General features: G+C 43.0%; 2 protein-coding genes across 2 annotated transcripts; one reads left to right on the plus strand and one right to left on the minus strand.

The window, feature by feature from the left end:
* Nucleotides 1-7,876: 7,876 nt before the first annotated feature.
* LOC112219363 (gelsolin) lies at nt 7,877-25,546 on the plus strand. Its single transcript, XM_024380542.2, has 16 exons — nt 7,877-8,116; nt 13,447-13,644; nt 14,016-14,170; nt 14,479-14,640; nt 14,896-15,045; nt 15,240-15,329; nt 15,478-15,610; nt 16,564-16,868; nt 17,425-17,558; nt 17,644-17,734; nt 22,951-23,121; nt 23,240-23,414; nt 23,509-23,636; nt 23,726-23,803; nt 24,139-24,199; nt 24,397-25,546. Exons 2-16 carry the CDS (start codon nt 13,452-13,454, stop codon nt 24,564-24,566), a joined length of 2,196 nt encoding a protein of 731 aa, XP_024236310.1. The 5' UTR covers nt 7,877-8,116; nt 13,447-13,451; the 3' UTR covers nt 24,567-25,546.
* A 3,067-nt stretch (nt 25,547-28,613) lies between these two features.
* LOC112219362 (stomatin) lies at nt 28,614-52,040 on the minus strand. Its single transcript, XM_024380541.2, has 7 exons — nt 51,882-52,040; nt 48,426-48,535; nt 40,124-40,196; nt 35,976-36,058; nt 35,676-35,879; nt 34,470-34,604; nt 28,614-28,941 (listed from the first exon to the last, which is right to left on the minus strand). The coding sequence occupies exons 1-7, from the start codon at nt 51,943-51,945 to the stop codon at nt 28,750-28,752; spliced, it is 861 nt and encodes a 286-aa protein (XP_024236309.1). The 5' UTR covers nt 51,946-52,040; the 3' UTR covers nt 28,614-28,749.
* Between the last annotated feature and the right edge of the window lie 20,049 nt (nt 52,041-72,089).

Below are 72,089 nucleotides of genomic sequence, written 5' to 3' on the forward strand. Positions count from 1 at the left end.
ATAGAAATACAAAAACCCCTAGACCTACAACAACCCTAGACATACAAAACCCTAGACATACAACACTCGAGTACCCACCCTAGTCACACCCTGACCTAACCAAAATATATAGAAAAGCAGAGTTATCTAAGGTCAGGGTGTGACAAGAAAGCAGAGGGTGTTTTTTAATGGAAGCCTCTCCAACATTATCCAGGTAGAGTCTGGCATTCCTTATGGCGGCTCTTTAGGCCCCTTCGTTTTTTCAATCTTTACTAATGACCTGGCACTGAGTAAAGCCTGTGTCTATGAATTCTGATGACACAACATCATACACATCAGCTACCACAGCATGTGAAATCACTGCAACACTTAAAAACAAAGACCTGCAGTCAGTTTAAGAATTGGTGGCAAGTAATAAGCTAGTCCTAAATATTTCAAAGACTAAAAGCATTGTATTTGGGACAAATCATTAATGAAACCCTAAACCTCAACTAAATATTGTAATGAATGGAAATTGAGCAAGTTGAGGAAGGAAAGGAAAGGGGATACCTAGTCAGTTACACAACTGAGGCATTCAACCAAAATGTGTCTTCCACATTTAACTCAATCCTTCTGAATCAGAGACTAAAGTGCTTGGTGTACCCCTGAGTTGTAAACTGTCATGTTGTGAACATATTGATGCAATGGTAGCTAAGATCAAAGCAAATTTGTCACATGCGCTGAATACAACAGGTGTAGACATTACAGTGAAATGCTAACTTACGAGCCCCTAACAGACAGTGCAGTATCAAAAAATACGGATAAGAACAAGAGAAAAGTAACAAGTAATTAAAGAGGAGCATTAAAAAAGAACAATATACACAGGGGGGTGCCGGTACAGAGTCAATGTGCGGGGGCACCAGTTAGTTGAGGTAATATGTACATGTAGGTTGAGTTAATTGGAGTGACTATGCATAGATGACAACAGAGAGTGGCAGTGGTGTGGAGAGGGGAGCTGGGCAATGTGAATAGTCGGGGTAGTCATTTGACTGGATGTTCAGGAGTCTTACGGCTTGGGGGTAGAAGCTGTTTAGAAGCCTCTTGGACCTAGACTTTGTGCTCTGGTACTGCTTGCCGTGTGGTAGCAGAGAGAACAGTCTATGCTGGGGTGGCTGGAGTCGTTGACAATTTTTAGGGCCTTCCCCTGACACCGCCTGGTATAGAGGTCCTGGATGGCAGGAAGCTTTGCCCCAGTGATGTACTGGGCCGTACGCACTACCCTCTGTAGTGCCATACCAGGCAGTGATGCAAAAAGTCAGGATGCTCTCGATGTTGCAGCTGTAGAACATTTTGAGGATCTGAGGATCTGAGGGCACATGCCAAATCTTTTCAGTCTCCTGAGGGGGAATAGGTTTTGTTGTGCCCGCTCCACGACTGTCTTGGGTGTGCTTGGACCATGTTAGTTTGTTGGTGATGTGGACACCAAGGAACTTGAAGCTCTCAACCTGCTCCACTGCAGCCCCTTCAATGAGAATGGGGACGTGCGCAGTCCTCTTTTTCCTGTCGTCCACAATCATCTCCTTTGACTTGGACATGTTGAGGGAGAGGTTGTTGTCCTGGCACCACACGGCCAGGTCTCTGACCTCCTTATAGGCTGCCTCATCATTGTCGGTGATCAGGCCTACCACTGTGTCATCAGCAAATTGAATGATGGTGTTGGAGTCGTGCCTGGCCGTGCAGTCATGAGTGAACAGGGAGTACAGGAGAGGGCTGAGCACGCACCCCCGAGGGGCCCGTCTTGAGGATCAGCGAGGCGGATGTGTTGTTGCCTACCCTTACCACCTGGGGGCGGTCCGTCAAGAAGTCCAGGATCACGTTGCAGAGAGAGGTGTTTAGTCCCAGGGTTCTTAGCTTATTGATGAGCTTTGAGGGCACTATGGTGTTGAACGCTGAGCTGTAGTCAATGAATAGCATTCTCACATAGGTGTTCCTTTTGTCCAGGTGGGAAAGGGCAGTGTGGAGTGCAATAGAGACTGCATCTGTGGATCTGTTGGGGCGGTATGCAAATTGGAGTGGGTCTAGGGTTTCTGAGATTATGGTGGTGGTTTGAGCCATGACCAGCCTTTCAAAGCACTTCATGGCTACAGACATGAGTGCTACAGGTTGGTAGTCATTTAGACAGGTTACCTTAGTGTTCTTGGGCACAGGTACTATGGACGTCTCCTTAAAACATGTTGGTATTACAGACTCGGACAGGGAGAGGTTGAAAATGTCAGTGAAGACACTTGCTAGTTGGTCAGCACATGCTCGCAGTACACATCCTGGTAATCCATCTGGCCCAGCGGCCTTGTAAATGTTGACCTGTCTAAAGGTCTTACCCACATCGGCTGAGGAAAGCGTGATCACACAGTCTTCCGGTACAGCTGTTGCTCTCATGGATGTTTGTGTTATTTGCCTCGAAGCGAGCATAGAAGTTGTTTAGCTTGTCCGGTAGGTCCGTGTCACTGGGCAGCTCTCGGCTGTGCTTCCCTTTGTCATCTGTAATGGTTTGCAGTCCCTGCCACATCTGACTAGCGTCAGAGCCGGTGTGGTATGACTCGATCGTAGTCCTGTATTGGCGCTTTGCCTGTTTGATGGTTCGTCTGAGGGTATAGCGGGATTTCTTATAAGCTTCCGGGTTAGAGTCCCGCTCCTTGAAAGCGGCAGCTCTAGCCTTTAGCTCAGTGTGAATGCTGCCTATAATGGGGAGAGGTCGGCCCGTAATAAAGCACTGTTCTGCTTTCTTGACATTGCTATCAACAAAACAAGTCCTACAGGCCCTAGTTTTGTCGCAACTGGACTACTGCCCAGTTATATGGTCAAGTGCCACAAAAAAGGACATATGCAAATTACAGTTGGCCCAGAACAGAGCAGTATGGCTGGCCCTTAAATGTATACGGAGAGTTAACATCAATGACATGCATGTCAATTTCTCATGGCTCAAAGTAGAAGAGAGAATGCATCACTACTTGTCTTTGTGAGTGGTATTCACATGCTGAAAGCATCGAGCTGTCTGTTCAAATGACTAGCACTGCACGGAACTTTATTCCACATCAAGTAACTCATGGAAGCAGTAAAATCATGTAAAAAAACAGATGAACCTACACCTTATGGAAAAATGCGTACTATGACGACACACACACGTACACACACATCCATACGCACACACCCGCCAGCACACGCACTCTACACACACGTAAGTATGGTGGTATTAGAAATGTTGTATTTTAGATATGTAGTGGTGTAATAATATTATACGTACTGTTTTATAAAATGTTTTATTTTTGCCTTAATTGGTTTGGACCTCAGGAAGACTAGCTGCTGATCCTTAAAACATAATCAACAGGGGAACATTGCACTCTCCCAGAGGTTTGGTTCGCGCGTAAAACCGGTGAATCCAGATAAATAAAAAGGTGTGATTGGTCTGCCCTCAAAAGATATATAACAACTGAGGCAGTGGGGGTTAACTTAAACCCTCATGCATGATAAGAAATACCTCCGTTCGACTGTACACTGGAGTGCATCATGGAGCACAGTGGATCTTACCGGACTCCCTCCCCAGTAATGCGTCTGCAGATATATAACAAAAGTTTGAATTATACAATAAATTTTTCAAAGCCTATAGTTATCAGAGGCCTGTGAAGTAGGTCTCAGCGAGATTACATACCCCCATAGTTGGTATAATATCAAGGATAAGGACCGGGATTTTTATTTTAAAAGGACATCTGAACCCTCTAAACCTATTAAGCTTAAAAAAGGATTCTATAGAACTGTAAAGAGGATTATCTTTGAGTTGAACAGCCTCCTAACACTGAACCAAATGAAAATACTATTGAACTACAACCCTATTCAGAAACGTGTACAACTATCCGGGGATGATGAAGGAGCTATAAAGACCAGTGGTAATTTAGCCTACATGTTGGGGATGAATCCCAAAAAATTGGTATATTTATGTATATCCATGTCACATGTATTGCTGCTGGAGAGATGAAGCAGGTACGGGGAGTAACATTTTATAAATAATGGACATATGACGAGATAAGCACAGCTTCAGCAAACAGAAACTAAGACAAAAAAACAATCAGTCCAACAGTGGGGATCAGAGCTGTGGAACAGACAGATATAGGGGAGGAACTAACAGGTGATAAGTGAGTCCAGGTTAGTCCAATAACGCTGATGTGAGTGACGAGGGAGGGCAGGTGTGAGTGATGGATGGCAGGAGTGTGTGATGCAGGGTAATCTGCCGCTCTCAAGCGCCAGGGGAAGGGAAGAACGGGAGCAGATGTGACAATACATGCATGTGTATACCGACATCATATCCTATCAAAGGGTAGGAGACAGTTATTTGCCCCTCCTGAGAACAGTTCATATATATGGAAAGGATGGGGATGTGGTCACTGTTAACTATGACAAGCCTCACTACGTACCTGTAAGCAAGAAATATATTGAAAACATTCAGGTTGAGCTTAAAACGGATCAGAACGAAAATACAGATTTTACTTATGGTAAAACGATTGTAAACTCCACTTTAGACCTGCCAAAGCTTCTCTACATATCTAATATATTATATATATATATATACATAATAAAGACAAATTAAAGTGGTTATGGTACACAACCACCATCTCGATCCTAATCGATATGTCTTATATTATGTTGATCAAGTGGGTAATGGATTACCCGGGTATCATGGAACCCCTACCATGTATGGTTCGGGGATAGGTGGTATATTTCGTAACCTCTTTAAGGATGGTTTTACCATTTATGAAGAAAGGCCTTAGCATAGCCAAACCTCTTTTAAAATCATCAGCCAAAAATATAGTAAGTGGTGGTGGCTGATGCTATGACTAGACGTGTGTCATCAGATCCTGAACATCAAGAAGGCTCAGGTCTTATGATGTCTCGAAGACCAAAGGAGAAGACCTCTGGGGTTAAGGCATAGGTCACCACTTAAAATGCGGAGGTTAAACGTGAAATGAAACTCAATAAGTCAAAGACAAAGTAAAGTGAGGAGGTCTCGAACAAAAACTGCAAAAAGAATACTCAGAATCATTTTCTAAAAAGAACAAACAACATGGCTTTTTTACACCATATGTCCTCTGAAGCTATAAAGACAGAGCTCGATCTTTTCACGGTCCCCTTAACCCAAGCTAAAACCTGTGGGGGTTCCAATCACCCTGTTTGCTTACATAGACCACAGAGTCTGTGTCGTGGTAAAGAACCATCCTCTGCACCTGCTCCACGAGGGTGTATAGTTCAAGTTGCCCATAGAGCGTGGTAAAAGCTGCAAGAAACACATTTACATTACCAGGGGGTAGAACCCACTTCTTGTTACGTCTCCATTGCACCAGGGCTATGTCTTGACTCAAGAACGAGAAATGTGAAATTTCATATTGGTCTGAAAAAAACTAATTCCATAAATTCTTCGGGATCTTAAAGGAGACACACAGGGTTCAACAAAGGGCAAGGTGGTCCTGGCTCTCCTTGTCATAGACTACCCAGAATATTTTAGTAAGTGGGGCATTACGTAGATGGAACCCTTTGTATCAAACTTTGTGATTGATGTTGTTAACATTTTACGTCTTTGGCCATTTTGCCCCCAAAGCGCATTCAAAAATAATTTCAATGCATTTATTTTGGTTTTGTTGACCTCTATTCTGTCAGGGTCAAGATGTATGCCTTCTTTTTCATGATAGTCCTGAATGTATCTGTCTTTGCTCTTTTGATCTGTGACTGATTCAGGATACCCTGAAGCCATTTGCTTGCATCTCAAGAAAGTATTGATGTACTCTTTAAAAAGAGTGTCTGATTTCCTGGGAAAGTTCCACACTTCGAAGATTTTGGCCACATGATACCCCTTCTCTATAGCCTTAGAGAATTCAATGGTGACCCATATGCCAGTCAATGCTCTTTCTTGATCTGAATGATCACAGGGCTTTTCCTGGTTGTTGTTTTCACTGCATGTGCGACAAAGGGGAAAGAAAACTTAAGCAAGACTGGAATCCTGAGGTTTGTCTTTGTGAATGCCACATGAATCAAGCCACGTACAAGGTTGTCCTGGAAGAAACCGTGCTTCCTTCTGCTCTGACGATGTTCCCCAACTCTGAGGATTGGTTTTTGCAGAAGGACAATGCTTCATGCCACACAACTTTACAACTTAATTTAAAAAAAATCCTCAATAGTGGTAGAGATTACCTCTGGGAGCCAACTCCAAAGAGACCATAATCAAGCCCTCCATCCCCCAGTCATTCAAACGTAGGAACTGGTTCCTCCAGGCTCCACACCCACCCCCACCCGAGCATCTAGAGGTGTGAAGAGGACAGCCAAGTGGAGGAGGGCCAGTTCACCAGTTACAACCACCGAGGTAGAGGACCATTGGCACACTGTGCTAGAGGATAATGTGGAGCCACTTCCTCCAACATTTCGACCTAAAAGGCAACCAGGACCTCAGCTGGACATGACTGGAAAGTACAGCCCCTTTGTCTTTGTGTGTAGACGTACATTTTTTATTACCATAGCATTTTTTGTATGTTCTCAATAGTTATGTACTTGAAAACATCAATTCAGTGACTCGCTCCTGCAGGTTCATGCTCTACAACATCCGTAGAGTATGAACTTACCTCACACGGGAAGCGGCGCAGGTCCTAATCCAGGCACTTGTCCTCTTCCGTCTGGACTATTGCAACTCGCTGTTGGCTGGGCTCCTTGCTTGTGACATCAAACCCCTGCAACTTATCCAGAATGCTGCAGCCTGCCTGGTTTCAACCTTACCAAGTTCTCCCATGTCACCCCACTCCTCTGCACACTCCACTGGCTTCCAGTCGAAGCTCGCATCCACTACAAGACCATGGTACCTGCCTACGGAACAGCAAGAGGATCTGCCCCTTCCAACCTTCAGTCTATGCTCAAACCCTACACCCTAACCCGAGCACTGTTCTGCCTTCTCAGGTCTATTGACCCTCCCACCCCTACGGTAGAGCAGCTCCTGCTGAGCAGCTCCTGCTGAGCTCAGTTCTATGATTAAACAATCAAGGCCTATAAACACTTGTTGGACAATAATTGTAAAAATGAAATGCCTTTGATGGTCTTGCTGGGTGGGAGTTGACATACATCAAATTAGTTGCATTTTGTGATAATAAAAAAAAATCCTCTGGAAAAGAGGCCATATGAAATCCACACTCTAGTCAAGAGAATCACCTCAAATGACGAGGATCACATTCATCCAACCATACTTTAGCGTTACCAGCAGATAGTGCTATGGCCTTTCCAACAGACAGACTTCACTTGCCCTCATAAGGACTCACCCTAGAAGCAAAGAGGTAGTTAAATCAAAACGGAATATTGTATATGTCTATCAGGGGCGCAGCTTTCACTGGGGATGGGAAGGGGACCCCCCATTTTTGTCTTCCCCATTTTATCTGAATGTGATACAAACGGTGGCAACTGTTTACTTTGGGACCATGCGGATGGCTCTGAGCAGTCAGGTAGGCTGTTTGGAGTGTTTATCCAACAAAATAAAAATGATTATTATTATTATTATATCCCCCCACTTCTAAAACCAAAGTTGTGCCCCTGTGTCAAACGTTTGTCAGAATAAACTGCGATGCAAGCATGGGCAATGTTTTCTGGTATTTAGTTAATCGTTTTTCAGTGTTTTATGGTCACGTTTGAATGCATAACATTGAGAGAAAGAGAACATATTTTTATTATGTGCTTTCAAACAAGCCATTAAAAACAGAGGATTTGCAAGACACAGTTGTACTCCGTATGGGATTCATACAAAAGTGGTGGGCTGTAATAGGCTATCATGCTCCGTTGTCATCTGTGGTTGTCATCCAGACAGGAGGGGTTATGCCGCGCTCATATGCTATTCGGAACTCTGAAATATCCTATTTACTAACTGGTTATACACCCTCCGTTTCCGACTTGCACTTGAACGCGGCACTACATGCCAGCTTGATCCCCCTGTAGCGCGAGTGTCATTTAGGGAGTTGCTCGGCCCAAGCCAGACTCACCAACACACCCTGCCAAGCGACACTGTCCTGACAAATTAAGCCCTCTCCTGCAGCCTCAAAACACCCGCCGCGGCCTAGAAAACGTCTAAATCACACAGCATACGGTAAGCAATTCATTTGAATTTGTGTACCGACACTCTGGCGCCTGTTACAATGATGCATTAAATCAATGAAGCAAGATAGATGCCACTGAAAGCGGTGATTTAACCAGAACCGGACCGTTATTCTTTCGATGATCCTTAGGCTATACTCATAGGCTACGATTTAAAACATAAACGAAATATGCATTCAGTCCTATTTCTACTGGGGATGTTTCACTGCTTTGATACTATTTGCTGAAACTATATATTTGGTGAAAGATGATTTTTTTTTGTGCGTAATTGGAGTAAAACAGCCATCATTATGAATTACAAAAATGTTAACAGAGACAATGACTTCAATTGAGCTATGCCAAATTATTATATCTGATGCCATGTAATATATGGACCGACAGTGAAAAACATTTGCCAATAAAAAGAGAACAAATAAAAGACTCCAACATCAAGATGTCAGATTACATTTAGATGCACAAACCATTATAATATGTGGAAGAAGATCTTACACTCTGATGATTCCCCCCTTTGTGAACCATAGTTAATCAAACTGTTACAACTTTGTAATAACATAATAACGTTGTTAAAGTTCTATAAGAGTTTATACGTTTTGCACGACACAGAGAGACATGCTTCTGAATGCATGCTTCACTATGCACAGTGACTGTCAAATTATTCATGATCATTTTACAATATCAAAATATTCCTGCTAAATGTATATTGCTTGAAAGGGTGTGCAAGTGTGTGTCAATCAAATGGCACACATGATTGCCTGTTTGTCTATGCCTACTGTTCATATCCCATCAACAGTTGGGCATTCTCATATCTATAAATGGACATCCTTAGTCACCATGGAAACACTCACAACTCCAAACACTGGCCTTGCATGATGAATAACCAATATAAGAGGAAGTTACAGTGTTGCGTGTTGGCCTTTGGTTGTCTGTAAAAAAAAGAATGTGTGTGCGTGCGTGTGCGTGCGTGCATGCGTGTGTGTGTGTGAGACAGAGCAACCTGGAACTCAGTCAGCAGGGGAAGTGTCTGATTCTTACCCACACAGATGTGAGGGCCCAGACCAGGGAAAGCTGTCTGACGCCACAAATGACAGCACACCTAATCCCTCTGTGCCTCACTTTAACACACATTATCCACTGTGTTAGCTGGAGCAATAACCATATATAAGTGTTGTGCGCGTGTTATGTGCGTCATTACTTTTATGCGAGAGAGAATGAAAGAGAAGCCAGGTAAATAAGATGTTATTTGTCCTTGACTTTGAACCCTTTTAGAAACGGTACCCGCCCACGCACAAGTCTAATGTCCGACCTTATAACCGGAGTTGTGTGTTTACACTGCCATAAAGTCAGTCTGGCTCTGATTCTCTTCCTCTCCAGGTGATGTTATACTCTGTGTAAACACTGCAGTATGTAGATGGAGAGAAGGGGTTAAAGGAGCCAAACTGAATGTCTATCTGGGAAGGCTTGTAGAGTTGAGGGTAGGCACACGAGACACACTCAGCTGAGGGAGAAGCCTGAGTGGAGAAAATGAGTCACCCCTAAATTAGTACTGAGGAATCTCTCTTCCAAACCGAACTATAGGAAACTTAGGATGGACATGAAGATCGTCATCAATGCATTGATTTGAGTACTAGACATAACACTTGAACCCTATGAGATTGAGAGCAAAAAACGAGTTAACTTTTTGGTTTTCCTGTTATGATTGTGTATTTCGTGTAATCTATAACGTAATTGGTTTATAGCAACAGCTCTCAGTACTTTGCAGTTTCTCGAATCCAGCATCCCTCCTTTCTCTGGGCCTCAGTAAAGACCTTGTAGCAGCTTACCCAGAACACATTCCAAGCTTTTTTCCAGTTCATCTGATACTGAAGAATAAAAAGGGGCTGGTTGGTGGGGGAGGGGTGCAGTGTACAGGCCAGCAGCAAGTCTCTGAGGGGCGGGAATACTGGAATGACTGACTAACTTTTATGTGGTTGTGGAGAAGAGGGATGGGTAATGACTTGCGTAAGTCTTGAGGATTTGCATTGGGCAGCTCTGTTTTGGCATCCTCATGTGCCAATGAGACTGGGACCAGCAGTCAGGTGATCTGTTCTATTTATTCACCCTCCTGTGGAGTATGAAGTCTACCAAACTACCCCCTCTGAGTCACTGACCAGAACACAGAGGAGATTATCATCAGAGAAGTGACTGAGTTAGAGTATAGTTTGTGTTGACAGTGACACATAACATAGGCATATAGTAATTTCTGCTAGTATAGCATTGCTAGTCAACACTGTGAGGCCCAGGGACATGATTTACAGTAAACAAATGACATCCCCTCTCCGAGCACATAAGCAGACAAGTAATTACAGAGGAAGATACCGTTGCTTGTATCTAAGTAAAGTTGCAGCAGTGTCACTTGTCAGGTTGCTGCAATATATTTTGATGAATGCATGTATTCATATCATATACAGAAAATAATCATATATGCAATGCAACTTAATTAGCTGCTTTCTCTGATGAGACGTGACAGTGGGAGCTGAGAGGAGCTGGCTTCCCGCTCAAAGAAAGATAACTTCCTGCAGAGGCTCTTGCTCAGATGATGTTTCATATGTAAATACCTTGGTAGTGATCTAGCACTGGGGGCCTTGATGTTCTCACAGAGCGAACAGTTCTCTCTGTCAGAGTAGAGATCACAGTTACAGGTATTTGGTCATGTAACATCATACTTCATACTGCAAGCACTTCAAAAAGTTTGGAATTAAAGTTTGGAATTCATTTAATACAAATTGTTCAAGGCATGGAAACATAGTGAGCTGCAGGTGTAGTTCTCTCCATATACATGTAAATAAGAATGAATAGAACGGCTGTCCCCATTCAAGTCAATGATGGCATAATGGGTGGATTAACGGTCATTGCGTGATGTACCCATAGGAGCAAAGCAGGAAGCAAAAGCAGGAAGTGTACCCAGCAATGTACCCAGCAATCTGTGCTGTGATTTGTTGAATCAACTCAAATTACATGACAAAAAAATGCATTCCATTGCATGAGCCACATCAGTTAGCATCATTTGAATGAACATTCTACCTTACCATGGAAATGACCTCATAATACCAAGCAACCATTGCGAGGGTACCCATGATGAGTTTACCAGTCGAATTGCCAGGGTTAGAGGTTTCAAACCCATTCTATTCATTCATCATTTATTTATATGGTTCTCTCTATCTGGAGGCATGGCAATGTTCATGGTGTTGGACAGAGTTTCAAGTAAAAGCTGACTTGGGCTGATCTGTCAATATACAGTAGTTCAAATCAAATTGTATTTGTCACATGCGGCGAATACAACCTTACAGTGAAATGCTTACTTACAAGCCCTAACCAACAATGCAGTTAATTATTATTATTATTATATATTTTTAGCCTAAAAAAAAATAAGAATGAGAAATAAAAGTAACAAATAATTAAAGAGCAGCAGTAAAATAACAATAGCGAGGCTATATACAGGGGGTAACGGTACAGAGTCAATGTGCGGGGGCACCAGTTAGTTGAGGTGATTGAAGTAATATGTACATGTAGGTAGAGTTATTAAAGTGACTATGCATAGATAATAACAGAGAGTAGCAGCAGCATAAAATAGGAGGGGGCAATGCAAATAGTCTGGGTAGCCATTTGATTAAATGTTCAGGAGTCTTATGGCTTGGGGGTAGAAGCTGTTTAGAAGCCTCTTCGACCTAGACTTGGCGCTCAGGGACCGCTTGCCGTGCGGTAGCAGAGAGAACAGTCTATGACTAGGGTGTCTGGAGTCTCAGACAATTTTTAGGGCCTTTCTCTGACACCGCCTGGTATAGAGGTCCTGGATGGCAGGAAGCTTGGCCCCAGTGATGTACTGTGTCGTATGCACTACCCTCTGTAGTGCCTTGCGGTCAGAGGCAGAGTAGTTGCCATACCAGGCAGTGATGCAACCAGTCAGGATGCTCTCGATGGTGCGGCTGTAGAACCTTTTGAGGATCTGAGGACACATGCCAAATCTTTTCAGTCTCCTGAGGGGGAATAGGTTTTGTTGTGCCGTCTTCATGACTGTCTTGGTGTGATTGGACCATGTTAGTTTGTTGGTGATGTGGACACCAAGGAACTTGAAGCTCTCAATTTGCTCCACTACAGCCCCATCTATGAGAATGGGGGCGTGCTCGGCCCTCCTTTTCCCGTAGTCCACAATCATCTCCTTTGTCTTGATCACGTTGAGGGAGAGATGGTTGTCCTGGCACCACACGGCCAGGTCTCCGACCTCCTCCCTATAGGCTGTCTTGTCGTTATCGGTGATCAGGCCTACCACTGTTGTGTCATTGGCAAACTTAATGATGGTGTTGGAGTCGTGCCTGGCCGTGCAGTCATGAATGAACAGGGAGTACAGGAGGGGACTGAGCACGCACCCTGAGGGGCCCCCGTGTTAAGGACCAGCGTGGTTGATGTGTTGCAACCTACCCTTACCACCAGGGGGCAGCCCGTCAGGAAGTCCAGGATCCAGCTGCAGAGGGGGGTGTTTAGTCGCAGGTTCCTTAGATCCCCGGGAGCTGTAAATCTGACTTCATGATCTGGTGTTGATCAAATGATTATATTTTCAACTGAAACAGGAACATTTTGACACGCTATTCTGTGGTCACTATAGTGATCTGCAAAGAGGATAGGTATTAAGTTAGACAGTTAAGACTTCTCAAGTCTTAAAAATCTCAACCATTCCCACATGCCAAAATGAGCTCAAATACAACATGTGATAATCTCACTGAGCGTAGCCATCCACTCCATGCTTTTAATACAGTTCCTCATTTTGGTGTCTGATATGACTGAAGTGTGAAGTTTGTGGGCCTGTCCCATTGGGCTGCGTGCCTGACTGCGAGTGTGCTGTGTGTGTGTGTGCACTATGCCGTAGTTCATCTATGGTCTCTCTCCTCTCTTCTCTACACACACTTATACTGTGGTGGCACCACTGCTGGGGCTGCCTGTCTCAAACCGAGTCACAGCACTTTCCCATCAGAGAGAGGAAGAAACACCCAACACCCAGCACAGGGCACCAATGAGTCACCACATCACACATTATTAACTCACGACTCTAAATGTTATCTTTATATCCATGACAACAGCTCTCAGTGAAGGGAGTGGCTCCCTTCTGCAAACTGTGTCCATAAATTGTAGAGACAGACCTTTCTTGTCTTTCACTAGATCTTATTCCTGAGGTCATATTCGTTCTTATCTTACTATCTTACTGTCTCTGACAATTGGTGAATTAATAGTGTTCCATATCATCAATATCTTCTATCAAAGCATGTGTGTGTATGTGATCTTTCCATGCAGGCAGCATGGTGTACCATCCTGAGTTTGAGAAGGCTGGCCAGCAGGCGGGCCTGCAGGTGTGGAGGATTGAGAAGTTTGACCTGGTGGCCGTGCCAGAGAATCTGTATGGAAGCTTCTACACGGGAGACGCCTACCTCATCCTCAACACCATCAAGCAGCGCTCCGGGAACCTGCAGTATGACCTGCACTTCTGGCTGGGTGAGGACAGAACCAGGAGCAGGATGGGTTGCATTACAAACCCTGGTGGATATGATTGACGTCATAGAAATACTTTCACTAGAATGGGCATCCTCTTTCAAGTCACTGTGACTTGTGGTGGGTATGTACTGTAATTCTATCTCTATGATTGATGGGAAATGGACTAAGTGAGTGATACTCAAACTTGATTCATTCGATGTACCGGTATGTGTCCATTGAGTTTTGCTTTAGGGAAATAGTCATCCATGACGTCTGTGGAATCTAGCAGACTAAGTAGCCATTGGGGGTTGGGCCTCCATTGTACAAAGACAAGAGAGCAAAACATTGCAATTCAGAGGTTGAGTTTAACTTCTGTGGTTTTTCTGCCCCAGGCGACTTTTGCACCCAGGATGAGAGTGGAGCAGCAGCCATCTTCACAGTCCAGATGGATGACTATCTGGGAGGTAAACCCATCCAGTACCGTGAGGTCCAGGGACATGAGTCCAAAGTATTGCTGGGTTACTTCAAGGCTGGACTGAAGTACTTGGTGAGGAGATGTTATTTGAGATGACAATTAGAATTTTCTTTGACAGTTTTGTCATTATTGCGCTTAAACCCAGGTCATGACACACATAATATTGCATTCATACCTCAGACAGGGGTATTGTTATAAACAAGTCTCTATACCTAAATGGTTTTGGAGTACATCAACCTTTTAATAGGTATAAAGTATGCCCTCCTTGTATTGTCTCCTTTTTGTGATAATAAAGTTAATCTAATCTAATGGTGGAAATATGCCCTAGAAATGTGAATGGCTCCATATTAACCGTGACATATCTTTTGTCACTGTTTTAGAAAGGAGGCGTAGCATCTGGGTTCAAACATGTTGTTACCAACGAGGTGGTTATGCAGCGGGTGCTACAGGTCAAAGGTCGACGTGTTGTCAGGGCGACGGAGGTGCCTGTCAGCTGGGACAGCTTCAACCAGGGAGACTGCTTCATCCTGGACCTGGGCAGCGTGAGTTACCATCAGGCTGAGGAAGACTGTGTACTTTTAATTTCATAGGACATAGCGTCTTCAAACATTGGCGTCACATTTCAATAAAATAAACAGAGAAGCATGCACATTGTATGTTTCACGTCTTGCTTAAGAGAAAAGAGAAACGTTTAATAGAGAGATTGTCCAAATACACATACAATTCTTGAAAACAAATTCCTGGTCGATGCTGACCACATCACGTATCCTGTTTGTTATGTATCCCTCCTCCCACAGGAGATCTACCAGTGGTGTGGCTCCCAGAGCAACCACTTTGAGAAGCTGAAGGCCACTCAGGTTGCCAAGGGTATCCGTGACAACGAGCGCAGTGGGCGAGCCCGCGTGTACGTGTGTGACGAGGGAGCCGAGCGAGACAAGATGATAGAGGTGAGATCATAAACAACTAAAGAACAGGAGAGTCTTCTTACTCTCTTTATCGCTCTTTCTGTCTGTGATTGGTTGACGTTTATTGTGGTGTTTAATGGTGCATAATGGACTTTTGAATAAACTCCAGCTGTGGTTAAAGCATTGTTTAATTTTCAACAGTATATCTAAAAGGGAACTTCTCTGTGCGTCTTCAGGTTCTGGGAGATAAACCCCACTTTCCTGAAGGATCTTCTGATGACATCAAAGCTGATGCCTCAAACAGGAAGATGGCCAAACTGTACAAGGTGGGAATACAGGGAACAATCTACTGAAACCAAGATCAACTGGTCTAGCTGCATAATGAGAACATCTCATATAGACCCTGAGGACTTTTCACATACACGTCTCTGATCTCTCTGCAATTCTTCCTCTGTTGCTCCTCCTCTCCCCCAGGTGTCAAATGCCAGTGGAGACATGTCCATGTCCATGGTGGCAGCAGAGAACCCATTCTCCCAGAGTGCATTGGAGTCCAGCGACTGCTTCATCCTGGATCACGGCTCCGATGGCAAGATCTTCATCTGGAAAGGTCAGCTGGGGTCACCCAATATCAAAGACATATTTATGATCAGCTGATTTTTCACAGTTTGCAACACTCTCCACCAATTCAACCAGTCAATGAAAGCATAATACTGTTGCTGGAATTGTTTTGGCATGGTATGGCTGCTGTCATGTCCATTTGGTAACACATAGCATTACAGACCATATTTAGAGAATGAGACATTGTCTTGGACAGTTTCACATGATAAACTTCCACAGAGAGCATATGATGCAACCACGGGTGTCATTTCAGCTTAACCTCCAAGAAATGTATATCAAATTGAAGCTCATTTACTGCATTTCTACACCATTTAAAAACTCAAAAATGCAACTTGGAGAACAGCAAAAACAACTTCCAGCAATTATCATCTTGTTGCGGTAGCTTCAATCACCTCAGTCAATAGGGGACTTAACATTCGACAAACACGTCATACAATAGTTGGTTGCAACGTACGAGGGATTAAAACTAGTTTAGTTTCATGGTAAGTCAAACAGCAGTTACCTAGCCAAAGCCATCTACTACAGCCATCTTTAACTCTGCACTCTTTTGAGAAAAAGTGTTGCTGTTCCCTGTAGCTGCATCGAAGCGCCTCCCATAAATCTTGCCAGCCACACAAACAACCTTCCCTCCCACTCCCAGGTGTCCGCATAGTTCTAAAGTCAGCCTTCTAATACCACTAAAGTACATTTGCCTTTTAATCAGGATTGGAATGATTTTAGTAGCCTATTCGACATTTTTGGTGTTGAGCTATGGCGAGCACCATACCCTACCGTACACAATTGATACCCCTGGATGCAACTGAAAGGTGTTGTTCTTAATTCAAAATATAATTGTCCTCCGTTATTTATATAAAGTCCTCCATCTTTATAGTTTCTAAGTGGTTGAATTCATTAAACCCACTTTTTGTATTTCTCACCCAACTTCCACACACTCTCACCCAGGTAAAGAAGCCAACCTGGAGGAGCGTAAGGCAGCCATGAAGGCAGCAGATGAGTTCATCAAGAAGATGGGCTACCCCAAACACACCCAGGTGCAGATCCTGCCGGAGATGGGAGAGACGCCTCTCTTCAAACAGTTCTTCAAGAACTGGCGTGACAAAGACCAGACGGAGGGTCTGGGTGTGGCCTATGTCTCCAACAGCATCGCCAAGATCGAGAAGGTGCCATTTGATGCTGCCACACTCCACGACTCCCCCGCCATGTCTGCCCAGCACGGCATGGTGGATGGTGGCAACGGAGAGAAGCAGGTGGGTGGACAAGACCAATGGCTGGGCCTGTGCCCACATTGTATGACAAGCCTTCCCAGTAATCTTTCTTAGAGTAACTATGAGGATGAGTATTTATTTTTAATTTAACCTGTATTTAACTAGGCAAGTCAGTTAAGAACTAATTCTTATTTACAATGATGGCCTAGGAACAGTTAACTGCCTTGTTCAGGGGCAGCACAACAGATTTTTACCTTGTCAGCTCTGGGATTCAATCTAGCAACCTTTCGGTTACTGGCCCAATGCTCTAACCACTAGGCTACCTGCCGCCCCAGTATTGCTTGTCACTATCAACTTTATGTATTAGGGCTATTATACAGTAAAAAGAATTCTGTGAGCTAATCTATGTAGACTGTGAGGGAGGTATGCTAGGGTTTCAGACCAAGGTAGCCGATAGAGGAAGGATATTGAAGTAGGAAATCTCTTATGAACAGATAGCAACCAAATGACAGGGGCATGAATTTGTATTTACATGTATAGCTCTGTTTTGGTAGCCTGCCACCATTAGGGGTCACATCATGCGTATGTTTATGTACAGATCTGGCGTATTGAGGGATCAGACAAGGTGGAAGTGGACCCCTCCACACATGGACAGTTCTATGGCGGAGACAGTTACATCATCCTCTATAACTACCACCATGGAGGACGCCAAGGGCACATCATCTACATGTGGTAAGAGAGACACTAAAGTAAAAGTAACATTAAACAGTAGAGAGACAATCAGAAGAGATACATTGCTAACTCGAATGTCTCTCAGGCAAGGAAGTGACTCTTCCCAGGACGAAATTGGTGCTTCGGCCATCTTGGGTGCCCAGTTGGACGATGAGCTTGGTGGTGGGCCTGTTCAGGTAATGAATGTGTGTTTGTAAGTGGGTGGGTGTGTGTGTGTGTGTGTATAGAAGTGGCATATTCCTTTTTTCTATGGTTTCCTCTTAGCCTCATCTATATTCGAACCAGTAACCCCGTGTGTCACTCTCCCTCTTCCTCTCATTGTTTCCTGTCGTTCATTTGCTGTCTCTCCCCAGGTTTCAGGTGCTCCTATTACCACCCTGGTACTCCCCTCTCAGGGCTGCATAACTCAGTACAGCGCAGAGTATTTAACTGATATGGCTCAATGTGTTTACAGAGCAATCAGCTGGTTGAAATCAACAGGGACCCAAAACAGGACATTAAGGGCCATGTTTATGAGGGTGTTCCCTTTATCCTCTCGGATTCTGTTGCTTCATCACTCTGGCACAGTTACTGTTCCCAGACGAGCCAATTCCCTGACCTGTTGTAGGGACAAAGAGCTGTCTTGCTCGTCCTTATGAGATGTGCTCAACTCAAGCAAGGACCATTGCATATGTTATATAGAGGCCACCAGTGATTCTAGGTCAGATTTTCCCAAACTCGGTCCTGGGGACCCCAAGGGGTGCACTTTTTTTTTTTGTCCTAGCACTACACAGCTGATTCAAATAAGGAACTCATCATCAAGCTTTGATTATTTGAATCAGCTGTGTAGTGCCAGAGAAACAACCAAAAGATGCACACCTTGGTGTCCCCGAACCGAGTTAGGGAAACGCTGTTGTAGGTTGTCTTATATACTGCAGTTCATTATGATTTGGCTAGATCATGCCCTGGCTCTGTATAAGGTTACATGCTCTGGGAATGTCTGCAACCATCTCTTTCTGTGTATCTGTCTGTTTGTGCCTGTCAGTCTCACCTTCCTGTCTATAGCCAGTGTGAAAAATGGGGACCTGCACTACGTAGTTATTTAATTGATTTGTTATAATGCATGACTAACGGTGATCCTACATTTGTGGAAAAGCCCACCAGGGTGGAAAAGTCAGTCACAAACCCTAACAGCTGATGGCTACCCAGACCCCTCTTTTACACTGCTGCTCCTCTCTGTTTATCTTCTATGCATAGTCACGTTAATAACTCTACCAACATGTACCTAATTCCTCAACTAACCGGTGCCCCCGCATATTGACTCTGTACCGGTAACCCCTGTATGTAGCCTTGTTATTGTTATTTTACTGCTGCTGTTTAATTATTTGTTAATTTTATTTTCTATTTTTTTTAACTTATCTATTTTTTACTAAAGAAGTTTTAAGAAAAAAAAGTGTTAAAGCATTGTTGGTTAGAGGCTTGTAAGTAAACATTGTTGGTTAGGGGCTTGTAAGTAAACATTGTTGGTTAGGGGCTTGTAAGTAAACATTGTTGGTTAGGGGCTTGTAAGTAAACATTGTTGGTTAGGGGCTTGTAAGTAAACATTGTTGGTTAGGGGCTTGTAAGTAAACATTGTTGGTTAGGGGCTTGTAAGTAAACATTGTTGGTTAAGGGCTTGTAAGTAAACATTGTTGGTTAGGGGCTTGTAAGTAAACATGGTTGGTTAGGGGCTTGTAAGTAAACATTGTTGGTTAAGGGCTTGTAAGTAAACATTGTTGGTTAGGGGCTTGTAAGTAAACATTGTTGGTTAGGGGCTTGTAAGTAAACATTGTTGGTTAAGGGCTTGTAAGTAAACATTGTTGGTTAGGGGCTTGTAAGTAAACATTGTTGGTTAAGGGCTTGTAAGTAAACATTGTTGGTTAGGGGCTTGTAAGTAAACATTGTTGGTTAAGGGCTTGTAAGTAAACATTGTTGGTTAGGGGCTTGTAAGTAAACATTGTTGGTTAGGGGCTTGTAAGTAAACATTGTTGGTTAGGGGCTTGTAAGTAAACATTGTTGGTTAGGGGCTTGTAAGTAAACATTGTTGGTTAGGGGCTTGTAAGTAAACATTGTTGGTTAGGGGCTTGTAAGTAAACATTGTTGGTTAGGGGCTTGTAAGTAAACATTGTTGGTTAGGGGCTTGTAAGTAAACATTGTTGGTTAGGGGCTTGTAAGTAAACATTGTTGGTTAAGGGCTTGTAAGTAAACATTGTTGGTTAGGGGCTTGTAAGTAAACATTGTTGGTTAGGGGCTTGTAAGTAAACATTGTTGGTTAGGGGCTTGTAAGTAAACATTGTTGGTTAGGGGCTTGTAAGTAAACATTGTTGGTTAGGGTAAGTAAACATTGTTGGTTAGGGGCTTGTAAACATTGTTGGTTAGGGGCTTGTAAGTAAACATTGTTGGTTAGGGGCTTGTAAGTAAACATTGTTGGTTAGGGGCTTGTAAGTAAACATTGTTGGTTAGGGGCTTGTAAGTAAACATTGTTGGTTAGGGGCTTGTAAGTAAACATTGTTGGTTAAGGGCTTGTAAGTAAACATTGTTGGTTAAGGGCTTGTAAGTAAACATTGTTGGTTAGGGGCTTGTAAGTAAACATTGTTGGTTAGGGGCTTGTAAGTAAACATTGTTGGTTAGGGGCTTGTAAGTAAACATTGTTGGTTAGGGGCTTGTAAGTAAACATTGTTGGTTAGGGGCTTGTAAGTAAACATTGTTGGTTAGGGGCTTGTAAGTAAACATTGTTGGTTAGGGGCTTGTAATTAAACATGGTTGGTTAGGGGCTTGTAAGTAAACATGGTTGGTTAGGGGCTTGTAAGTAAACATTGTTGGTTAGGGGCTTGTAAGTAAACATTGTTGGTTAGGGGCTTGTAAGTAAACATTGTTGGTTAGGGGCTTGTAAGTAAACATTGTTGGTTAAGGGCTTGTAAGTAAGCATTGTTGGTTAGGGGCTTGCAAGTAAGCATTGTTGGTTAGGGGCTTGTAAGTAAGCATTGTTGGTTAGGGACTTGTAAGTAAACATTGTTGGTTAGGGGCTTGTAAGTAAACATTGTTGGTTAAGGGGTTGTAAGTAAACATTGTTGGTTAGGGGCTTGCAAGTAAGCATTGTTGGTTAAGGGCTTGTAAGTAAACATGGTTGGTTAAGGGCTTGTAAGTAAACATGGTTGGTTAGGGGCTTGTAAGTAAACATGGTTGGTTAGGGGCTTGTAAGTAAACATGGTTGGTTAGGGGCTTGTAAGTAAACATTGTTGGTTAAGGGCTTGTAAGTAAACATTGTTGGTTAGGGGCTTGTAAGTAAACATTGTTGGTTAAGGGCTTGTAAGTAAACATTTCACTGTAAGGTCTACAACTGTTGAATTTGGCGCATGTGACAAATTCAATTTGATTTAATTTGACACACAATCATACATACATTTGTAACAGTGTGATTCATAGTCATTCAATAGAAACAGTATTTAGAGGAACTCAGTGCATGGAAATTAGTCATCACACTAAACATCCAAGATTGCAACATTGCCTCACACATGTTTTCAGTACAGAGGTAGACTTCTTCATTAACTCTGTGCAATATGCACCTAATCTCTATTTCTCCGATTTGTAGTCTCCAATTTTGAAAACAAATAAAACTGAACAAGGCTTTGTGCAGGCTCACCCAGGTCCCAAAATGTCAGGAATGGTGTTAAGGGGAGAACAAACACACTCGAGAGACTAAACAGTGAGAAAGGCACACAGTCAGACTTTGGATAGCCCATTGCTTGGGATAGTTAGGGACCGTCAATAAATTACACAATGTAAGTGGGATAACATTTTCATGTTGCACATCTTTTAGTTCTCTCATTAAATGCTTTTAATATTTGTATATGATTTTAGTTGGTTTGAGGTTATTAAGTAATTGAAATTTGGAGCTATGGACCTTTTTAAAATATTGTCCTATGTACATTGTGTAATTTACTGATGGTCCCTAACTAGCCCCGATAGGAAATCGAATGTCAAACCAAATTGACCATGGGCATTACGTTTGGGTCGCATGCAACTGCGCTCTGAATTGATGATTGGGTGCTGCCAGCTGTGGGAACAATTCAAATAAACACAGCCCACTGAAAACTGTTACGGTACTCGTCATTCCGTGACATACTGCACAATTTATCCTATCATCTCGCAAATCTCAGTTTTGGACGAGACTGACATTATGATCATAATTATTCTATTTACACTTTGTAGTTAATTTTTACACAAAATACATTTTTCTGACTCATCGATGCCACATTGGCCATTTTCTAATCAAGAAGTTGCTTTTTTAGGAGCAGTTGCTCTTTAAGGGGAGGAGAGAGAGAAGGCCCCTTTGTGCTGGCGGATGGCGAGACAAGCTTGCTGCATCCACTAAACAGGACTTCCTGTTGTCAGCCAGCCAGACAGATACACAGCATGCTGGGAGAGTAGGGTGGGGAGCGCTGTACAACACTTGGTGCTTAGTGTTTTCATGCCTTGTTGTTCAGAGCTCACTGCTGCCACCCTGTGGGAAATATTTGCAGACACATGCAAGGCTGCATTGCAAGTATGTCCATAGATTTCCAAATAGATGTAATTAAATACAATTATATTCTTCCAAAGATCCACTTCTTTTTGTTTTTCACCACACTGGCCCATGTTGACTCCAATGCTTCCCACAGTTGTCAAGTTGGCTGGATGTCCTTTTGGTGGTGGACCCTACTTGATGCACACGGAAAACTGTTGAGTGTGAAAAACATAGCAGCATTGTAGTTCTTGACACAAACCGGTGCGCCTGTCACCTACTATCATACCCCGTTCAAAGGCACTTAAATGTTTTTGTCTTGCCCATTCACCCTCTGAATGGCACACACACACAATCCATGTGTAACTCTGTGTTGTTGTATATGTCGAATTGCTACGCTTTATCTTGGCCAGGTCGCAGTTGCAAATGCAAACTTGTTCTCAACTAGCCTACCTGGTTAAATAAAGGTGAAATAAATAAAAAATGTCTCAATGATTAAACTCCTTATTTTTAATTATTTAACTAGGCAAGTCAGTTAAGAACAAATTCTTATTTTCAATGATGGCCTAGGAACAGTAGGTTAACTGCCTTGTTCAGGGGCAGAACGACAGATTTTTACCTTGTCATCTCGGGGATTCAATCTTGCAACCTTTCGGTTACTAGTCCAACGCTCTAACCACTAGGCTACCCTCCCCTGTCACCTCCCCTTTATCTGCAATGATAGAAGTGGATTTAACAAGTGACATTAAATAAGGGTTCGTAGCATTTACCTGGATTCACCTGGTCAGTCTGTCATGGAAAGAGCAGGTGTTCTTAATGTTTGGTATACCCAGTGTATGTTTGTTAACTAGTTTGCTCTGTGTGGTCCAGGTGAGGGTGGCCCAGGGCAAGGAGCCAGCTCACCTCATGAGCATGTTTGGGGGGCAACCCATGGTGGTGTACAAGGGAGGTACGTCCAGAGATGGGGGCCAGTCCGCCCCCGCAGAAACACGCCTCTTCCAGGTGCGCTCCAACTCTGCAGGGTGTACAAGAGCTGTGGAAGTGAGTGACATGAGGACAATGCCTCTCTTTTTTCTGAAATCAGCTACTAAACTGCAATATATTTACAGGCATGACACTCGTGGTCATTTTCTACCCACCATGTCTTATCCACCTCTAGGTTGATGCTGTGTCCTCCAACCTGAACTCCAACGATGCCTTCCTCCTGGTGACTCCTGGAGCCTCCTTCGTGTGGATGGGCCAGGGGGCCAGTGACACTGAGAAAAATGGCACCCAGCAGCTATGTGTTATCCTGGGGGTGTCCTCCTCAGAATTGCCTGAGGGCGGAGAGACCGGTATGTACATTGTGCCAATGACATTGGCTTACCTTTGCTCTGTGGCTGGCTGTGGCATGTCATAACCAACTGACTATTGTGTGTGTCTATGCAGATGATTTCTGGGAGGCTCTAGGAGGGAAGGCAGCGTACCGCACCTCCTCCAGACTCAGAAGCAAGGACAAGATGGACGCCCATCCACCCAGGCTCTTTGCCTGCTCCAACAAGTCTGGAAACTTCATTGTGAGTCCCATTATTAATACCATAAGCCATTCATGGTTAAACATCTTTAACCCTGTTTTTTCAAATGCCTTGTCCCCTTCTCCACCCAGATTGAGGAGGTGCCTGGGGAGATGACCCAAGAAGATCTGGCCACTGATGATGTCATGATCCTGGACACATGGGATCAGGTAGATAAATTAGCATGTGGTATTTTCTGAGATGTGAATGTTATTAAGTATGCAGATATAGGATCTTAATTGGACCTATATTTTAACAGCAAAATAAGGTTGACTAAAGTAAACTACATAAAAAGTGCAATACTCTTACTGTAACCCTGTGTTCGTGTGGGTTGTCAGTGAATTGATGTAAATCACAAAGCTCATCTGCATTTCCTGTGGTAAAGGAACATTCTCAGCAACAAGTCCAGCTGAACAAATTAAGATCTTACACCTGCACAGTAACACAGTGGATAACATATGAATTGCTGTACATAGTCTAATGAAAGTTGAATATCCTCTTCTAGGTGTTTGTCTGGATCGGGAATGAAGCCCACGAAGAGGAGAAGACTGAGGCGATGGCCTCCGGTAAGTAATCAAATTGAAAACTGCTTAATTTAATAAATGATTTATGAATTATCTTGCAGACGGTTTTACATAGAGAATGTTCATGCCACCTTTTCTTTTTGAGTGCATTACTCATGACTAAAATCATTTGATTGAGAAGTTTCCCACTGGGAAAACTGCTCTCTATAGAACTATAATTGAATCCCCTCCTCCCCCAGCTGTGCGTTACATTGAGACGGACCCTGCCAACCGTGACCTCAGGACACCCATCGTGAAGATCAAGCAAGGGTTCGAGCCACCCACGTTCACCGGCTGGTTCCTGGGCTGGGACCATGAGTACTGGACCAGCGACCCCCTGGAGCGGGCCATGGCTGAGCTGGAGCTGTGAACCCTCACCTTTAACCCCAAACCCTGCCGCCTGACTTTACCGCACGCACTGAGCAGCTCCAGCCTTGAGACTTAATGGGGAACCCTCTATGCCCCGCCAACCTCCTTTCTTCTGACTGCCAGTGGGAGGAGGCTTTTTGTTGATTTTTTACATTTTGAAAAAGGAAATGTGTCAAAGAATATTGAGCTTTTAGGTTAGAATGTGTTGCTTTGATTAGAGTAGAAGAGGCTGTCATAACCCTGTATATCTGATACAGAGCACTGGTGCACAATTGCAATGCCAATAAGGTACTGTAATAGACTAGCTCTACTCCCCCACCACATGTAAAACGTAGGTTTCTCATTTCATGTCTTCGTATTGTGATAATGTTGTCATTATTTCAGCCCACCCCTGCTTCTAAATTCATCCAAGGATATTTAGGAGCAGTGACCCAATGCAGTCTTCTGATAATAAAATGGAGACTTTATTTGTTTTTTTAACGTATGCAAATAGCATGCAAGTGACCAATAATAAGGGCTTTAATGGAACCACAGGTTTAGATAAGGCTTTGCACCTGCTACAATCTGCAGTAAGATTGAAATATATTTTATACGACGTCAGCAACATTAGGCTGTTTCTATTCGGTATCTCACCATTAAGAAACCTAGAATATTACAATCATCTGAACCAACAGAGGCAGGGAGACAAAGCTTTGAGGAAATCACACTGACAGACATAACCTCACTAGTTATCAATCTGTATCGCTACAGTTTTCGCAATAACAATTTAAAGGTAATTTTCCGATTGAGACGATATATGCAGTGTTTACCGTGAATGCAGTCTCCACCAATGTGGGAACATTGCCTTTAAATTGTATTTGTTTGGTGTCAGCCAGTCAGGAGTATAAGGATCACGCAATTAACGTAACAGCAGTCAATGTCAAGTTCAATGGTTTTCCCCAGGCCTTACTATTGTTTCAATAAAACCTTATGTCACCGACACTAGATGTGTTGTCTCCATCATATATATCATGTAAAGTGTATATCATTTTTATTTAAAGGCTGAATCATAGTGAACATAACAACATGGCTTTGAAGGACAACAGTGGAAGAGAAAAGTTCAGTTTCAAATGTATGTCAATACATTTACAATTCATCGTAATCAACATGGACCTTTATAGAAACTGTTCAACAGCAAGTTTGCATGATAAGGATATGAAAATATAAACATGATAAAAAATGATTTCAATTTGAGAAAAATAGGTTACAACAGAGTGCTTTAGTAACATGAAATAATGTAACTATGTCCTCCTTCACACATACAGTAACACTACACACCAGAATACATTGACAATACAAAACATTAAGAACACCTGCTCTTTTCAAGCCAGACTGACCAGGCCATTTCAGGTGAAAGCAATGATCCCTTATTGATGTCACTCGTTAAATCCACTTCAATAAGTGTAGATAAAGAGGAGGAGACAGGTTAAAGAATGATTTTTAAGCCTTGAGACAATTGAGACATGGATTGTGTATGTGTTCCATTCAGAGGGTGAATGGGCAAGACAAAAAATATAAGTGCCTTTTAACGGGGTACGGTAGTAGGTGCCAGGCACACCGGTTTGTGTCATCAACTGCAACGCTGCTGGGTTTTTCACGCTCGACAGTTTCCCGTGTGTATCAAGAATGATCCACCACCCAAAGGACATCCAGTCAACTTGACATAACTGTGGGAAGCATTGGAGTCAACATGGGCCAGCATCCCTGTGGAACGCTTTCGACACCTTGTAGAGTCCATGCCCTGGCGAACTGAGTCTGTTTTGAGGGGGTGCAATTCAATATTAGGAAGGTGTTCCTAATGTTTGGTAAACTCAGTGTATAACACATACTATGTATTATACAGTAATGTATACTGCATAGGTACTGTAACAGCATCTGAAGAGCATGTAGTCTTGATGATAAATACTGCTATTAAAACAGACTAAAATGCACTTACAATTTCCATCCAGGTATGCATAGAAACTGTGTGAGATGAGTACATCGACTCCATGGCAATGATTTAAGGCTGTGAGCTGTTTAAATGGCCATTGTAAAGAGGTTGCTTCCCATAGAGAGCGAGAGCGAGAGCGAGAGCGAGAGCGAGAGCGACAGACAGACAGACAGACAGACAGACAGACAGACAGACAGACAGACAGACAGACAGACAGACAGACAGACAGACAGACAGACAGACAGACAGACAGACAGACAGGGTCCCTAGTACATCCTGGTCTCATAGCAGGGCTGGAAACACCACACCTCAGTAGTACCGGCGAGTGGGGACGCAGTTTCCCTTGTTTTTGTTCAAATCCTGTTTCTCTGTTCCATTCAATGGGAAGTCACAATACAGAATATAGTCTTAACACACAAAACATTTACATTAAGTTCTTCGACTCATAAAGCTCAACCAAGCACTTTAGCTAGCGTCCTCTGCACCAGCTGGCATTGACATAATGTTTGGCACAAGGGAAAGCAGCACACTATGATATACAGTGGGGCAAAAAATTATTTAGTCAGCCACCAATTGTGCAAGTTCTCCCACTTAAAAAGATGAGAGAGGCCTGTAATTTTCTTCATAGGTACACTTCAACGATGACAGACAAAATGAGGGGAAAAAAATCCAGAAAATCACATTGTAGGATTTTTTAAGAATTTATTTGCAAATTATGGTGGAAAATAAGTATTTGGTCACCTACAAACAAGCAAGATTTCTGGCTCTCACAGACCTGTAACTTCTTCTTTAAGAGGCTCCTCTGTCCTCCACTCGTTACCTGTATTAATGGCACCTGTTTGAGCTTGTTATCAGTATAAAAGACACCTGTCCACAACCTCAAAAAGTCACACTCCAAACTCCACTATGGCCAAGACCAAAGAGCTGTCAAAGGACACCAGAAACAAAATTGTAGACCAGCACCAGGCTGGGAAGACTGAATCTGCAATAGGTAAACAGCTTGGTTTGAAGAAATCAACTGTTTGAGCAATTATTAGGAAATGGAAGACATACAAGACCACTGGTAATCTCACTCGATCTGGGGCTCCACGCAAGATCTCACCCCGTGGGGTCAAAATGATCACAAGAACGGTGAGCAAAAATCCCAGAACCACACGGTGGGACCTAGTGAATGACCTGCAGAGAGCTGGGACCAAAGTAACAAAGCCTACCATCAGTAACACACTACGCCACCAGGGACTCAAATCCTGCAGTGCCAGACGTGTCCCCCTGCTTAAGCCAGTACATGTCCAGGCCCGTCTGAAGTTTGCTAGAGAGCATTTGGATGATCCAGAAGAAGATTGGGAGAATGTCATATGGTCAGATGAAACCAAAATATAACTTTTTGGTAAAAACTCAACTCGTGTTTGGAGGACAAAGAATGCTGAGTTGCATCCAAAGAACACCATACCTACTGTGAAGCATGGGGGTGGAAACATCATGCTTTGGGGCTGTGTTTCTGCAAAGGGACCAGGACGACTGATCCGTGTAAAGGAAAGAATGAATGGGGCCATGTATTGTGAGATTTTGAGTGAAAACCTCCTTCCATCAGCATTGCATTGAAGATGAAACATGGCTGGTCTTTCAGCATGACAATGATCCCAAACACACCGCCCGGGCAACGAAGGAGTGGCTTCGTAAGAAGCATTTCAAGGTCCTGGAGTGGCCTAGCCAGTCTCCAGATCTCAACTCCATAGAAAATCTTTGGAGGGAGTTGAAAGTCCATGTTGCCCAGCAACAGCCCCAAAACATCACTGCTCTAGAGGAGATCTGCATGCAGGAATGGGCCAAAATACCAGCAACAGTGTGTGAAAACCTTGTGAAGACTTGCAGAAAACATTTGAAGTCTGTCATTGCCAGCAAAGGGTATATAACAATGTATTGAGATAAACTTTTGTTATTGACCAAATACTTATTTTCCACCATAATTTGCAAATAAATTCATTAAAAATCCTACAATGTGATTTTCTGGATTTTTTTTCTAATTTTGTCTGTCATAGTTGAAGTGTACCTATGATGAAAATTACAGGGCTCTCTCATCTTTGTAAGTGGGAGAACTTGCACAATTGGTGGCTGACTAAATACTTTTTTGCCCCACTGTATGTGGGAATGTTTGTTTTGTGTGTGTGTACTGTATGCGTGTAACAGCACTCACACAGCACCCAACAGGCTCCCCTCAGTCTCTCTTCATGAAGGCCTGCATCATGTCCATTGGCAGGGGGAAGATGATGGTGGAGTTCTTCTCGGCAGCTATGGTGTTGAGGGTCTGCAGGTAGCGCAGCTGCAAGCCCGATGGAGACTCAGCGATCACCAGAGAGGCCTCCTTCAGAGCCCGCGAAGCATTCATCTCCCCTTCCGCTGCTATCACCTACACACAGGACCCAGGGGACAGGAGGCAGGGCGGAGGGGGACAGATAGAGAGAGGAAGGGAGAGATGGAAGAAAAAGAGGTTAGGTAATGACCATTAAGTAACGAAGATAGATAATGGAGAGAGAGAGAGAGAGAGAGAGAGCAGGCTAGAGTTCATGATCACATGTGCTCCTGCATTTTTCAGCATTTTCTTTAAAAAAGATAGATTTAGAGTTAGATGAACTTGGATTTTTTTGTCAGGAACATATACAGGATGCTACCCTCGACAACATAACCTTCACTCCAAATCAAAACCTACAACCTGATTTTGGATGGAATTAAGGAATCAACTACCAATGATTATTATTCTATAGAGCAAATTCTCTGGAAAACAACAGAAACCTGAAAACACCATCCAACCTGGAACTGAGTGAGTAATGTTTTGTCTGAAACGGGTTTTTATTTCAAAAAGCCAAGAAGAAAAATACACTACATTACTTTATAGGGACTGAATGGTAAATTAAGGGTGACAAGTTTGATACAGCTTCAATTAGCACTGACGTGTCAAGTGAGAACTGTCAAAGTCCTTTAGCCCAACAATGGCAGGAGAGTCAAACAGTCTACTCCAACCAAATGGAGAGGCCTTAGAAGCTGCCTCCCGCTGTTCAGAGGTAATTAAAATACAGTACCCTGTGTATGTAAAGAATGATAAAGCAAGAAAAGACTACAAAATGAAGCTCCTTATGGAAAATCAAGAGACACTTTTTGCGGACTATTACAAAAAATGGGAACATCAGCAACCTTATCTTCCACACAAACCATCCTCTGGCATGGCACAGTGCTATATTAGCACACTACCCCTTTGTTAAGAGAGGAGGTGTTAACGAGGGGTGGAAACTCAGGATCCTTGACAACGAGGACTCTGAGTCAGCTAATATAAATCTCTATAAGTCTGGAACAGTAATGGTACAGGGCAACCCCAAACAGTTTCAGCTGGACTTTCACCTAATCAAATAATTAGCCCAGCAGGAGAAGCTCTCCCTTGAGAAAGATACCCCCACATCGAGCGGGTCAGACCAGACCTCTTCATTATACAGTGGGGCAAAAAAGTATTTAGTCAGCCACCAATTGTGCAAGTTCTCCCACTTAAAAAGATGAGAGAGGCCTGTAATTTTCATCATAGGTACACTTCAACTATGACAGACAAAATGAGAAGAAAAAAATCAAAATTGTAGACCTGCACCAGGCTGGGAAGACTGAATCTGCAATAGGTAAGCAGCTTAGTTTGAAGAAATCAACTGTGGGAGCAATCCTAGAACCACACGGGGGGACCTAGTGAATGACCTGCAGAGAGCTGGGACAAAGTAACAAAGCCTGCCATCAGTAACACACTACGCCGCCAGGGACTCAAATCCTGCAGTGCCAGACGTGTCCCCCTGCTTAAGCCAGTACATGTCCAGGCCCGTCTGAAGTTTGCTAGAGAGCATTTGGATGATCCAGAAGAAGATTGGGAGAATGTCATATGGTCAGATGAAACCAAAATATAACTTTTTGGTAAAAACTCAACTCGTCGTGTTTGGAGGACAAAGAATGCTGAGTTGCATCCAAAAAACACCATACCTACTGTGAAGCATGGGGGTGGAAACATCATGCTTTGGGGCTGTGTTTCTGCAAAGGGACCAGGACGACTGATCCGTGTAAAGGAAAGAATGAATGGGGCCATGTATTGTGAGATTTTGAGTGAAAACCTCCTTCCATCAGCAAGGGCATTGAAGATGAAACGTGGCTGGTCTTTCAGCATGACAATGATCCCAAACACACCACCCGGGCAACGAAGGAGTGGCTTCGTAAGAAGCATTTCAAGGTCCTGGAGTGGCCTAGCCAGTCTCCAGATCTCAACTCCATAGAAAATCTTTGGAGGGAGTTGAAAGTCCATGTTGCCCAGCAACAGCCCCAAAACATCACTGCTCTAGAGGAGATCTGCATGCAGGAATGGGCCAAAATACCAGCAACAGTGTGTGAAAACCTTGTGAAGACTTGCAGAAAACATTTGAAGTCTGTCATTGCCAGCAAAGGGTATATAACAATGTATTGAGATAAACTTTTGTTATTGACCAAATACTTATTTTCCACCATAATTTGCAAATAAATTCATTAAAAATCCTACAATGTGATTTTCTGGATTTTTTTTTCTCATTTTGTCTGTCATCGTTGAAGTGTACCTATGATGAAAATTACAGGCCTCTCTCATCTTTTTAAGTGGGAGAACTTGCACAATTGGTGGCTGACTAAATACTTTTGCCCTAGAGCACACAAAAAAACTATATATACCTTGGCCTAAACATCAGCGCCACAGTTAACTTCCACAAAGCTGTGAACGATCTGAGAGACAAGGCAAGAAGGGCATTCTATGCCATCAAAAGCAACATAAAATTCAACATATCAATTAGGATCTGGCTAAAAATACTTGAATCAGTCATAGAGCCCATTGCCCTTTATGGTTGTGAGGTCTGGGGTCCGCTCACCAACCAAGATTTCACAAAATGGGACAAACACCAAATTGAGACTCTGCATGCAGAATTCTGCAAAAATATCCTCCGTGTACAACGTAGAACACCAAATAATGCATGCAGAGCAGAATTAGGCCAATACCCACTAATTATCAAAATACAGAAAAGAGCCATTATATTCTACAACCACCTAAAAGGAAGCGATTCCCAAACCTTCCATAACAAAGCCATCACCTACAGAGAGATGAACCTGGAGAAGAGTCCCCTAAGCAAGCTGGTCCTGGGGCTCTGTTCACAAACACAAACACACCCCACAGAGCCCCAGCACAATTAGACCCAATCAAATCATGAGAAAACAAAAAGATAATTACTTGACACGTTGGAAAGAATTAACAAAAAACTGAGCAAACTAGAACGCTATTTGGCCCTAAACAGACAGTACACAGTGGCAGAATACCTGACCACTGTGACTGACAGAAACTTAAGGAAAGCTTTGACTATGTACAGACTCAGTGAGCATAGCCTTGCTATTGAGAAAGGCCACTGTAGGCAGACATGGCTCTCAAGAGAAGACAGGCTTTGTGCACACTGCCCACAAAATGAGGTGGAAACTGAGCTGCACTTCCTAACCTCCTGTCCAATGTATGACCATATTAGAGACCCATATTTCCCTCAGATTACACAGAATTCGAAAACAAACCCAATTTTGATAAACTCCCATATCTACTGGGTGAAATTCCAGTGTGCCATCACAGCAGCACGATTTGTGACCTGTTGCCACAAGAAAAGGGCAACCAGTGAAGAACAAACACCATTGTAAATACAACCCATATTTATGCTTATTTACTTTCCCTTGTGTACCCTTAACCATTTGTACATCGTTACAACACTTACATTTGTAATGTCTTAATTGTTTTGAAACTTCTGTATGTGTAATGTTTACTGTTAATTTTTATTGTTTATTTCACTTTGTATATTATCTACCTCACTTGCTTTGGCAATGTTAACATGTTTCCCATGCCAATAAATCCCTTTGAATTGAGAGAGAGAGAGAGAGAGAGAGAGAGAGAGAGAGAGAGAGAGAGAGAGAGAAAGAATTCCACATGGTCATGGAGCGCGTGTCCATGACTTACAAACAATGACACTGAAACAAATGATTGGTTGGAGACACTCTTTATTGTCTCTCTTTAAGGTATAGCCAAGAATCCTGCAACTAAAGAGAATATGTTGGATTGAGTAGCACATTCTGTTTGCCAACAATACCTTGACATAAGGCGTCAAAGTCGACTGTTTGTTATGCATGCCAGTTACTAAAACAATGTAACTTGTGAACCATGGTTCTACCGTGTATAAAGCTGCCTATTTAAACATACATGCTCTAGTGATGTGAAAAATATTACTAGAATAACGATCAAAGTGTTGGTAGAGTATAATCACATCGTTTAACCAAAAATGGTGTTTGTCTGAAGCGCCGCAATGTTTCCTAGTTGAAGTGCCACTGTGCATTACGCATTACGCAAATTAGTCTACGAGTCATCGAGGGACATGTATTGGTTGATGGGAATAACCAAAGTGGTGAATTATCCCGGGGGTGAATTACTTCCTGAATCTGTATTGTGCGACTTAAAAGAAGAATTCATGGTACAAGTAAATCAAAGGGTTTGTTTATGTAAAACTGTTGTTTAGGATGTTAAATGTCCATGGGAAATTACACATTTATGGTAGAAATGTGTTTTGGGGTGTGGGGTACTAACTTCTAAAGTCGAAATATCCTTATTCATGTTACCATTTTGAAACTGAGGGTAGGTAAATATACAGAGTGAGAAAGGGGAGAGCAGAAAGCTTAAATTCTGTCAGAACATGTTATTGTTAAATCTCATATGGAGAGGTGATAAGCCACAGTCTGGTTTCAGTCACTGGTAAGGTGGGACAGCAGTGAGTTAGGGAGAGGTGAGGACTGTGGCTTGAGGTAAGGTCAGAGAAGTGAAGAGGAACAGTTCTATGACATACACACGTAGGAGGCAGAGCCATGACTACCCCAATGAGAGGAGCCACTTAAGTTCCTGCCTAGCAACAGAGATGTATTGGCTGTCTAGACTGCAGAATCAACTCCTTGCACCAGTAGAGGGTATACATATATGTACTTGTGTAAACATGTCTTTGTCTATGCAGCTGTGTGACCCAGTGGGTGAATAAACTTGGTTTGAGCTTTTACTAGTCGTTCGTGAGTTTCACAGGGGCTATCAGGATGGAACATTCCTAGCTGAAAGGAGTTCCTGGAAAGAATACTTGGGTGGTCAGTTGGCTTTTGTCTGGGGGAGAGCAGGCTGGGCGGGTAACAGGTTGGCTAGAGTAGAGTTATACCTGAGTTTTGTTAGAGGCAAAGAGTTGTTGCCGGAAGAGTTTAAATTGAGAATACTTTTGATTTATTAAAGTCTTTTTAAACGTCCTGTTTGTTATTTTCCGTGCAAACTTTATTGGCCAATTAGTCCTGCACCTGGTAATACTGTAAAAGAAAAGCGTCTACGAGAGGTGAGCACCAAACCATCCTGTCTGTCTCCTCGCGGTCCGATCCGATTCGGCTTCTTCTTCACACACATATCAAGTGAATGTAAGCATACAGAGAGTAACCATAGTGAGAGGATGATTAAATAAATACATCCCAGAGAGCCCTCTTATCTTTAACCAGCAGATTGGAGATGATATCCAATTAGTGTAATGGCCGATGGGAGGAGACTCGGGCAGAGAAGCCCCAGCTTGTGACCTGCTATGCTCTCGGGTTCTTAGATATGACCACCGGTTGCTAAGGAACAAGGGAGATGACGTGTTGACCCGTCCAAAAAACATTTTCATCTGGATGATTTATTTTGGGAGTCAATCAAATCAACAAACGACATAATAGAAGCCAAGTGGGGATTTTTAACTCAGAGGAAAAGGATTTAGCTCAACTCAAGGGACTGAAAAATAGACTAAAGACCAATGCCTGTATATTCGAGTGTGTGTGTGACCCTGGTCTGTATCTGTGTCAGTACCGTACCTTTGCCCTGGCCTCGCGGCTAGCCTCGGCCTCTGCAGCCATGGCCCTCTGGAGCTGCTGGGGCAGTTTGACGTCCTTGATCTCCACCCGCTCCACCTTGATACCCCAGTCATCTGTAGCGTCGTCCAGGGTAGTCTGAGGAAACACAGGGGATAAGACACGGAACTCCAACACGCTCCTTTTGAAACCTCAGGTCACAACAGGCCCAGACAGGGCTCAAAAGTGCGACCATTTTGGCCGCATATGCACTGAAATATTTTGCTGTGTGACCTGAAATTAAATGCAATTTTAAGAGCACCAGTGCGCCTAGAATAAAAAATGTGCCCACTTAATAATTGTCGTAATGATTAGGTTTCCTTGTACCGTTGTTTCCGAGTGCCCTAGAGAAAAAGCAGAGTGCAGATTCGTTAGTGTCACGGCTGAACCATTACTACAAAGAAAACTTATTGTTTCTGGCACAAACAGGTGAAAGGTAATTACCCGCACCATTACTAGTGGGTTTTGACCAACATCTGTCGGGACATGCACATTGCCACAATCATACCCTGGATCTATTGTTGTCCCGTGGAAAAGATCTAAATGTTTATCCTCATAATTATGGACTATTGAATCACCATCTTATTAGGTTTGCAATCGGAACAAATAATTCCCACAGACCCCAACCAAGGATTATCCAAAGCCGCACTATAAATTCTAGGACAACCCAAAGATTCCTAGGTGCACTTCCAGACTCCCTCCACCTACCCAAGGGCGGTGGAGTAAAAAAAAAATCTGTTAACCACCTAACCTTAACCTTGCGTAATACCCTAGATGCAGTCGCACTGCTAAAAACATTGAGGGGTGGAATATACAAGGCAGTGACAATAACCAAAGAAAATGATCTCAAGGGGTAATTGTTGAGATATTCCAGATCGGGAGAAGAAAAGGACTTGAGTTCCTTTACGCTACCACAATCAAACCATGAGTTGTTAATCATGAGACATGCCCCTCCATCTTTGCTACCTAGTGGCTTTTAGTGAACTCTAGCAACATCTCATGTTTTATGGCAATTGTGACTTGCTGCAAAGTGTGGTATTAAGTTTCTATAGCAAGACTAAATAAAGAACAGACCACGGTGCATTAGAGTACCTGCATGCTGTGGAGTATGGTGCGTGTGTATGGTCAGGTTATGGTCAGAGTGAGTGGTAGGATTCTGTGGTCCAGTACCTGCATGCTGTGGGCTATCTCCTCGCGGTCAGACAGGATCTCAGCCAGGTTCTTGGTGCCCAGGACGTTCCTCAGGGTGGTCTGTGCCAGCAAGCGGGTGGCAGCGTCAGCGTTGGTGATGTTGGCCACAGCCAGGGTGGCATTCTGAACACGGTAGTACACCACTCCATCAACACTGACCGTCACTGAGTCCTTAGTCAGAACCTGGAGAGAAGGGGAAAATCAGTTACTACTGACAGCACTGATCATAACTGGTATTTCAGGATAAGAGTAATTAAGGTAATGGGGGGCGGGGCTCACCTCTTGTGGGGGGATGTCGAAGGTGATGGTGCGCATGTCCACATTGATGAAATTATCTGTGCACGGCAGGATGAAGAACAGGCCTGTGGGGTGATGTGCACACACACTTGTTTAACAGCGAAGCCTAAAGCTACAAATCAAGCCTCAGTTTCATTAATCTCACAACTATTGTACAATCAGTACAGTACAAATACAGAGTTCTGGGCATGATGGTGTGTAAAATACTGTAGCTTAGGGCAAAGAAGCGGCTTAAAAGGATACTTTGGGATTTTGGCCTTGCTGCTAAAATCCTGAAGTATCCCTTTAACAGAGGCATTTGCCCGGTGCAACTTTCACTCATGTAAACAGCTCCTTCTTTTTCTTGAATAATTGTTCCCAGCTGGAACTTCAGCCAAATGCTAGCTGCTGGCCCTGGTTGTACTGTACTGCAAGTCTGCAACACAGGAGACAGGAGTATGCTCTGAATTCGCTATGCAAAGCATCATGGGATATGATGGAAAATTCCATGGATTCCCACCCTAAAAATGTAACTGGTTCACTCACCACACCAACTTGGTTTAAGGCTAATGCAGAGTAACACCAATGCATAAAGCATCAGGGAAACTTGCAAATGCAATGACTACTGACTAGCCCATAGCCTGACTTATAACAGTTGATTCTGTTAAAAGATCTTATCTGACAGTTGGACAAGACTTACTATGGAGGGAGGGGGAAAGACCATAGAGATAATGAGCAGAGTTTAGTTGGCGAAACCAAATATTAAACTCAACTTTGGTGTTTGTGTCTCCGGGCAGCAGAGGAACTTGAGGGTCCCTTCGTGACAGATGGACACGGTTTATTATTACCCCTGGCTGTTATCATGCGGCTGTTCCGGAATCCTGCTAGATCATGTTTCACCCATGGAGAGCAATGCTTGAGAGTTTGATGTCCATAGCCTGGCTATGGTAGATAGACTACTGGGGCCACTTTATACTTACACTGAAGGTTGGAGATTTTTTATGGCAATAGCGTATCTTGCACATTGTTAAAGTGTAAATATAGCTAATTAATAAATTATCTTAAGAATGCCACCTTCTACTGAGGGGTAAATGTCAACCAAACCCTCAGCACCACTCTTCCACTCCAACTACAAAGAGATAGCATGCCTCTGATCTAGCCACTCTGCTCAGCTAGGGGGGAATTCCAACAAGAATGAAGCGCGTAAATGGAACACAATTCCCTTTTTAGACTTTTCTGTCTACGTGTATTCTGACCTTGAACTTAAGCATGAGAATAGCATGCTATTAACCTGCTATTCGTTTGGGGTGGCGATCAAAGAAATGAAGGTGTGGCAAAGGTGTGTCTACAGATACACCATATTCTAACCTTGACTTAATTCCCTCGTAATTCCACCACCTTTATGCACAATGAATAAGTTTGAGTAACCTGTCTGTTCCAAGTGGAACAACATCTACTTTAAAAAAAAGAAATAACACCAGTGTCCATGCACTGAAATTTACTAATTGATAAGAGCTATTGATTAGAGCTAGGTAAATGAGCAAGCCATATGGATAAGGGGATTGTAAATATAAATGACTATTGTTTTAGATCCATTTTACCTTATGATCACTGGAGACAAATGTCAAACCAGTTATATGGCTGTAAACTGAAGCATATCAACATATCACCTTTTCAACAGTGAAGTTTACGAAATGCTGGCACTATAACATGCAGGTATGACATTTGGAGTCCGAAGTTATAGGCTTCTTTAGAAATGTGCAAATGACAGAATAGTGCCAAATCTACCGAGTTGATTTTTGATTTGTAGAATGTTTTAATTATATGCCCAGACTTTTCTTTATACTGTATTTTTTGCAATTTGTATCTTTTTAAATATTATTCACTATCGGTAGGCACCATCAGTTATACCCACATACAGTTTTAACTAGTGTTAGTTTCCTTACATTTGTAACTGTCATTTTAGTGTTAGTTTCCTTACATTTGTAACTGTCACTTTAGTGTTAGTTTCCTTACATTTTGCATCATTCCATTACATCATTAGTTTACCTTTCTTTCCTCTGTCACATTTGTGTGGTTGTTCCTGAGGATCAATAGCAACAGCTGTAGTAGCTGACGTTTATAGTTTTGAGTCAACCGCATACATAGACACACTGGCCCAAAAGCCAGTGGCATGTCGTTAGTAAAGACTGAAAAAAGTAAGGGGCATAGACAGCTACCATGGGGAATTCCTGATTCTATTTGTATTTTGTTTGAGAGGCTTCCATTAAAGAACACCCTCTGTGTTCTGTTAGACAAATAACTATATCCACATTATAGCAGGGGGTGTAAAAAAGAACACATACGTTTTTCCAGCAGCAGACTATGATTGATATGATTGATAATGTCAAAAGTTGCACTTAAGTCTAACAAGACAGCCCCCACAATAATTTTATCATCATTTACTTTCAGCTAGTCATTTGTGTAAGTGCTGTGCTTGTTGAGTGTCCTTCCCTATAAGCATGCTGAAAGTCTGTTGTCAATTTGTTTACTGTGAAATAGCATTGTATCTGGGCAAACAATTTTTTTCAGAAGTTTACTAAGGGTTGGTAACAGGCTGAATGGTCAGCTATTTGAGCCAGTAAAGGGGGCTTTACTATTCTTGGGTAGCGGAATGACTTTAGCTTCCCCCTAGGCCTGAGGGCACACACTTTCTAGTAGGCTTAAATTGAAGATGTGGCAAATAGGAGTGGTAATATCGTCCACTATTATCCTTAGTAATTTTCCATCCAGATTCCCAGACACCGGACAACAATAATTCTTTCACCACTTCCACACTCACTTTATAGAATTCAAAAGTATAATTCTTGTCTTTCATAATTTGGTCAGTTATACTTGAATGTTTAGTGTCAGCATTTGTTGCTGGCATGTCATAATACCTAAGTTTTCTTATCTTGCCAATGAAAAAATAATTAAAGTAGTGGGTTTTGTGATTAATGAGCCATCTGATTCAATTAATGATGGAGCCGAGTTAGCCTTTTTTCCCTAAATGTAATTTAAGGTGCTCCAAAGCTTTTTGCTATCATTCTTTATACAATTTATTGAGCACCTGCATATGGTAAGTCTGAATACCAACTACCGAGAAGTGCGTAGGAAAGGTGTGCATAGGGAAAGCGTACATTTCCTAAGTCTGAATCGGGCCATTCGAGAAATGAGGAGAGCCTCATTTAGGGAAAAAGTTAGCATCAAAGGGTAATATCATTAGAGTAAAGGAAAACACACAAACAGGAGATGCACAAAATAACCTTCCGAATAGGCGGTTGGTAGTAGGCAAAAGAAAGATCAGAGAGAGCTGAGGAGGGATGTTGGTGTTTATTCTGCACTACCAGTCCAGTACTGTGACTCAGGTCCACTGCTTCTCATCAAGACATCAGTTTGTACAGGACAGCAGTGGAGCTCTAAGATCACTTAGTTTAAGTCTCTTAAGATCTTTAGTTAATTGATTGCAATTGCTGCCAAATTCTGTGACTTATTGTTAAATAGAGAACTCTCAAAGTATTCTATAAACATCGATCTGAAAGCCAACTATTGGTATATTTAGTTTGTCATGACAAATATACCCCGGACATATTTTACAGTGTTACCAAGGCAAAAAATCCTACCACACAAACTACGCTTCGGAAAACAAAGACCAGCACTATTTTAATTCATGTGCTTGCTGAAAGTATTCCAGCGTGAACCCTGGAACTCGGTTTACGTTCTGCAATTCTGTTTAAACATAAGCTACTGCAGGACAGGAGTGGTTAAACTAGGACACAGAAGTGCAGAACAGATCCGTTGCAGTGAACTCCTACACAGTGGTTCAATGGAAGAACAAGTATAGTGTGGTAGCCCACCACAATGTAAAACAAATAGGTCAAAGCAGACTTACCACCTAACCACATTAACACTAAGTGGGGGGTTGACTCCTCCTCCTAACATACTTTCACAGTTAAGGTGGTTTCAAGACAGGCCCACATCCTGTTTACTGCAATTTTCATCTATATCATACTAGTAGAGACTAAAATGTAATTTTATGGAACCTTGAAAGAATCCAAGAATCATAGCTAACAGGCACAGAGTTTCTCCAAGGACGGTGGGTGTGAAGGTGATGATGGGGAGGGTGTTGTTACCTGGCCCTTTAGCTCTTCCTCGTAGGATCCGCCCCAGCCGAAAGATGATGGCCCTCTCATACTCCTTCACAATCTGGGAGAGAAAGTAACACAGGCTGGGTAGTCATAGTTCTCCCCTCTTTTTTTATGTATATATATACAGTGCCTTGCGAAAGTATTCGCCCCCCTTGAACTTTGCGACCTTTTGCCACATTTCAGGCTTCAAACATAAAGATATAAAACTGTATTTTTTTGTGAAGAATCAACAACAAGTGGGACACAATCATGAAGTGGAACGACATTTATTGGATATTTCAAACTTTTTTAACAAATCAAAAACTGAAAAATTGGGCGTGCAAAATTATTCAGCCCCTTTACTTTCAGTGCAGCAAGCTCTCTCCAGAAGTTCAGTGAGGATCTCTGAATGATCCAATGTTGACCTAAATGACTAATGATGATAAATACAATCCACCTGTGTGTAATCAAGTCTCCGTATAAATGCACCTGCACTGTGATAGTCTCAGAGGTCCATTAAAAGCGCAGAGAGCATCATGAAGAACAAGGAACACAAGGACCACTTCTATAGTGAAGCAAATCTCCCATCTGTGCTGTTTCCGAGCAATGTTGTTAGGCTACATTGTATCGTTCAAAATCATTTCACTTCACCAAGACGTCCAAGTTCTTCAAGTTTACCACTACAGTGCCTTCAGAAATTATTCATATCCCTTGATGTTATGTCCTGACCTTAGTTCCTTTGTCCTGTCTCTATTTTAGTTTGGTCAGGGCGTGAGTTGGGATGGGCATTCTATGTTTTGTGTTCTATGTTTTCTATTTCTATGTGTTTGGCCTGGTATGGTTCCCAATCAGAGGCAGCTGGCAATCGTTGTCTCTGATTGAGAGCCATACTTAGGCAGCCTGGTTTCCCACTATGATTTGTGGGTAGTTATTTTCTGTTTAGTGTTTTTGGTGCGCCTTACAGAACTGTTCCTTTGTCGGTTTGTTGTTTTTGTTCAGTATTCATCTTTATTAAAATTATTATGAATTACGTACCACGCTGCACTTTGGTCCTCTTCTCCTTCTCCCGACGGTCCTCTTCTCCTTCTCCCGACGACAATCGTTACACTTGACTTATTCCACATTTTGTTGTGTTACAGCCTGAATTCAAAATGGATTATATAGTTGTTTTTCTCTCACCCATCTACACACAAAACCCCATAATGTCAAAGTGAAAAAATGTTTTAAACATTTTTACTTATGTATTGAAGATGAAATACCGAAATCTAGTTTACACCCCTGAGACAATACTTTGTAGAAGCAACTTTGGTGGCGATAACAGCTTTGAATCGTCTTGGGTATCTGTATCAGCTTTGCACAACATGGGTATTTTCTCCCATTCATCCTAGCAGACTTTCTCAAAAACTCTTAAGTTAGATGGGGGAGCAGTGATGAACATCAATCATAAAGTCTTTCCACAAATTTTCAATGGAATTCAAGTCTGGGCTTTGGCTGGGCCACTAAATGACTTTAACAGTCTTGTTCTGAAGCCATTCTAGCATTGCTTTGGCTGTATGCTTGGGGTCATTGTCCTGTTGGAACGTAAATCTTCGATCCCAGTCTAAGGTTGTTTGCACTCTGAAGCAGGTTCCCATCAAGGATTTACCTGTATTTGGCTCCATTCATTGTTCCCTGTATCCTTGCTAATCTTTCAGTCCCTGCTGCTGAAAAGCATCCCCATAACATGATGGTGCCACCACCGTGCTTCACGGTGTGGATGGTGTTAGACGGGTGATGAGCTGTGCCTGGTTCTCTTCAGACATAGCGCCTTGCATTCAGGCCAAATAGTAAATGTTTTGTCTCATCAGACCATAAAATCGTTTGCCTTATGCTCTCAGAATTTTTCACATGCCTTTTTGCAAACTCCAGGCGTGCAGTCCTGTGACTTCTTCTCAGGAGTCGCTTCTGTCTGGCCAATTCCCAATGATGGACACCACTGTGCTCTTGGAAACTTTCAACACTCTAGAAATGGTTTTAAACACTCCCTCAGATATGTGCCTCATCAGAATTCTCTCTCAGAGATATGGACAGTCCCTTGAACATCATGGAATAGTTTCTGCTCTGACATGCACTTTCAACTGTGGGGGTCGAAAAGTATTCAGACCCCTTGACCTTTTCCATATTTTGTTACGTTACAGCCTTATTCTAAAATGTATTAAATATAATTTTTTTCACATCAATCTACACACAATACCTAATAACAGGTTTTTCTTTAGATTTTTGTATTAAAAATATGTATTACAAATAAAAAACACAGGAATATGTTATTTACATAAGAATTCAGATTCTTTGCTATGAGACTCAAAATTGAGCTCAGGTGCATCCTGTTTCCATTGATCATCCTGGAGATGATTCTACAACTTGATTGGAGTCCACCTGTGGTAAATTCAATTGATTGGATATGATTTGGAAAGGCACACATCTGTCTATATTTGCCTACTCAACTTTCAGAACCGGTGCTGGGTAAAATCACTGGGGAAGCCAAACCAAGTCAGTAAAAAAAACATATTACAACCTAGGTTGTGATAATTGCGTTGTTTGCTCTATAACCCAATCATTAATACACCACCGTGACATACAATAAGGCAGAGACAACAGTCACACAGTGGCGGAATAAATTAAATTACACATTAGTTTGTATCATCACAGACCCAGAGAACAACATCTGTCCGAAGTCCACAAAGCAAATATTGCATGTAACAAACAGTTACATGACCTACAGCATGGTCCAGCAAGTTCATGTTTTCTATAAACAACTACTGATTGAACCACGGAGTTACCACAGGCACAATTTAAACATCATCAAATCAACTAGGCTATAATACAGTGAAAACTAACTTAAAGACAATTTAGTCCAATCAATGTTGCTAAATTTCACGTGGCTAGCCATGGTACTGATTTCTGTCTGTGTGTATGTGGTAAGAGTTAAAACATTTGACTCACCCTAATTGTGAACGCTAATTCCATTCTCTTTTTCAAGTTGGCAAAACGGTCTATGGCTCTGTCATACAGTACGCTTTTAGTTTTTGTTGCCATAGGCTACTAAACTAAAATGCTTGCTAGCCTCATTTCCTGGCATGGGCAACAAATGAACCAGCTAAGTTTGCAAGATAGTCATCGTGAGAGTACTAGGCTACATCTAGGACCGAGGTAAAGTTAGTTTTATATTCATACATTCGGACATTCAGACATTCAACAGACATTCGGCAAAAGCCATTTACAAATGTAAAAATCAATAACTAATTCACCGTTTGTCACAGAATCATCAAACTAGATATGAGTTATTCTATCAATTTCAAGCATACTTTTGAAACCTTTATTTTAAATACAAATTCCAGTTTTGATTTGATAGAAAAAGCAGTATAAATCAATAATGTGTTCACTGATTATGACATAATCATCAAAATAGGTAGGATTTATTATTTTACAATCTTAAAGTGTATGCCAAATCAATGTTTTCATTTTAGTGCAACAGTTACATGACACAACAGTCATGTATTTATTTATACTTCTCTAATTTAACAGCAAAGAGGCCCCTTCCAAGCATTTTCTATTTTGGCTTTGTTGAAGTCCTTCTTTGTCAAACTGTGAAGTATTTATTGATTTATAAAGATTTAAATTGCATTTTAAAGATTTTATGTATTTCCATCTAATCAAAACTGGAATTTTTATTCAAAACAAAGGTTGTAAAAGAATTCTAGACATTTATAGAATAAACCATATCTATTTTTATGTTTGTGAATTAGTTATTGATTTTTACCATTTTAAATGGCTTTTGGCGAATGTCTGATGAATGCCTGTTGAATGCCTGTTGAATGTCTGATGAATGTCTGATGAATGTCTGATGAATGCCTGTTGAATGTCTGATGAATGTCTGTTGAATGCCTGTTGAATGTCTGATGAATGTCTGATGAATGCCTGTTGAATGTCTGATGAATGCCTGTTGAATGCCTGTTGAATGTCTGATGAATGTCTGATGAATGTCTGTTGAATGCCTGTTGAATGCCTGTTGAATGCCTGATGAATGTCTGATGAATTTCCGAATGTGTGACTGTGAAACCTGAAATGCCTTTAATGCATCTAGGCTGTTGACATAATTGAACTTATTGAATCATCTCAGGCCAGTGGAAAAATATATGACTTTATGGTTAGATCAGAATCGCCATCATAATCATTGGCCTGTAAAGATACTGTTAGTCAAAACAACAAGTCCAAATCACCATCTCAAATCAATTGTGAAAGGCCATATTTAGCAAGCTAGCTACTGCAGGACAACAACACAAGCAGACTAGAAACATACACTTTTTTCTAAGAATTACATTTTGCTTAAAAAGGAAAAAAAATTTTTTTTAAAAACTGCATAGTTTCCTAGGAACGCGAAGCGAGGTGGCCATCTCTGTCGGCGCCGGATGTTGAGAGGCTAACAAGGCTAATCTGAAAACAAGACTCCCTAAATTTTATCAGCATATCGATTGCGCAACCAGGGGTGGAAAGACCTTGGATCATTGTTACTCTAACTTCCGCGACGCATATAAGGCCCTGCCCCGCCCCCCTTTCGTAAAAGCTGACCACGACTCCATTTTGTTGATCCCTGCATACAGACAGAAACTAAAACAAGAGGCTCCCACGCTGAGGTCTGTCTAACGCTGGTCCGACCAAGCTGACTCCACACTCCAAGACTGCTTCCATCACGTGGACTGGGATATGTTTCGTATTGCGTCAGATAACAATATTGACGAATACGCTGATTCGGTGTGCGAGTTCATTAGAACGTGCGTTGAAGATGTCATTCCCATAGCAACGATTAAAACATTCCCTAACCAGGAACTGTGGATTGATGGCAGCATTCGCGTGAAACTGAAAGCGCGAACCACTGCTTTTAATCAGGGCAAGGTGTCTGGTAACATGACCGAATACAAACAGTGCAGCTATTCCCTCCGCAAGGCTATCAAACAAGCTAAGCGTCAGTACAGAGACAAAGTAGAATCTCAATTCAACGGCTCAGACACAAGAGGCATGTGGCAGGGTCTACAGTCAATCACGGACTCCAGGAAGAAATCCAGCCCAGTCACGGACCAGGATGTCTTGCTCCCAGGCAGACTAAATAACTTTTTTGCCCGCTTTGAGGACAATACAGTGCCACTGACACGGCCTGCAACGAAAACATGCGGTCTCTCCTTCACTGCAGCCGAGGTGAGTAAGACATTTAAACGTGTTAACCCTCGCAAGGCTGCAGGCCCAGACGGCATCCCCAGCCGCGCCCTCAGAGCATGCGCAGACCAGCTGGCCGGTGTGTTTACGGACATATTCAATCAATCCCTATACCAGTCTGCAGTTCCCACATGCTTCAAGAGGGCCACCATTGTTCCTGTTCCCAAGAAAGCTAAGGTAACTGAGCTAAACGACTACCGCCCCATAGCACTCACTTCCGTCATCATGAAGTGCTTTGAGAGACTAGTCAAGGACCATATCACCTCCACCCTACCTGACACCCTAGACCCACTCCAATTTGGTTACCGCCCAAATAGGTCCACAGACGATGCAATCTCAACCACACTGCACACTGCCCTAACCCATCTGGACAAGAGGAATACCTATGTGAGAATGCTGTTCATCGACTACAGCTCGGCATTCAACACCATAGTACCCTCCAAGCTCGTCATCAAGCTCGAGACCCTGGGTCTCGACCCCGCCCTGTGCAACTGGGTACTGGACTTCCTGACGGGCCGCCCCCAGGTGGTGAGGGTAGGCAACAACATCTCCTCCCCGCTGATCCTCAACACTGGGGCCCCACAAGGGTGCGTTCTGAGCCCTCTCCTGTACTCCCTGTTCACCCACGACTGCGTGGCCATGCACGCCTCCAACTCAATCATCAAGTTTGCGGACGACACAACAGTGGTAGGCTTGATTACCAACAACGACGAGACAGCCTACAGGGAGGAGGTGAGGGCCCTCGGAGTGTGGTGTCAGGAAAATAACCTCACACTCAACGTCAACAAAACTAAGGAGATGATTGTGGACTTCAGGAAACAGCAGAGGGAACACCCCCTATCCACATCGATGGAACAGTAGTGGAGAGGGTAGCAAGTTTTAAGTTCCTCGGCATACACATCACAGACAAACTGAATTGGTCCACTCACACAGACAGCATCGTGAAGAAGGCGCAGCAGCGCCTCTTCAACCTCAGGAGGCTGAAGAAATTTGGCTTGTCACCAAAAGCACTCACAAACTTCTACAGATGCACAATCGAGAGCATCCTGGCGGGCTGTATCACCGCCTGGTACGGCAACTGCTCCGCCCTCAACCGTAATGCTCTCCAGAGGGTAGTGAGGTCTGCACAACGCATCACCAGGGGCAAACTACCTGCCCTCCAGGACACCTACACCACCCGATGTTACAGGAAGGCCATAAAGATCATCAAGGACATCAACCACCCGAGCCACTGCCTGTTCACCCCGCTATCATCCAGAAGGCGAGGTCAGTACAGGTGCATCAAAGCTGGGACCGAGAGACTGAAAAACAGCTTCTATCTCAAGGACATTAGACTGTTAAACAGCCACCACTAACATTGAGTGGCTGCTGCCAACACACTGACACTGACACTGACTCAACTCCAGCCACTTTAATAATGGGAATTGATGGGAAATGATGTAAATATATCACTAGCCACTTTAAACAATGCTACCTTATATAATGTTACTTACCCTACATTATTCATCTCATATGCATACGTATATACTGTACTCTATATCATCGACTGCATCCTTATGTAATACATGTATCACTAGCCACTTTAACTATGCCACTTTGTTTACATACTCATCTTATATGTATATACTGTACTCGATACCATCTACTGTATCTTGCCTATGCTGCTCTGTACCATCACTCATTCATATATCCTTATGTACATATTCTTTATCCCCTTACACTGTGTATAAGACAGTAGTTTTGGAATTGTTAGTTAGATTACTTGTTGGTTATTACTGCATTGTCGGAACTAGAAGCACAAGCATTTCGCTACACTCGCATTAACATCTGCTAACCATGTGTATGTGACAAATAAAATTTGATTTGATTTGATTTGAGATGTGATTTGATTGATGTGAAGGCCTCCCTTGGGGGGCATTTTACAGTGCCTGGACAACCCACTGTTGAGCTCAAGTCAACGCTGATTGGCTAATAATTTTATACTTTTTTAATCAAGGGAGGCAAAATGCTTGCTGGCATCAATCAATCAATCAATCAAATTCTACGGTAGCAACATGTCATACTCTTTTTTCCAGATAGCGTCAGATACATGGGCTACACATACTTAGACATAGTTTCAGCCACTTATGAATTGAAGGGAAATTATGAAAACACAAAGACAAAAGAGAAATGATCTTGGTCAAATATTTTTTTTCCCTTGGCATCCATGAATACACGCCACTGTTGCCCTCTGAAGAGGAAACAACGATATGTAGGCAAGTCTAACCACATCACTCCCAAACGGCACAGATCTGAGATGTTCTTTCACTATAGAAGCACTGGTCCTCTGAAATTTTCATTCCAAGATGCACATAAAGATATTTAGGGTTATATGATGGTCTGCTCTGCCATTCCTCCCCTTCACACCAGGGCTGCCAAGAATTGACCCATCAAAAAACTATAAAGCAGCTTCCCACTACCATGAGATGTCAATATTTAATGTATTACATGAATGGTGACCCAGCCCTTCCAAAAATACAGTCATTTAAATCATATTTTCTTTCCACCATGCTCCATGTATTTAGTGTATTCTATTTCAAATTTGGCTCCCACTGCAGCTAACTTCCAGGCCATTATGACACATCTGGCAGTTCCTTTTCTATATGTTCCTAGTTTAAAGTGTGTAAACATCTAACAATACAACCTTGACGGATGGTGCTGCATCACGTGTAGGAGAGAAAGGCCATTTAGATGGGCAACGAGGCATGCTGCATCACAAGTAGGAGAGAAAGGCCATTTAGATGGGCAACGAGGCATGCTGCATCACGAGTAGGAGAGAAAGGCCATTTAGATGGGCAACGAGGCATGCTGCATCACGAGTAGGAGAGAAAGGCCATTTAGATGGGCAACGAGGCATGCTGCATCACGAGTAGGAGAGAAAGGCCATTTAGATGGGCAACGAGGCATGCTGGTTCGCGATCAATTCACAGAATAAATAGACTCACACAAATGACACCCCTAACCAGTTCTCAGTTCACAGACCATCCAGCTTGTGTAGATGTATAGGTAATGACTGTACCTTAATACACATCCATATGGAGAGAGGCAGAGTCGCGAGCATCAGAAGGATGGATAATCCGACAATGATCCACCCACATAAGCCAATACCAATATCTGGGCTCTCCAAGGCTGAAAGACAATACAAAAACATACCAACAGTGTGAAATATAACTGCAAACAGAAAATGTACATTCTCACATCCCAGCCAACCCAAGAGCAGCCCCTTCCACATCATGCATTTCTGGTAGCATCATTCTTCAAAATGTTTCATCCGTATTCTTCTGTGATCTGCCAAGTCTAGTTTATGTAGCTGAAATTGTGCATCAGCTACTGTACCTAGGCTACAAACAATTAGGCTGAAAATTGTTTTAGAACTGCTGGTAATACCCAGATATGCATGTGTCTCAAGATAGCAACCAGCGAAAGCATCCAATCCAGATGACTGGGATATCACACTAACCTTTCCCTAAATTCACACCCTGAACCACCTACCACAACAATGAATCAATCAGACTATTGTTAGATTAGGATGAAAATAAACAGTCTAGAAGAGATTAAGTTTATCCACTGAGCAACTGTTCAAATTAAATTTGGTTAACGCCAACAGCCCTAAAGCTTTACTTGTTGAATTTAACCTACCTAGTTAGCTATCGAACAAGTAGCTAATTCCCCTGATATACTCAAAAGGAACCTACCTACCTGTATCAGAATCACATGCAAACTACAGAGATACTGTATACCATAATATTCAGACGATTCACAATGGTAACATTACAAGCCTTGGCATTCACATGTGGGGGGATACACCACTAATGTAGCAGGGTTGGGTCCATTCTGAATTGAGTGGAGTGATTTCACGCCAATGGGAGAGGAAAATACTTTGGGTATCTCAGATTGATCTGACAATTCTCACATAGGCGCTTCAATGGGAGGAAGGATGTTTAACATGCTTTTTACATTTGTATCCCCCTTTTTTGGGGAGAAAATCATGATGAAAGTGGCCATTTTTGAACCCTTTTAGACCTATGTCTCCTGTAAGACCCTATGATCTGTGAACCGTACATGATACAGACAACAACTTGGTGTCTTTATAATCCTTAGAGCATTCTCTCAAAGATGGAGCATGTCTAGATTCTGAAATACACATTTTCACATTCATTTGTTCATCATTAAAAATAAAATCTCAACTACCCTTTTTGATTTTGCTTATTGTTAAACATTATTTGTAACAATATACATGTCAAAATTCCGGAGTGTGCTCTCTGGTTCTTTTAATGATATGACCCATTTTCTACATAGACATTGACATTATAGGTCATTAACCAATCACAGCTCTCTTTTAGGATTGCACATTCCTTAAGTCACAAGCAAAGGGAGTTCCCTGTGAATCCATTTTCCCATTCTCTGTTGATGTTCATAAAATTGATCATACCTCCAGAATTAGAATTAGACCCCACTTTGAAAATGTGATGTACATGTAGAGTATATTGTTCCAAATAATATGTCCTAAAATAAACTAAATCAAAAGGATAGTTTGGCAATATTCATATTAATATGTTTAATGTTGAATACATTAATGTGACATACGCCAGAATCTGTATCATGTACAGATCACAGATCATGGGGTCTTGGGGCCGCAGGTAGCCTTGTGGTTAGAGTGTTGGGCCAGTAACCAAAAGTATGCTGGATCGAATCCTCGAGCTGACAAGGTTCAAATCTGTTGTTCTGCCCCTAAGCAAGGCAGCTAACCCACTGTTGCTGGGCGCCGAAGACGTGGATGTCGATTATGGCAGCCCCCCGCACCTCTCTGATTCAGAGGAGTTGGGTTAAATGCAGAAGACACATTTCAGTTGAATGCATTCAGTTGTACAACTGACTAACGTAAACTCACCCCATTCTGTACAAATGTGCGCAACCGCACAAAGAAAACTAATGGGACTGTAGCGACTGTGTTTACATTCTGTCTTACAATCTCTCTCCACCAGGTGTAGCACTTCTCTCATCCTTTAAAAACAAGAAATGGACAGTGACGGGGGTAAGGGGGGATACCTAGTCATTTTTTGCATCATCATTGCATGCGATCATCATTCTCAAAGCCGCTGTTTACTTCTAAGATCACTTTAGCACCGCCCTAAAAACCCGATTCAAATTTGACACAAACCTTCAAATAGGTATGTAAATGACACAAACATATAAACTCTTTATAGTGTTTTATTTTCATTTTAAAGGCAATAAGGTGATAAGTTGGACAGATCGAGTGAAAAAAAGCTATTTTCCCACACAACATCTCTCCTTCTCACTACCACACATTAGTTTCCCTTCGCATTTTGAAAAAGACAGACGGCAGCGTTTAGGTCATGTAATTGATTATTTTGGAAAGGGGAGAAATTGTGCTTTACAATGGTATTGACATTACAGTTGATCTGAAAGTATTACGTTTCTGGGGCGCTAAAATAAGGTCAATAGTACGGACCAAGGCGATGTACAAAAGTGAGTGAGTTTACGTTACATGCATCTTGTAAAGAATCATGATGTAAAAACCATTTCAAACATCCTTCCTCCCAATTAAGTTTCTATGTGAGAATTCCCAGAACAATCTGAGATACCTAAAATATTTTCCGCTCCCTCTGGCATGGAATCACCCAGATGCAAATTGCTCTTTATTTCCAATTCAATTATTGAATTGAATTAAATTCAGAAATGCCTAATTAACCCTAAACCTGGACAAGCAAGGGATAAGAATGTTGCTAGCCAATATGACAATGAAACATTTAGAACGAACGACTGGGTCAGGTCCATAGATAGAGAACAAAAAGACTGAACGACTGGGTCGCGTCTCTGGCAACCGAATCAATAGAATGAACGACCAGACGGCTTGGGTAGCAACCATAGATTTGCTTTGTTTCTTGTGGAAGGATGAAATAATATGAATAAATTAATCTAAATAAATAAAAAAATATGAAAATATGTCAATCATTATTTGAAGATTTTGGTAACCCATTGTATAAATGAAGCGACCACTTCCTAGAGACATAGGGTTTGGACTATTGTTTTTCTGATGCAAACATAAACATTGAATGAAATAATAATTTTATGGGAGAACACCATAAACACTGATTTACGTTTACTATGTTGAGTCTAGTCTACAAGACCATGCTGGGCTATGACACTAACTATAACACTGAATTCTGAATTTGATCTGGCAAATCGACGTTGGGCAAATAGCCTAACTAGGCAACTGCCCAACACTGCAGTCAAACTGTATTGAATGCAAAATAGTAATATGGCAAAAACGTAAGTTAACCATTATGTCTGATACATAATGCGTGCATGCGTGCGTCGCACACCACAACGGTGTTTTGTAGGGTGGGTCTCTATTCCACTGCTTTCTTTGGTCATGTGTTGATTTGACCAACTAAAGATGACCAAATGTAGATATCAGCAGACTTAAGTAAATAGACAGGATTAGGCCTACCTGCTTGACGTTCCCGTCTTTTACTCTCTCTAATTGAAATGGTTTCTTTGCCGTCTTCCTCCATTGTAAAATACACTTCAGTCACTGATCTCAGTACTGTCGCTTCAGTCGAGTATGTGTGTTGATGAAAATGAGCGTGTTTGTGTCACAAGATAAGACGTCCTCTGGGGGATGTACTGACATATCTTACTTAATTTTCATGCACTTTGTCACCCCCTACTGGGTCAAGCACACACACACACACACAAAACTATGATGACGTGGCTTTATAACAACAAATGACGTAGCCCGATAATTTGGCTTGCTGAAAAGGAAAATGACCCAGCTGCATTATTTGGCAACTCTTGGAGGACAGTTGCTAAAAAAAACATGATTTAAGCGCTGAGGCGCCTCATTTGGGTTTTACACACATAAATATTAGGAGGGTTTTAATATATCAAGTTTCAAGTTTTAATGTCACTTGAGCAAGTACAATGAATTGCCTTTCTTGCAAGCGTTAATACCAACAATGCAGTAATCAACAGCAATGAAGTACTAAAAATAACATAAGGTAGAACAAAAACACACAATAAATGAAATAAGAAAAACACAAGTAGTAAGTAAGCTACAGTTGGAAGTCGGAAGTTTACATACAGCTTAGCCAAATACATTTAAACTCTGGTTTTCACAATTCCTGACATTTAATCCAAGTAAAATTCCCTATCCTAGGTCACTTAGGATCACCACTTAATTTTAAGAATGTGAAATGTCAGAATAATAGTAATGTATTTCAGCTTTTATTTATTTTGTCACATTCCCAGTGGGTCAGAAGTGTACATACACTCAATTAGTATTTGGTAGCATTGCCTTTAAATTGTTTAACTTGGGGCAAACGTTTGGGGTAGCCTTCCACAAGCTTTCCACAATAAGTTGGGTGAATTTTGGCCCATTCCTCCTGACAGGGCTGGTGTAACTGAGTCAGGTTTCCAGGCCTCCTTGCTCGCACACACTTTTACAGTTCTGCCCACAAATGTTCTATGGGATTGAGGTCAGCGCTTTGTGATAGCCACTTCAATACCTTGACTTGGTTGTCCTTAAGCCATTTTGCCACAACGTTGGAAGTATGCTTGGGGTTATTGTCCATTTGGAAGACCCATTTGCGACCAAGCTTTAACTTCCTGACTGATGTCTTAAGATGTTGCTTCAATATATCTAGAAGAAAAAAAGAAACGCACACCTATTAAGACGAGGTGCTGGCTAGCGGAGTAGAAACTTGAAAATAAAAGAGAGCCGCACACTCTAGGAGCTCAGATGCAAAAATGTAATACCAACGTTTCGACAGCCAAGCTGTCTTCATCAGGGTATAATCACAAACATGATGACTCGTTTATATAGTGTCAAAAGACACAGGTGTCTGTAATCATGGCCAGGAGTGGCCTAATATCATTGGTTAATAATCAAATATTAAAATGTCATACAAAGAACAGCATACAAACAAATGGATAGCATACGATTTAATTTAAAGATCCAGGCAGCCTCTCGTTTTAACAATAAATTATCAAGGTCACCCCCTCTCCTAGGGAGGGTGACATGTTCGATGCCAATATAACGCAGAGACGAAATCGAGTGGCCTGCCTCCAAGAAGTGGGCCGCAACTGGATAAGTAAAGTTTTTATACCTAATGGTGCTACGATGCTCTGAGATACGTACTTTTAATTCGCGCTTTGTTTTACCCACATAATTTTTACCACAAGGACAAGTTAGAAGATAAATAACTGCTTTAGTGGAGCACGTAATAACACCTTTTATTGGGATCGATTTCCCTGTTTGTGGGTGTTTGAAGGATCTACATTTATAAGTGCCATTGCATTGAGCACAGCCATTACATTTGAAATTTCCATCCAGTAGGGGCGCAAATAGACGTTGTTCAGGAATATCTTGGGGTGGTAAATCAGAGTTTACCAATTGGTCTCTGAGATTTCTGCCCCGCGAGAATACGACCAAGGGAAGGTCCGAAAACACATTATCGAGACTATCATCGGATTTTAGGATGTGCCAATGTTTGTGAACAATTCCCTTCATTTGTTCAGAGCACTTTGAATATCCCTGTGTTTCACAGTTGGGATGGTGTTCTTCGGCTTGCAAGCCTCCCCCTTTTTCCTCCAAACCTAACAATAAGTCATTATGGCTAAACAGTTCTATTTTTGTTTCATCAGACCAGAGGGCAAAAAGTACGATCTTTGTCCCCATGTGCAGTTGCAAACCGTAGTCTGGCTTTTTTTATTGTGGTTTTGGAGCAGTGGCTTCTTCCTTGCTGAGCGTCCTTTCAGGTTATGTTGATACAAGACTCTCTAGGAGACAGAACGCGTCTCCTTCCTGAGCAGTATGACGGCTGCGTGGTCCCATGGTGTTTATACTTGCGTACTATTGTTTGTAAAGATGAACGTGGTACCTTCAGGCATTTGGAAATTGCTCCCAAGGATGAACCAGACTTGTGGAGGTCCACATTTGTTTTCTGAGGTCTTGGCTGATTTCTTTTGATTTTCCCATGATGTCAAGCAAAGAGTCATTGAGTTTGAAGGTAGTCCTTGAAATACATCCACAGGTAGACCTCCAATTGACCCAAATGATGTCAATTTGCCTATCAGAAGCTTCTAAAGCCATGACATCATTTTCTGGAATATTCCAAACTATTTAAAGGCACAATCAATTTAGTGTATGTACATTTTTGACCCACTGGAATTGTGATACAGTGAATTATAAGTGAAATAATCTGTCTGTAAACAATTGTTGGAAAAATTACTTGTGCCATGCACAAAGTAGATGTCCTAACCCACTTGCCAAAACTATAGTTTGTTTACAAGAAATTTGTGGAGTGGTTGAAAAACTAGTTTTAATGACTCCAACCTAAGTGTATGTAAACTTCCAACATCAACTATATATACAGGGTCAGTTCCAATACCCTATTTAAAATGGAGTGGTAGAGGTAGAAATGTATAGGAGTAAGGTGACTAGGCTTCGGGATATATAAACAGAGTACTACCAGAGTATATGATGATTGTATGTGAGTGTGTGCATGTGTGTTGAGTCAGTTTAAATGTGTATATGCATGTTGTGTGTGTGTGATTAAATTAAGTGTGTGTGTGTGATAGTCGGTGTAGCCATTTTGATAGTGATTTAGCAGTCTTATGGCTTGGGGATAAGCTGTTCGGGAGCCTGTTTGTGTCAGGCTTGATGCACAAGTGCTCAGCATTTGTGGGAACTTCTTCAAGACTGTTGAAAAAACATTGCAGGTGAAGCTGGCTGAGAGAATGCCAGGCGTGTGCAAAGCTGTCATCAAGGCAAAGGGTGGCTACTTTAAAGAATATACAATATAACATATTTTAGTATTGTTTAACACTTTTTGGGTTACTACATGATTCCATATGAGTTATTTCATAGTTTTGACATCTTCACTATTATTCTACAATGTAGAAAATAGTAAAAATGAAGAAAAACCCTACATTGAGTAGGTGTGTCCAAACTTTTGACGGGTACTTTAGGTAATCCTCTTATCTAGGTGGGTGATGGCAGTGTGGAGTGCAATTGAGATTGTGTTGTCTATGGATCTGTTGGGGCAGTTTGTAAATTGGAGTGGGTCTAGGGTCTGGGTTGATGGAGTTGATGTGTGCCATAACCAGCCTTTCAAAGTACTTCATGATTACAGATGTGAGTGCTACAGGGTGGTAATAATTGTGGCACGAAGCCTTAGAATTCTTGGCAACAGCAATTATGGTGGTCAGCTTAAAACATGTGGGGTTTACAGACTGAGACGAGGAGAGGTTGAAAATTACCATGAATATGCCTGCCAGCTGTTCTGTGCATGCTCTGAGAACACGCCCAGGAATACCGTCTGGCCCCCTAGCCTTGCAAGTGTTGACCTGATTAAAGACCTTACTCACGTCAGCCAAGGATAGCGAGATCACGAGTCCTCTGGGTCGGTAGGGGCCCTCACGCATGGCACGGTGTTATTGTTGAAGCGTGCATAAAATGCATTGAGTTTGTCTGGTAAAATGCATTGCGTTCAAGAGGCATGGAAGAGTGGTATCGCTGGGCAGCTCACGGCTGGGTCTTCCTTTGTAATCCATAATGGACTGTAGCCCCTGCCACATGCGGCGGGCATCGGAACCTGTGTAATATGATTCCACCTTATTCTTATATTGCCCTTTTGGTTGTTTGATGACTGTGCAGAGGCCATAGTGTGACTTCTTGTACTGGTTCCTGTCCTCAGCCATAGCCTCAGGGTTGTCTGCAATAGCCTTGTGTGCAGTAGCCCTGTCCTTTAGTTTTAGCGCCAACCTCAGTGTTAATCCAGGGTTTTTTATTGGGAAAGCAGCGAATCTTCACCGTGGGGACAACGTCACTGATGCATTTTCTAATGAAACCAGTGGCGGAGGTGTTCAGCTCGTCAATGTTATCGGAGTCTCAGAACACATTCCAATCAGCTCTAGCAAAGCAGTCCTGTAGCATAATCTCTGGTTCTGATGACACTGGCTGCGTTTCACACTCAAAGTAGACAGCCCTCGGCCCTAAACCCTCAGCCCTTGAATGACATTCTACATCGTTACATCCGAGCATACCTTAAATGTCCCTTGCCCAAGCAAGGGAGAGTGATGATCAGAGAGGCAACGTCCTTAGTAGAAATCTTTAAACTAAGCTTAAAAACAACCAACCTAAGCGATTGTAATGTAATTGCGCCGGAGAGGATGGCTGCCGTTTTATTGGCTCTTAACCAACCATGCTATTTTGTTGTGGTTTTTTGCGTTGTTTGTAACTTATTTTGTACATAATTTTGCTGCTGCCGTCTCTTATGACCGAAAAGAGCTTCCGGACATCAGAACAGCGATTACTCACCTTGAATTGGACGAAGAATTTTTTGAGAAATGCTTATTGAAATTCTCGATTATCGTGGATTTATCTGTGGTGACAGTGTTACCTAGCCTCAGTGCAGTGGGCAGCTGGGAGGAGGTGCTTTAATTCTCCATGGACTTTACAGTGTCCCAAAACTTTTGTGAGTTAGAGCTACAGGATGCACATTTCTGTTTGAAAAAGTTAGCCTTTGCTTTCCTGACTGACTGCGTGTATTGGTTCCTGACTTCCCTGAAAAGTTACATATCACGTGGACTATTCGATGCTAGTGCAGTCCGCCACAGGATGTTTTTGTGCTGGTTGAGAGCAGTCAGGTCTGGAGTGAATCAAGGGCAATATCTGTTCTTAGTTCTACATTTTTTTAAAGGGGCATGCTTATTTAAGATGGTGAGGAAATTACTTTTAAAGAATGACCAGGCATCCTATACTGACGGGATGAGGTCAATATCCTTCCAGGATACCCGGGCCAGGTCGATTAGAAATGCCTGCTCGCAGAAGTGTTTTAGGGAGCGTTGGACAGTGATGAGGGGTGGTCGTTTGACCGCGGACCCATAGCGGATGCAGGCAATGAGGCAGTGATCGCTGAGATCCTAACTGAAAACAACAGAGGTGTATTTGGAGGGCAAGTTGGTCAGGATAATATCTATGAGGGTGCCCATGTTTACGGATTAAGGGTTGTACCTGTTGGGTTCCTTGATCATTTGCGTGAGACTGAGGGCATCTAGTTTAGATTGTAGGACTGCTGGGGTGTTAAGCATATCTCAGTTTAGGTCACCTAACAGAATGAACTCTGAAGATAGATGGGGGAAATCAATTCACATATGGTGTCCAGGGCACAGCTTGGAGCTTACGGGGGTCTATAACAGGCGACAACAGTGAGAGACTTATTTCTGGAGAGATTAATTTTTTTAATTAGAAGCTCGAATTGTTTGAGCATAGACCTGGAAAGTATGACAGAACTGTGCAGGCTATCTCTGCAATAGATTGCACCTCCTTCCCCTTTGGCAGTTCTATCTTGACAGAAAATGTAGTTTGGGATGGAAATCTCCGAATTTTTGGTGGCCTTCCTAAGCCAGGATTCAGACACGGCAAGGATATCAGGGTTGGCAGAATGTGCTAAAGCAGTGAGTAAAACAAACTTAGGGAGGAGTGTTCTGATGTTAGCATGCATGAAATCAAGGCTTTTACGGTTACAGAAGTCAACAAATGAGAGCGCCTGGGGACACGCAGGGCCTAGGTTAACCTCCACATCCCCCGAGGAACAGAGGAGTGGTAGGCCTGATCACCGACAATGACGAGACAGCCTATAGGGAGGAGGTCAGAGACCTGGCCGTGTGGTGCCAGGACAACAACCTCTCCCTCAACGTGATCAAGACAAAGGAGATGATTGTGGACTACAGGAAAAGGATGGCCAAGCACGCCCCCATTCTCATCGGTGGGGCTGCAGTGGAGCAGGTTGAGAGCTTCAAATTCCTTGGCGTCAAATTAACATGGTCCAAGCACACCAAGCCAGTCTTGAAGATGGCACGACAAAACCTATTCCCCCTCAGGAGACTGAAAAGATTTGGCATGGGTCCTCAGATCCTCAAAGGGTTCTACAGCTACACAATCGAGAGCTTCCTGACTGGTTGCATCACTGCCTGGTATGGTCAACCTCTCGGCCTCTGACCGCAATGCACTACAGAGGGTAGTGCGTATGGCCCAGTACATCACCGGGGCCAACATTCCTGCCGTCCAGGACCTCTATACCAGGTGGTGTCAGAGAAAGAAAGAAAATTGTCAAAGACTCCAGACGCCCTAGTCATAGACTGTTCTCTCTGCTACCACACGACAAGCGGTCCCGGAGCACCAAGTCTAGGTCCAAGAGGCTTCTAAACAACTTCTACCCTCAAGCCATAAGACTCCTAAACATCTAATCAAATTGCTACCCAGACTATTTGCATTGCCTCCTCCCCCTTTATGCTGCTGCTACTCTCTGTTATTATCTATGCATAGTCACTTTAATAACTCTACCTACATGTACATATTACCTCAATTACCTCGACTAACTGGTGCCCCTGCACATTGACTCTGTACCGGTACCCCCTGTATATAGCTTCGCTGTTGTTATTTTACTGTTGCTCTTTAATTATTGTTACTTTTTTTTCTTACTTTTTTAAGGTATTTTTCTTAAAACCACATTGTTGGTTCAGGGCTTGTAAGTAAACATTTCACTGTAAGGTCTACACCTGTTGTATTCGGCTCGTGTGACAAATAAAATGTGATTTGATTGATGTACCTAATAAGCTAACGTATCTAGGTGGCACTCCTGTCAGGTAGCTAGCTACATTTACTCACAGCTGGTTATATAGTTTGGTGATTTATTCCAATACATTTCAGATCTGCAAAAAGTCTGTTTATGAATCTACCAACGTTTTATACGCTTATTACTACGAGACTAAGGCAATTTGCCAATGGTAAAATCAATGTGTATATATACAGTGCCTTGCGAAAGTATTCGGCCCCCTTGAACTTTGCAACCTTTTGCCACATTTCAGGCTTCAAACATAAAGATATAAAACTGTATTTTTTTGTGAAGAATCAACAACAAGTGGGACACAATCATGAAGTGGAACGACATTTATTGGATATTTCAAACTTTTTTAACAAATCAAAAGCTGAAAAATTGGGCGTGCAAAATTATTCAGCCCCCTTAAGTTAATACTTTGTAGCGCCACCTTTTGCTGCGATTACAGCTGTAAGTCGCTTGGGGTATGTCTCTATCAGTTTTGCACATCGAGAGACTGAACATTTTTCCCATTCCTCCTTAAAAACAGCTCGAGCTCAGTGAGGTTGGATGGAGAGCATTTGTGAACAGCAGTTTTCAGTTCTTTCCACAGATTCTCAATTGGATTCAGGTCTGGACTTTGACTTCGCCATTCTAACACCTGGATATGTTTATTTTTGAACCATTCCATTGTAGATTTTGCTTTATGTTTTGGATCATTGTCTTGTTGGAAGACAAATCTCCGTCCCAGTCTCAGGTCTTTTGCAGACTCCATCAGGTTTCTTCCAGAATGGTCCTGTATTTGGCTCCATCCATCTTCCCATCAATTTTAACAATCTTCCCTGTCCCTGCTGAAGAAAAGCAGGCCCTAACCATGATGCTGCCACCACCATGTTTGACAGTGGGGATGGTGTGTTCAGGGTGATGAGCTGTGTTGCTTTTATGCCAAACATAACGTTTTGCATTGTTGCCAAAAAGTTCAATTTTGGTTTCATCTGACCAGAGCACCTTCTTCCACATGTTTGGTGTGTCTCCCAGGTGGCTTGTGGCAAACTTTAAATTACACTTTTTATGGATATCTTTAAGAAATGGCTTTCTTCTTGCCACTCTTCCATAAAGGCCAGATTTGTGCAATATACAACTGATTGTTGTCCTATGGACAGAGTCTCCCACCTCAGCTGTAGATCTCTGAAGTTCATCCAGAGTGATCATGGGCCTCTTGGCTGCATCTCTGATCAGTCTTCTCCTTGTATGAGCTGAAAGTTTAGAGGGACGGCCAGGTCTTGGTAGATTTGCAGTGGTCTGATACTCCTTCCATTTCAATATTATCGCTTGCACAGTGCTCCTTGGGATGTTTAAAGCTTGGGAAATCTTTTTGTATCCAAATCCGGCTTTAAACTTCTTCACAACAGTATCTCGGACCTGCCTGGTGTGTTCCTTGTTCTTCATGATGCTCTCTGCGCTTTTAACGGACCTCTGAGACTATTACAGTGCAGGTGCATTTATACGGAGACTTGATTACACACAGGTGGATTGTATTTATCATCATTAGTAATTTAGGTCAACATTGGATCATTCAGAGATCCTCACTGAACTTCTGGAGAGAGTTTGCTGCACTGAAAGTAAAGGGGCTGAATAATTTTGCACGCCCAATTTTTCAGCTTTTGATTTGTTAAAAAAGTTTGAAATATCCAATAAATGTCGTTCCACTTCATGATTGTGTCCCACTTGTTGTTGATTCTTCACAAAAAAATACAGTTTTATATCTTTATGTTTGAAGCCTGAAATGTGGCAAAAGGTCGCAAAGTTCAAGGGGGCCGAATACTTTCGCAAGAGGGCACTGTATATATATATATATATTTATTTTTTGCAGCCTTGTTGATTACATTTGACACTTCATGGCCACCAGAGTTTGACATGTAACTACAGTTTGCATTGAATTGTGGGTGTCGTGTCTTTGGCATCATTAAAAGTGAAGACTGTTTTTTTATCATTTATCATATCATTTTATCATATCAATTCTCTCTTATTATTATTACGTGATTAAACGAATCATGTAAATGTAATTAACTAGGAAGTCGGGGCACCAATGAAAATCTTCAGATTACAAAGTAATAATTTTCAGAGTTTAACTCTTAGTTAGTCTTCTATTCATGAATTATTCTTTACCTCACGTCAGTCTCATACCAAACGTCGTAAATTGTTGGTTATCTGTACGAACCCAGCCTTTACTATCAATCATCCATACACCAATTGGCTTAATCATTTATTTACTAACTAACTAAATAATCACATAAATGCATAAACAAATAGTAGATATGTTACTAACAAATGATAGGGAAGATTTCCTAGGGAAGTGGGCGTGGCCTGAGAAAGAGCGGGAAAGACAAAATGGAGTCACTACACACAGTTGACAACTATATTAACTGAAATGCTAATCCTTTGTACATGAACGCTCATTCATTCGTGAATAATTGCAATCAATATATATTTACTTATTCGCAACCACAGCTCACACTGTGGGTTTCTCAGTCTTGGTACTCAAACCTGTGTCACCCAAGTTTACACTGAGGTATGCGTGGTCTGAGGATTTCCTCAGGAGGGGTTTTTATTCGTACCAATAGAAAAGGCAGTTCTATGATGCCTGATCATGTCTGTGCTCACCGGGGCAGGCCAATGACTTAAACTTTAAAGGGAATACAATTCTCTCACATTAAAGGTTTAACATCACATTACATCATTTCACAAATAGTTTCATCTTTACTCATTCATTTTATACAATAATTAGATGCAAACCTCATAACAGAGGCACCTGTATAAACAGAGTTATGGTAATGTTTCTGTATTGTCTTTCCTGAGGTCACAAACAAGAAACAAAATGGATCGGGTCGTAGCTGGCTTCTCCACCGACCATGTACACAATCTCCAAAACGTGGATATTGTTCAGTTCTCAAATGATGTGATGTTGTAGAAGTTCCTTTGTTCTACTGTGAAACTCTCTCTCTATATACTGCATGGCCAGGGGGAGAGAGTCTCCGCCAGGAATTTAGGACCTGAGCTAACAGAACCTGGGTGTAGGAGAAAGTGAGAGAGAGGTGGAAGCCACAATCTATACCCAGAAAGGGCCACGTCATGACATGGGTCATATCAACCCGCAAGTGACCAAAGTTCACTCGCTCCCTGGAGCTAAATCGAGGGCTGAGGGGGCAACGTTAGTGAATTGGACCTCCATTTAAGATGGCAATCAAACTGCATCCAGTTTCGAAAGTGGATAGCACAAGGGCTTAGGTGGTAAAAATAATGTGTTTGGACTGCAGCCCATTTCTCAATGGAGTGAGTCACAGGAACTTCCTATTTGAACTTCTGCTTGTAAACAGGAAGCATGAGTACGAAGTCATGATCTGATTTGCTGAAGAGGGGACGAGGGAGGCCCCTGTATGCTTGTTTGTGGGTAGAGTAACACTGGTCTAGGACTTTATTGCCCCTAGTGGCGAAAAGAAACGTGTTGATGGAAGATGGGCATCACGTGTTAAATTCGCCGGCAACAAGGAAAGAAGCCTCAGGGTGCAAGTTTTCCTGCTTGTTCATAGTCTCGTATAGTTAATTAAGTGCCAGCTTGGCCTTAGGTGGAATGTATACAACAGTCATGTTAACAGCTGAAAACTCCCTCGAGAGGTAGAAGGGTTGGCAATTGACCGCCAGGTATTCCAAGATGGGTGAACAATGGGTCGAGACTTCCACTGCGCTCGAGTCGGCACACCATTTGTTGTTGATGAAGAGGCAAACCCCCTTTCGATTTCCCTGAGTCCGCAGAGAATACGGAAGTGCTCTATGTGAAGCACTCTCTTATTTCACACAGGTAGGCCAATTAGCAAAAAATAGCCTAGTCAATGCTATGGCTATTGACAAATGAATAGCCCACTGGCTGGCAGAGGTAGGTGAACTACCCAGTTCACCTAGCCCAGTCCACAGCACACTACAGCTGTGTGTTCAATGTGACCCGGGCCCACTGCCAACCATTCTACTGGGCCTGCCTTTTCCAGGCAAAAAAAATCCCTGCAATTCCTGAAGGTGTGATTATCCTGGGAAAGCAAGGGGATGGAGGCTGCCTGCGCGTGTTGGAGTGGCCGGGAAAACTCCATGCCGGCTAATCCTCTTTTAATTAGGGTAAGGAGAGGGGATCTGGGAACCCTCCTGGATTAGTCACAGCACATTGACAAAGCACCAAGCTGGGACCAGTGCACTGGACTGGCTGGCAGTGGCCAGTTAGGAACCGCCAACGCCCACTCAGGCGTGAAAAAATGCTTTTCCCTCTCCCAGCGGCTACCTGGGATTTGACCTTTTCCTCTAATACTAAAGGTTCTTTGGTCTCTGGTGGGCCTGGTGGATGAGTTACAGAATATGATTCACTCATTTTCCAATATCTCTCTCTCCCCCTTCTCCCTCTTGGTCTATCTGTGCTCCCTCCCTCTCCCTGTTATCCTCTCCCTTTCTATTCCCATGTCACTCTCTCTCTCTATTTTCTCTCTCCTATTTCCCAATTCCCCCTCAATTCCCCATCCCCTCCTCCCTTTCTCTTTTTTTCTGCCCTTCTTTGTTTTCTCCGTACAGTACTAATGGAGGTGAGAAACCCTTCATGAGAGTAAGGGGTTGAGGACAAAAGGATGCTTGAACCAATCACATGTCCACAAAAAAAAAAGGCCCTTATGGTTCTCTAAATATCATCATGGCAGTATTGCAACCTATGGGCAGCCTCGTAGAAATACTAGAACATGAGTGGTGGATAAAAACATTGTCTTTTGGGCGATATTCTCAGACTAATTTGTTAAAAATGTGGTTGTTTTTGATGTGAATCTGTTGCAGCAGTATCAAGACGTGTCACTGCTGGTGAATGATTTATTAGTGAAGCCTGTACTGGTGAACGATTCTGAACACTAGAGAGCAGTGTTGCTCTCCAAACAAGATGATGTCAGCTTGGTGCGTGCCATGAAGAACAACTGGGAGAAGGGACAGAGCAGAGTGAGGAAAGAGTGGGCCTGGAGCTGGGACACACATTTAACAGCTCTAGTAATCCATTAGCGCTTTTTATAGGAGGTATGCCTGCAAAAAAATATCGGCGGAAACATTTCAACCTTTAATGGGGCACAATCGTTCTACATCATTTAGGGTTTGAAACAGACACTTATGTTCCACATAGGAATAAAGAAGACTAAGTAAGTCATAGAATATGTCTTCAAATAGTTCACATTTGTATTCACTGTAGTCTGAAGATCACACTGTTCTCCATGTATTAAATACACATAGAATAATATAATAGGTGTTAACACAGTCCCCACTTGTATTCACTGTAGTCTGAAGATCAGACATTTCATGTAATTCAATTCAAATTCTGTATACTAAATGAGTACAGTTTCCTCTTATTACAGCAATACATTCTGTACGGTCTAGGTAAATATAAAAATCAGCTGGATGAAAAAAACATGCTCACTGTGTTAACATAATCGCTTGTACATAACACATTCAGAGCTCACATCTGTTCACCCGATCATATAGTCACTACTTGATAACCCAAGAACCTTTTCATTTCATGTACTATTTTGTGTTTTACCTGCAATACAACTATGTGTACTGCTGTTCCTGAGCATTATGATAATGTTATAGCCCAGGCAACCTCCACTTTCCATTGTTCCTGCTGGTATCCAGGTAGTGTGCTGCTGCCTTGACAAGCGAGGCGCCTGCCTGCCTGTGTTTGGCATTCTGCTCCACTTCTCCCAGTGAAATGAGTTCTCTCTCTCAACTTACAGAGGATGCAGCGCCCACACAGCTGTTCTCCCCTGAGCTGGCGTACATAAAACATAAAAGCCGGGCCTATATGAAAAATGCACCGAGCGTTGGAATATAATGTGCTTGATACCCTGCTGCTGTGGAGAGAGGCAGAGATAAAGAGAGAGGCCTGCCCTGGATAGATTCTCTTTCTCCTCAATTCGTTGGACTGCAGAGCTTGGATGGCTGCCTGCGCAAACATTTACTCACCGTACTCCAGCCGCGTATCACATTACAAAGATTGATTGCTCACTTGCCTCTCACCCACTGCTGTTTCATTGGCCAATATGAAATCAAATGGGATTTTAGAAACAAGGCAATTGGAAGGGTAGAATAATGCAGAGAACAAGTGGCAACCTCTGCCAAGCCTAAAGACACACTTAGTAGGCCTGTGTGTGTTTCCAGGAAATTCATACCATTGTTCTTCTTGTGTATTGAATATGAATTGAATGCTGGGTCCAGTGATAACAAATCAAGATGAAAAGGACAATAACAGTGCATAAAGCGGAACACAAAGACTATGTGTACTTAGATGGTGATTGTGTTGTGAGAGATCAAATTGATGTTGTGTCCTCTACATCAAATATAATTCAAATATGACTTAAAATGTCATGTGAAATGGTATTTGCAAATGTGCGTTTATTAAGGTATAGATTTGTGCGTCATCTATATTCAGGTCTACTGCTCACTTAAAAGAGTCACCAAAAGCACAGCAGCTGCAGCTGAAATTGGTGCTGCAGGACGCAACTACTGCAGGTATTTACGTTCAAATGATTGTCTTGTGTTCATCTATAATTTCATGGGTCTTAGGGCACTGCAAAAGGAAAAACTAACTAGAAAACACATGTTCCAGTGACAGAGGGAGCAGGAGAACTCATACCAAACAATAGAAGATACCTCTGGTCCCAAGATGCAGCGCTCCGAGCAGATCGAAACAGACATTACTCTCAGTTCAAGGTGACCCACAGCTTTTACCCCAGTCTTTTCCAACCAACTACACCAGCCAACGCCGAATCAATCTGCAGCACCTAATTTCATGCAGTAAAAGAATACCCAGGTTTTAATCAATAGTGGCGTTAAAGTAGGTACAAATGAGCACAACGAGCCCTGGTGGAGAGCCTGGCTGAGCAGAGCACAGGGCTCTGGGCAGCTGCGGTGTGTCAGAGCAGCTCGAGTGGAAGTAAGAGGACAGATCAGGTGCTTTGACCCTGGGGATGAAGGGTCAGCATACAGGATGTTGTGATTCTCCTCAGCTAACCCACTTTCAAAATAACCAAACCCCTCTCTGGGACCCCAGGCAACTGCAGATTAGCCCCCTCTGCCGCATCGTGTCCTCCCTCACCAAGATATCCCCTCTCCTCCCTCTCTCTCTCTCTCTCTCTCTCTCTCTTTCTCTCTCCTTCTCTTTTCCCTCTCTCACTCGCTCTCTCACATCGTTAGCATTTAGATAGACGAGAGCAGAGAGGCTTGGGTAATAGGCTTTACCCTCCATCCCTCCATCCCTCACCGTCTTGCTCAAATCAGCTGAAGTGAGAGGGATTAAATCAAAAGAACAACAGTGATGATGAGAGAGGGCAAGGGAGAGAAAGGGAGAATCAGAGGGGAAGAAGGAGAGGAAGGGGAGCATCATGCTCGATCGGCTGTGAGCTCATTAACCGAAGCCTTGACAGAATTGATGTTTGAGGTGATTGGAGATTATCACATTTAGGGAATACTTCATTCCCTTATCTCCTACCCCTCCCCTCTCTCTCCATCCTCCCTCTCGATTCCATCCGGGTCAGCTAACCCCTGCTAAATTCCCCAAGCCCTGGCCTGGAGCCCTAGGGGGCCTCACAGATACCACCAACACTAGCTGTCTGCTTGATCTCCTAATTCTGCTTCATTTAAACTTCATCAACTGTTCCATTGGACCGGAAGAGGAGAAGAATTGAAACAGCTTTTGTTCCTCTCCCCCCTTTGTTGTCAGATCTCTGATATGACATCCACTCCTCTCTCCTCCCAACACACACTCTGCACATACATGCATATACCCCCCACAGAATCTGACCGACCCCAGAGATACACAAAGAAAGACACTAATCCTACACCCACGTACCTCCTGCCCCCATCCTCACACAGGGAAATGTAGCATGCCCCTTCAGCTGATGCAGAAAATGAGATTACTGTATTTAAATGACTATGGAAATAGAAAGCGTGCTGTCGGGCCCCTGTAGGATAGGGGATTTCTCTTGCGCTCATTGTTAGCAGTTTTGCTAAGCGCCATTGTCCTGCTCCTAGTTGCAATAAGGATGTTATCTGAAATATATATTTTTTCGTTCTTCTCTGTTCTCTCATTTCCCTCTGACTCCCCCCCCCCCAATTTCAGTTCCTCAAAGGACTCAAATGTGTGTGTGTGTGTGTGTCACCCTTCTCCAGTCCAGACCAAGGTGAATGTTGCTCATTCAAAGCCTCACTGCTCTGATTGGACACGCTCAGTCTGTCCTAAATCCATTTGATGCTTGCAGTGAAATTAACACCCAAAGGACTCCCAGCTCCACCTCCCAGCTCTATTTTGGCAAAAGAGGCCAGGTGTCCAGTAAGCCAGTGAGTCAGCTGTTTGGTCATACCTATGTGACTCTTCAACTGCCCTCCCAATAGCAAAGTTTCATTCCATTGTTTTGTCTCCCCAAGAAGTGGTGGTGAAGGTAGAATGAGAGGTAGAAAATGATTGCCAAGAGATTAGGAGAGAGAGAACACGTCTCTATAAATCATAATTACCATTTTGACAGGGCTCTTTTGGGGTGCTTCGTGTCAGGGTCAAGCAGTCACACACCTCTCCAATGTGCTCCCTCATGTCAATGATCTGAAGACCACCACAGAAATGTCTCGCTTCCAAAACAAACAAATGCTGGACCAGTAAGAGCAATGTCACCCTTGTCTCTCCATCAGTTATTTTTCTGTCTGCTTCACTGTCTGTCCTGTTTGTCTGTCCTGTCTGTCTGTCTGTCTGTCTGTCTGTCTGTCTGTCTGTCTGTCTGTCTGTCTGTCTGTCTGTCTGTCTGTCTGTCTGTCTGTCTGTCTGTCTGTCTGTCTGTCTGTCTGTCTGTCTGTCTGTCTGTCTGTCTGTCTGTCTGTCTGTCTGTCTGTCTGTCTGTCTGTCTCCCTCTGTCTGTCTGTGACTCCTTCACTGTCTGTCTGTCTCCCTCACTGTCTGTCTGTCTCCCTCACTGTCTGTCTGTCTCCCTCACTGTCTGTCTGTCTGTCTGTCTGTCTGTCTCCCTCGCTGTCTTTCTGTCTCCCTCACTGTCTTTCTGTCTCCCTCACTGTCTTTCTGTCTCCCTCACTGTCTGTCTGTCTCCTTCACTGTCTGTCTGTCTCCTTCACTGTCTGTCTCCTTCACTTCTGTCTGTCTCCTTCACTGTCTGTCTCCTTCACTGTCTGTCTGTCTCCTTCACTGTCTGTCTGTCTGTCTGCCTCCTTCACTGTCTGTCTGTCTCCTTCACTGTCTGTCTGTCTCTTCACTGTCTGTCTGTCTCCTTCACTGTCTGTCTGTCTCCTTCACTGTCTGTCTGTCTCCTTCTCTGTCTGTCTGTCTCCTTCACTGTCTGTCTGTCTCCTTCTCTGTCCGTCTGCCTGCCTCACTGCTCGCTGTCTGTCTGTCTGTCTGTCTGTCTGTCTGTCTGTCTGTCTGTCTGTCTGTCTGTCTGTCTGTCTGTCTGTCTGTCTCTGTCTGTCTGTCTGTGTCTCCCTCACTGTCTGTCTGTGTCTCCCTCACTGTCTGTCTGTGTCTCCCTCACTGTCTGTCTGTCTCCCTCACTGTCTGTCTGTCTCCTTCACTGTCTGTCTCTCTCCTTCACTGTCTGTCTGTCTCCTTCTCTGTCCGTCTGCCTCCCTCACTGCTCTGTCTGTCTGTCTCTGTCTGTCTCTGTCTGTCTGTCTGTCTGTCTGTCTGTCTCACTGTCTGTTTGTCTGTCTGTCTGTCTGTCTGTCTGTCTGTCTGTCTGTCTGTCTGTCTGTCTGTCTGTCTGTCTGTCTGTCTGTGTCTCCCTCACTGTCTGTCTGTGTCTCCCTCACTGTCTGTCTGTGTCTCCCTCACTGTCTGTCTGTCTCCCTCACTGTCTGTCTGTCTCCTTCACTGTCTGTCTCTCTCCTTCACTGTCTGTCTGTCTCCTTCTCTGTCCGTCTGCCTCCCTCACTGCTCGCTGTTTGTCTGCCTGTCTATCTTGGACAGCTAATCTATCACAGCTCTCAAGTTGGTTGTTGAAGTCCTAATAGAGTAAGGGATAAAGGAGAGAGGGATAGGTGGAGAATTGAAGATATAAAAAAATATATAAAAGGATCATAGCTGCAGAGATGTATGAGTTAGGGAGAGTGAAAGAGAGTGTGATAAGCCAGAGAGATGTATGTATGTTGTGCTGTATGACATGTATTCAGTGGACACTGTATGATAGCAGGACACCGGCTGTGAGCACAATGCTGCCGTTGGGTCCCCCCAGAGTCCCCAGTCCCCTTGCCCAACCCCATCCCTGTCCCCCATCTCTGGTCCCTCTCTGCCTACAAGGCCCCCCGCTGCATGGCTGATCTATTGGTTTTCACCAGAGGAGGGAGTGATAAATCACGGGAAATGGGGGCCGCCGATGATTGGGCTGCGGGGCGCAGAGAGAGTTAGAGAGCGAGCGGAGAGATGGATCGGAGAGGAGCAGGAAGAAGGGAGGAGATGGGGGACAGGGAAAGCGTGGGCTCCGGCACGATGCAGTGCAGTGCCATGCGTGCATCAGACAGGTTACTGATGGTGTTGGTTTCTCAGAGGCAGAGCTGTACCTGTGCAGGGGGTAGAGTGAGCATCCCCCGGGTGTTACATAAAGGAGCTATGGGTCTGTTATGGGTCTGTGGGGGACACAGGGAGCCTCCAAGACACATAAACTGGGGGAGGTGACAGGAATTACCTTTGCGCTGAAAAATATGGGCTCAGCATTGCTTATTCTGGCCAAGCCATTCTAATAGAACTACTGTAGAGAACAGAGAGAGAAGGAGGGTGGAGGAGGGAGATCGCCCCTGGGGGATGAAAAAGCAGGTGAATAGCATTGAATACATTAAACACAATTAAAACTTCATTTGTATAAATCTGTGGATTTTAGCCTCATTTAAGCCCTGTGCCCGTATCCACAAAGAGTCTCAGAGTAGAAGTGCTGATCTAGGATCTTTCCATATAATCGTATTCATTATGATCTAAAAGGCATAACTGATCCTAGATCAAAACTCCTACTCTGAAAAGCTTTGTGGATACAGGCCCAGGACGGCTTGGTATAGAGAGGGAAATTAAGAGAAGCGTTTAACGAAGCTGCTCAGTAAGCATTTACAGCCTACATCTTTAGGCCAACTCGAGACAGTCGGACTGGCTATGCATTACTAATGACTTAAGAATTTGATTATGGTAAAAGGGTGAATATTGATGAAGACACTCCAGCAAGATAGGCTGCACTGTAGCCTCTGGCTGTCATCACATTGTCAGAGTGAGAATGCCAGTCACCCTGTCACTTCTGCAGCTGTTTGTGATAAGCACCGCTACACGTGTGTCTCTGTCTGAGGCTCAGCCTGAGAAGTCACAACACAAAGTCAACGGTGCCTGTCAGGGATAATGAACCACGGCAAGTGTGATGGGGAAGCCTGAACAAGCTCCGTTGTATTATACGGGCTTCTACAGCACAGCGTTTCCCATTGCTTTCCTATTTAATGGACGTTCTCTGTTTCAGTGTGTTTCATCAGCGTTGGCGAGGTGGCAGTTGGGAGGGATCCTGCCTTTGGAGGAGCGGAGAGGGCTTGTGTTTGCTTTAGTTTACACACTGCCACTCGTTGTTTGTGGCATGTTCAGCAGCCAGCTCTCTGCCATCAGCACTGCCATGATCGAGGCTGACAGCTCCCCGCCATGTTGTGAGGGAGGAGGAAGAATTACAAGAAAGAACAGAACAGACACAACAGCCTTACATCTGGGCCATGTGGGCCATTTAGTCCAACTAAATGTAGGCCAAAGTAACAAAAATGTACGAGATTAGATCTTTACATACTGCTCTGAAGATCTAATCTCGTAAATATGTGTTACTTTGGCCTGCATTTAGTTTGACTGATTGAGCGAGGCTACATAAGAGCTAAGTCATAAAGAGTCATTTTTGGGGAGGGAGTAAAGGGGGGGTCTGGGATTAAAGAGATCATCCTACTATTCATCCTGGCCCTAAACAGACCCCGTCTTCCCTTCCCAAACCCTGCTAATTCCCTTTTGATGAGCCGTGCTAAATAAATCCTATTTCCACGCCTTTATTCCCTGCTGGCTCCCTCAGTGCTGATCAGGCAGGCAGATTTGAGGGATTCTGCTGCCTGCTGTGTGTGACCCACAATGGAGCCTGTCTGCATCGTGTATGGCCTGCTCTGCTCTGTCCACTCAGCAGCCTCGTTATGCTTTCACCCCAACACGTCTGACTGGTGGCTCACAGACAGACACTATGGCCAGACATATGGAAAAACACAAACATGTTTACACAGAGATGTAGCCAACGACGATACAATGGGCTGATCGCTGACACATTACCAACAACCTTGGGACTGTGGTTGAGTTGTGTGTTGGTCTGGAATGTGTTTGTAGTGTTTATATGTATGGCTTCTGCCTGGTGTGTGTACTGGACTGTACATCTCCCTCCTGTTTCCTCTCTAGTCCTACTCACCCACGCTGGGCCCCTGTACTCGGCTATGACGCTAACAAGCTTCTCTGTCTCCCTGCCTCTGCCTGCCTTTCCCCTCCGCCTGCCGCCCGCTGCCAGGGCCCAGTTATTAATGGGGACCAGCTGGGAGTAGTGAAGGTACATGCACATCCAGACAAAGCCCCATATATAACCATAAAGTAATAACAAACGACCTGATGTAAATGAGGAAGGCGGTGGATGGAGCGAAGAGGGACGTAAAAACTGTGGAAGTTATGGGAGACACGTGTTATCTGACATAAAAATGGCCACTGCTCTCTCGGCGGGCGGGGAGAGAACTGTCCGCCCTGGCCTTTGACCCTCTGGACACGGCAGGTTGGAGGTCAGGCCTTGAAAGTCATGGCTGAGTATCTCTTGGGCGGGTCATTTGGGCTCTGAATGGAGGAAGTTAGTCGGAGAAGCCAGCTGCTTGCAGAGTGGCTACCGTACGCGTCCAAGCAAACAAAGGGAGTATTTGGAGTCCCTGTATTTTGCTGCTGTAGACCTACCAAGACTGACTAG

The sequence above is a fragment of the Oncorhynchus tshawytscha genome, linkage group LG20, assembly GCF_018296145.1.
Source record: "Oncorhynchus tshawytscha isolate Ot180627B linkage group LG20, Otsh_v2.0, whole genome shotgun sequence".
NCBI lineage: Eukaryota > Metazoa > Chordata > Actinopteri > Salmoniformes > Salmonidae > Oncorhynchus > Oncorhynchus tshawytscha.

Bases quoted from the DNA above. Each gene is read 5' to 3' on its own strand.
- LOC112219363 (XM_024380542.2), top strand. From the start codon at position 13,452: ATGGTGTACCATCCTGAGTTTGAGAAGGCTGGCCAGCAGGCGGGCCTG. The intron at 13,645-14,015 runs GTGAGGACAGAA...TTTCTGCCCCAG, and splicing joins TGACCTGCACTTCTGGCTGG to GCGACTTTTGCACCCAGGAT. The intron at 23,415-23,508 runs GTATGTACATTG...GTGTCTATGCAG, and splicing joins GCCTGAGGGCGGAGAGACCG to ATGATTTCTGGGAGGCTCTA.
- LOC112219362 (XM_024380541.2), bottom strand. From the start codon at position 51,945: ATGGAGGAAGACGGCAAAGAAACCATTTCAATTAGAGAGAGTAAAAGA. The intron at 35,880-35,975 runs GTGAGCCCCGCC...CCTTCTCTCCAG, and splicing joins TCGACATCCCCCCACAAGAG to GTTCTGACTAAGGACTCAGT. The intron at 28,942-34,469 runs GTACGGTACTGA...TCCTGTGTGTAG, and splicing joins GCCGCGAGGCCAGGGCAAAG to GTGATAGCAGCGGAAGGGGA.